Here is a 72,089-nt window from a genome sequence, read left to right on the forward strand (position 1 = left end):
CTGATCTAATCCACTTCCCTCATTTTATCAAAGAGGAAACTGAAATGATCCTCCCGCTGCGTGTCTCCCCCCTCCCCCTCCCACCCAGGGTCACACAGCTATTTCTTGACACAACTAAATTGGTGACCCTTTGTAAAGAATCCCCAGAGGTTCAGGCCCATACCTCAAAATGCCTAGTAACTTTGCAAATGTATAGTTTTGGTTTTGAGGGAAGTTTGAATTTTAGTTAATTAAGTCATTAGGTGTCTGCCACATTCCAGGCACTGTGTTTGGGACTAAGAATGCGAAGTTAGCATGACAAAGTCCCAGCCCTCAATCAATTTAGTTGCTGGTGCAGGCAGATAAGATGGCAGTGTGGAGAGTAGCATATGGGGACAAGTTGTGGGTGCCACGGGAGCACAGGAAGGCTCTCTTCCCTCAGTATGTGGGATGCTTGTGTGGATGAATGAATGAATCCATTCAATGCTCCTCCCACACTTGTATTTTGGAAACCACTACCCAGCCTAAAGGAAGGGGACAGGGACCTGGCTTCCCCTGCACTTGCCTATTTTTCTCTCTGGGGACTGATACCTTGTGCACATCCTATATATGCATAGGTAGGTTATGAGATTAAAGGAACAAAAGTGAAAAACGACTCAGAGAAAGATGGTTTATTTGTTGTACCAGTTTATCTAAGCAGTGTTACTGAGACACATATGAAATCATATAAGATCAGTCATAGAGCCTTTTAATATTCTAGTGCTGGAAGGGATTTTAGAGGTCCCTTAGCTATACCCTTTCATTTAACAGATAAAGAATGTGAGGCCCAGAGATGTTAAATTGCTTACTCTGGGTCACAGCTAATTAGTAGAATCTCAGGGTTATAAAGGACCTAAAAAGATATCTAGTATAACCACCCAGATAATAATAAATAATAATAATCATAGCCAACGTTTACTGAAAGTTTACTGACATGTATAGTAATATATATTATCTCACTTAATTCTGACAGTAACTCAATGTAAGAGATATGATTACTGTCCCCACTTTACAGCTTAAGGAACTAAGCTTGAAGAGATTAAATAAATTTTCCCAAATTCACCCAGCCAAGTGGTAGAGCCAGGATTCAAGTCCAGGCTCAAGTGCTTAACCTGCTCAGAGCCCTTTATTGCAGCTTGTCTAAATGTTTGGACTGTGCTTCTCCATTAGCTTATGAGCTCCTTGTGGGCAGGGGCCATATCCCCTTCATCTCTGTTTCCCCATTCTGGGTTTGGCATGTAAAATTTCCTCAGCAGATGTTTTCTCAATGAATGAATCAATGAGTCTATCAATCAACCCATGCTTTAAGCAGTTAACACTTCCAGTAACAAGTAAATGGGGACTCTGGCTGAGCCATACCCATGCCCAGGTCTGCTGATGTCTAGTCCTTCTACCAGACACATATGCTAATATGCAAATGTGGGCCAGGAAAGCCCATCATTTTGCAGCTGTCTTTACAGTGTCAGTGAACAATTTTGAGAATTAATGTGCACAAAATTCTCTTTGAACATCAGAGGTCTCTTGAAGACATGACAGCCTGGTTGTTTTCTCTAATTCGGATGAAGTTTGTGGAGCCACTGGAAGATGCTGTCTGTATGTGGTACCTTCTTCCTTTTGCACAACCATTTTAATTTAAAGTTCTAGTTTCAAACTATAGTCTGAGACATCCTGGGATTTGTGGGTTAGAGAACTGAGGGATTCTGTAAGAAAAAGTGGGTATGGATTTGGCTTTGAGTCAAATAATGCCTAAAACAAATATTTTTGCTGCATTAAACTTTCAGTTTTGATGGATGAGAACAACAACTCATTAAAAGTACAGTACCTTGAGACATTTTCTTTCTTTTCTTATATAAATTGAATGTTTTTCTTACCTGACAATGGTAACACATGGGAATGCTTGAATGGAGTTTTTTGAAGTCGAAGACATTTTAATAGATTTGTAGAGGTTGTTCTAAAAAATTAATCACTCTACCTAGATTACTGTTTTTATGTAAAGAACAGTGTGGGCTTTGTTTGCTGTTCATTGTAGGCAGACGTCCTCTATATGGCACAGGAAAGCCGAGGTCCTTGGACTTCATCTCAGAAACCCATATCCTTTGAACCTAGGCCCCTTGGTTGGTTCATATGAGTCAATACACAGCATTAATAATTGCTGCATATCACTTGGGGGAAAATTCAAATTAAATAAAGGAGGCTTTCATCTGGTTGTGAAAAAACAGATTTCCACTCTATTGATAAGAATCTTGAGGGATTTTCAGGGGGAAGAGATGTAATACAAGATACTTTTCTCATTTGTAGGCATTTGAGAAATCCCTTAAAATAGAGAAACATATGATATTTGTTTCTAACACAAAATAATTCAAAGACCTGCCCTTGGTTTTTGCCAAAGCTTTTTTTCTTTTCATGCTTTAGCCAAATTGCCACAATTTTTTTTTTTTTTTTTTTTCGGTATGCAGGCCTCTCACTGCTGTGGCCTCTCTGGTTGCGGAGCACAGGCTCCGGACGCGCAGGCTCAGTGGCCATAGCTCACGGGCCTAGCCGCTCCGCGGCATGTGGGATCTTCCCAGACCGGGGCACGAACCCGTGTCCCCTGCATCGGCAGGCGACTCTCAACCACTGGGCCACCAGGGAAGCCCTTGCCACAATTTTTTTCTGATTATATCAGGGAGAAAACCTCACTTAGGGATTGCTTGCTACTTTTAAACTGCAGTACCCCTGGTTTACTGCAGTTTCTATCTGTTCTGTCTCCCCCTTCAACAACAGTAGTCTCTATCTGTTTAAAGGGATGGGAGGCGGAGGATGGCAAAAAAAAGGATGAGAAGGATCTGTTCACTACATAGTGGTGTGCTGGGTTACCAGATAAATATTTAATGTCACCATGTTCTGGAGATAGGTGGATAATTTTTCTTTCTAACTTTTTATTTTGAAAAATTTCAAATGAACAGATTAGTGCAAAGAACATTCAAAAACTCTTAGATTTACTGATTGTTAACATTTTGCCACATTTGCTTTCTCTCTATATGCAGATTTATGTTTTTTGGGGGCAGACATCGTCATACTTGGTCTCTAAATATTGTCAGTATTTATCACCTAAGTATAAGGACATCCTTCTGCGTAACCACAATACCATTATCATGCCCTAGAAACTTACATTGATTCCCTAATATTGTCTAATATACAGTCTATATTTAAATCTCACTTTTGATCAGTTACCTTTCACTGCATAATAAATCCTGCCAAAACTTTGTGGCTTAAAACAACTACTATTTATTAATGCTCATAATTCTGTGGGTCAACTGGGTGGTTCTTCTAATGTGGATCAGGCTCAGCTGACTTTGGCTGGGCCCCCTCAAAATCTGCAGTCTGTGCTGGATCCACTAGGGGCTGGCTGGTCTGTGTTGCCTCAGTTTGGATGGCTGGTCTCTACTCTAGAGGGTCTCTCAGCCTCCAGCAGTACAGCCCAGACTTATCCACGGCACACAGGCAGATTCTGAGAGAGAGTGGAAGTGTGCAAAGCCTTTTGAGGCTTAGGCTTGGAGCTGGCACAGCATAACTTCTGTTGCAGTCTTTTTGCCAAAGCAAGGCACAAGCTCCTTTTGAAGGGAGGTGCTGCAAAGTCATATTGCTCAAGGGCATGGATACAGGGGAAAGAACAAGTGCAGGCATTTTTGCAAGCAATCTGTCACACCCCTATTGTCCAAATAATAGGAATAATATTGTTAACTTTATAATGCTGATAACAGTTAATTGTCTTTAATCCAAGAGCTAGTCAAGGACTATGCATTAAATTTAGGTATGTACCTTTAGTCTTTCTCTCTCTGTCTCTCTCTGTTAACTCTCTTATTTTTTTATTTTTATTTTTAAAATGTATTTATTTATTTTTTGGCTGCATTGGGTCTTTGTTGCTGTGCACGGGCTTTCTCTAGTTGCGGTGATCGGGGGCTACTCTTCGTTGTGGTGCACGGGCTCTAGGCGCGTGGGCTTCAGTAGTTGTGGCACATGGGCTCAGTAGTTGTGGTGCTCAGACTTAGTTGCTCGGCGGCATGTGGGATCTTCCCGGACCAGGGCTTGAACCCGTGTGCCCTGCATTGGCAGGCGGATTCTTAACCATTGCACCACCAGTAGAGTCCCCTTTAAGTCTCTTTTAATCTGTGATTCTCCCTTCCTCTTTTTTGTGTTTCATGACACTGATATTTTTAACATCCCAGGCCTGTTTTCTTAAGAATATCTCACAATCTGAATTTGTCTAATTATTTCTCCATGATTATATTCAGGTTAGCCATTTTTGGCAAGAATTCTAAATAGCTGATGTTGTTTACTTCCCACTGCTTTCACAAGGGGAGGCACATAATGTTAGTTTACCCCATTATTGGTGATATTCAGTGTAATCACTTGGCTAAGGTAGGGTCTGCAAGATTTTGTAATCCTAAAGGTGCCATTTCCTATAGATAGATTTGTATTAAATCTGAACATTGGGTGCTAAAGTTTTTTCAATCACATCAACATGTATTTATTAGATACCTACTGTGTATCTAGTCTTGAATTTAGTGCTATGGCAGATCTAAAAGAATGGTAAGGAATGTTGACTGTCAGAAGGAATATATAGTTTGAGTTTGAGTTACTCTTTTAAAAACTGAACAGAATACAGGAGTGGTGATTCTAAGTTAATGATTGGTTTATAAAAACTTTATTGAAGTATAATGTACATACAGAAAAGTGCATGTATAAGCATATAGCTTGATGGAGTTTTCAAACTGAACATACCAGAGTTACAGTACCCAGGTTAAGAAACAGAATATAAGCATATCTCAGGAAGTCTGATTTTTAACCATAGAGAACTTATATCAAAATGATGGTTATCTTTTTTTTTTTTTTTTTTTTTTTTTGCGGTACGCGGGCCTCCCTCTGTTGTGGCCTCTCCCATTGCGGAGCACAGGCTCCGGACGCGCAGGCTCAGTGGCCATGGCTCACGGGCCCAGCCGCTCCGCGGCATGTGGGATCTTCCCGGACCAGGGCACGAACCTGCATCCCCTGCATCGGCAGGCAGACTCTCAACCACTCACTGCGCCACCAGGGAAGCCCCCCAAACTTCTTAAAAGACTGCCTCCTCTTCCTCTTTAACCCATTCATCCAAACGCCTTATGCGACTTGGTTTCTTTCCTCACCATTCTAGTGAAGTTCATCAGCAGACTCCGACTTACTAAGTTAGCCTTTTGTTCTCTTAGATTTCTGCTTCCTTTGGAAGTCTTACTCATCTTTTCTTTGAGACTCTCTCTCTCCTCAGCTTCCATTTATTGTATGCTCTTGGTCATCTGCCTACTGCTCTGAGTGTCCCTCTAACAGTTTTGACTTAAGAACAACAGTAATTCCAGCTTCTTTTGGTCCGTATGAGAATGACATTTCTTAGTACCTTTTTTCATGGACTATGGGTCATAGTTATCTGCAGTTTGAAGATTGTGGTTCTAAAGGCAAATTCTCAATTAAATCGGTGTAAATTCTCTATAACCTTAGTTTCTTAATGCTGTGCCTGGTAGGAAATCAATAAATGTTTGTTGGAATCATTTATTCATTCAATTATTCATTTATATGTTCAAAAATATTTACTAAATGGATTGAATTGTTTGTGAAATTTAACAGTAAGTTACTTTTTTTCAAATTATTGAAATATGGCTTCTTTGTCTTTTTCTTTCAACCTTTATTGAAGTTTATTTGCTTGTTTTTTTCCTAATTTGAATAATTACTATCTATATGACTCTTGGATAAGTTATTTAAGCTCTAGAGTCTGTTTTCTAATTTTTAATACAGGGATAATAAGTGCCTACCTTCTGGGTTGTTGTAAGGATTAGATGGAAAAAGTGCACTGAGAACACACAGCATATGCCTAGCATGTAGTAATAGCTCAATAAATATTGATTATCATTATTATTCTCACTATAATGTGTCAGATGCTGGACTTGGGTCCACACAACAAACATCCTAAATTAGGTATTGTTTTTCTCATTGTTCAGAGAGAGAAACTGAAACTTAGAGGATTTAAATATGTTGCCAGATGTCACAGAATTCATAAATTGCAGATCTAGGATATCTGATTCCATAGCTTGTACCTTTTGCTTATACAAAAAACCTTTCATCACCTTACATGACACTTAGAAGTAAACTAGGAGTCACTTTACAGTGAATGAAATAAGCTAATATTGTTCTCATTTACCTTCTAGAGGGTAGGAGGGCTCTGCCCTGTTGGGCAAACTCCAGTCCTGAAGGTCAGATTAATAACATTTTATCGTAAAACCATAGAATTCTAGGGTTTAGAAGGATTTTAGGTTTCGAAGGATTTGCCCACCCAATTATTGAATTCTCTAACCATCTAGCCAAGGGGTCATCTGGTTTATTCTTTAACTCTTCCAGTGACAGGGAAGTCATCATCACCCCAGGACACCTCATTCCACTTCCCACAGCTCTGACCACGAGACAGCCCTTCCTTACATATAACTGAATTCTGTTCCTAAATCTCCCTTCCATTCGTTGGTCCCGGTGTGGCAGTGATGGATGGCCCATGAAGTAAGTGGAACCCCTGTTTCCTAAGGCATTTATTCTCCATTTTCACCCCCAACACCTTTTCTTCACCGTTAAGTAGCTTCAAGCCTTTAATTCACAGCTTTCCCTGAGCAAACAACTGGGTCTACTTTTTTTTTTTCTTCTTGATGTGATGAGAATAAAAAGCATGCTATCTCATGAGCATTTTGCTTTTTCTCTAGTCTTTCTCATAATACATGGTACTTCCATTTACCCAGTTGTTCAACCTAGAAACCCAGGAGTTTGTTTCCTTCCCCATTCACATACAGTTCATCATCGAGTCTGTTCAGACCTATCTCCAAATATAAAACCCACCTCTACTGCCATCATCCTGGGCCAAGCCACCATCATCTCTCCCCTGATTCCTAACTCTTGCCCCCTCCCTGCTCTCTGTCCTCCACACAGCAGCCAGAATCATCTCTTTAAAGCACAGATCAGATCGTGTCACTGCTTTAATTAAAACTCTTCTTTGATTTCCCATGGACCTCCCGACAAAATCCAAACTCTCTTCTGTGGTCAGCAAGGCCCTGCCTTATCTCAAATGTTCTTTCTTCCCTGTTGCTCACTCAGCCTTGGTCCCTGGTGTCCTTTATGTTCTTCAGCTGTCCCAAGCCTTCTTCTGCAGGCGGTACTTGACCTTCTAACATATTCCTTCTGCCCGCACTCTTCTAGTTTTGCAAATGCCCGGCTCCTTCTCATCTTTCAGATCTCAGCTAAAATGCCACTTCTTCAGAGCGGCCTGCCCTGATCACCCAGTTGAGGTCCTAATCTCATCATCGGCACCTCTCTTTCAGATCGCCTTGTCTTATCTCCTCATGAGAACGTTAAGTTCTTGGGTAACTGGACCTATATTACACGTTAGCAGTCGGATCTTCTACAAGTGGCACAATAGCTTCCCAGAGAAGGTGCTCAGTAGATATTGGAGGAATAAATGCATGGCCTCATGACTGAATGTTGGAGTCCTATTAAAAACGCATTTGAATCTCTTTGCCACTTTCTGTGTGACTCTTGGCAAATTATGTTACCTCTCTGGGTTTCAGGTGCCTCATCTGTACAATAGCCGTCTTACCTACCTCACAGCATGTTATGAAGATTAATTAAGATAGTGGCTGTGAAGGTACCTGCCACAGCACCTGGCAGTATTAAGGGTTCAGTCCTCCTCCAAGCCTGGTGCTTGATTCTAAACATGTGGAGGAGAGTTCTATCAAGTTTCAGCCTGATTAATGGAACTGTTTGTATGGTGTGCCTGTGTGTGCGTGACCCCGTAGCCTGGGTGTAAGATGCCGGTGACTCCCCTCAGGTAACACTCGCCTGCCTGGGAAGACAGTTCCAACCCTGCATATTGGCTGTGGTACAGAGTGTTGCTCAGTCCGATAACTCAGAGGTGCCAAGCCCAGGGCCTTCACTGGGCTGCTGAACACAGACTCCCAAAAAACTCAATGAGCAAACATGACATTGTGTGGCCCATCTCTTGCCAGGATGGATTGCGATGCTCTGTCTAGACAGTAGTCTCCCTTGGGAAATCACAGTTGCTCTAAGAGAAGGCACATGGTCTCCTGTTAGGAATACGAAATAGGCCTGTGAGCTATTGATGGGAGAGGGAGGGGGAGTGCTGTGAGGTGTGTGGGCTTATGGAGCAGAGCCTGCAGAAAGGAGCTGTCGGCTTCTACATGCACAGGTATCACAGGCTACACCGTCACGGTGGTGGCCTCCTCCTTCATACTTGCAGTGTCAACAGAGCCCACGGGAAACAACCCTATCAGCCTTCCCAGAGCCACGATTCTGTGGATTGCTTGGAGGAATTGAAAGGTAACCCCAGAATGTGAATTACCTGCTGCGAAGCTGGCAGAAGTCTCTATGCAACTTGCTTGCTGGGCATGATTGGCCTCTGTGATTCCCATCTGTAGGCTCTAGGGTGAATGGTTTCACATGGGGGTGGGCTCTAGAACTAGATAGACCTGGGTTCAAATCCTGGTGGTGTCATGACCTTGGCCAAGTTACTTAGCATCTAGCCTTAGTTTCCTCATCGAAAATGGGGATAATAATGACCCCTATCTTGTCTGGTTGCTGTGAGGAGTAGATGATATAGTGTGTACAGAAATCTTAGCTTACTTCCAGGCACATAATTTTTTTTATTAAACAGGACAGGTCAGGATTTTGAGTTTATTTATGATGAGCCTCACCCATATTGAACTTTGAGTCTTGGTTCCCCACTTGCCAACTGTGTGCCTTGGACAAGCTATCTAACTTCTCTGAGTTAGGGTCTTTATCTGTTCAATGCAGTTTATAATTCCCACCTCATAGTCAAGGTGGAATGAGACCAGAGCGCCTGACACGTAGTAAGTGATCAAAATATTCATTTCCTCCCTTTTGGTTCTTGAGTATCTGAAATACGGTCCCTTTAAGCTTGTTAAGATTCCTCACTAGCCTCGTATGCAGCTGTGTTCAGACAGCTTTGGCAGAAGGAAAGAGGCCCTTTTTTTTTTTTTTTTTTTTTAATGACTGTTTCATAATCTGTTGGCTCAGACCTACTGTCGCCACACCCTGTGCTTCTCAGGGTCCCTTGGTCCTGTTGCAATTAGCGTGTGCCTTGCCTCTCACCTAAATTACCCCGGAAGGTGGCTGCTATGGAAAGCATTGCTGAATACAAAATAGATCTTCCTCCCTGCTCCTTGGGGCGAAGCTGGCTCAGGGATTCCTAGCAGCAGGGGGAGGGGCTGGTGGGCCTGGACTGCAGTTGGACTTAGTGGCCAGGAGTTTTCTGGTTTTCATTAAAATTCTCTGGCTGTCTTTTGGGATTGCTCCATAGTCATTGGCTATGACTCTGCAATAGAGCCAGTTGTGCTGTTCTCTCAGCTACACAGGCCCATCAAATCACAGTGGCCCTGAGGATGAGAGAAAATTGAAGGTGGGGAACAGGCTGGCTAAGGGGTCTTGCCCAGCAGTCTTTGTGATAAGGGACCCCCATCTACAACTGCAGAACTTGAGTTTTGCAGATTCTTAAGTACCGATGTGGAGATGGACAAAGCTGAGCTGGAAATTGGTAGCAGAGAGAATCCCCTTAGAGCTTACTCCTAATGACAGACTTGCTCTTGAGAGCAGATAAAGGTTTCTTGGCAGCTGTCAGAGGATCCCCAAATGTTTAATGAATGAAATCATTCTGGTCGAATCATTTTTCTAAGGTGCTGATACCCTCATATGCCCAAGGGATTGGGGTTGGATGTCACTTCTCTGAGGGTGACAGACGGTGTTAGAGTAAAGAAGATTCTGTTTTTAAATGTTAATCTGTGGTAGCTGAAGAAATCTCACTTGAGATTGAAACTTGAATCTGAAAATCTAGGTTCAAAATCATGACTTTGCTGTTGACTTGCTCTGTGACCCTGGGCAAGTGACTTGCCTGGGTCTCAGCTTCCCAGTGGGGTTGTAAGGATTAAATGAGATAAACTCTGTTAAACTCTTGGCATATCATATATTCACAGTAGATGGTAGATGTTGAGATAAATTGGGCTAGATTTGACCTGTCACTCCAGCTCACCAAGATATATCCCAATTCTGTCACCTAAAACATTTGTTCCGTGTCCCTCTCAGCTTTGTGTCTTTTTTTTTTTTTTTTTTTTTTTTTTTTGCGGTACGCGGGCCTCTCACTGTTGTGGCCTCTCCCATTGCGGAGCACAGGCTCCAGACGCGCAGGCTCAGAGGCCATGGCTCACGGGCCTAGCCGCTCCGTGACATGTGGGATCTTCCTGGACCGGGGCACGAACCCATGTCCCCTGCATCGGCAGGCGGACTCTCAACCACTGCGCCACCAGGGAAGCCCCTTCTTCTTCTTTTTTTAAAAATTTATTTTATTGAGGTATAGTTGTTTTACAATGTTGTTAATTTCTGCAGTATAGCTAAGTGAGTCAGTTATACATATATATGCGCTTTTTCATATTCTTTTCCATTGATCTCCTTTCTTCTTATAAGGACATCAGTCAGGTTAGATTAGGACCTACCCTAAAGGCCTTATTTTAACTTAGTTACCTTTTTAAAACCCCTATCTCCAATTATAGTCACATTCTGAAGTATACCAGCACATAGGGATTCAACATATAAATTTTTTGGGGGGGAGGGCAGATACAGTTCAGCCCACAACAGCCTAAGTATAAAAAGGCATTTTTGAGATGGTGGGGAAATTTTGTTATGGACTGATAAAAAGGAATTATCATTAATTTTTCTAGGCACGATAATAGTAATGTGGTGTTAGAAAATGGTAATGTAGAGATGGATTCTGAAGTATGCCGAGGTGAAATGCTATGATGTGGAATTTGTTTTAAAATATTTAAACAAAGAAAAAAATAGAAAAAAGAGGATAGATTAATTAATAGGCCAAAACGTTCATAATTGTTGAATCTGGGCGATGGGTATCAGGAGCCTACTTTTGAGTATACTTGAAAATTTTATAATCATATATTTTAAATATTTAGGTCAACAATAGCCAAGAGGGTTTAATGGCAGTGGGGTTGTTGGTGATGACCATCTTCAACATGTCTGCCCTTTGAGTTGTACTTCTCCAGTCTGGTTGACTTCTTTATGTGGTCCTCTTGGGGTCCTCTGTTGCCTGTCTCTACTAGATCCACTGTTTCTTTTATACAGCTTGGTGAAGGACCTCCTACACAAGCTTCTTAAGAAAAGGTTCATGGAATGTGAATTTCTGAGATCTTATATACCTGAAAATGTCTTTGTTCTATTCTCATACTTGATCGATAGTTTGACTGGGTTCTTAGATTTCATTCTAAGTTGGAAATCATTTTTCTTCAGAATTTTAAAGGCATTGCTCATCATCTTCTTGTTTTTATTGATGCTGTTGAGAATTACTATCTTGTTATAATTTTTCTTTTTTCTGTTTTCTCTTTCTTGGAAAGTTCTCCTATTCAGATATTGGGCCCCTTGTACTGGTCCTCTAGAATATTCCTAACTTCTCTTTCCTGTTTTCCATGTCTTTATCTTTTTGATTTTACTCTCAAGGAGATTTCCTCAGTTTTGTCTTTCAATCCTTTTGTTGAATTTTAAAAATTTCTGCTATTAAGTTGTCAATTTCTAAAAAAAAAAAAATTTTTTTTTGTTGGTGTTGTTCTCTTAGTGTGTCTTTTTTTATAGTGTCCTATTTTTGTTTCATGGGTACAGTTTTATTTCATTTTTGTGAGAATATTAATGGTATTCCCTGCCGCAAACCCCACTCCTCTCCACATAGTAGCTGTTTCCTTCAAGTTGCTTTTATGTGTTTGCTGTGGTCTGTATCTTCATTAGAGACTTCCCCAGTATGTCACTCTGAATGTAATCCTTGGTTGTGTTGCTTCTAATTAAGGGCAGGGCGGTTGGATAAAAAAAGCTGTTGAGACCTTGACATTTTGGTAAGTGAAAGAAGCCACTCACAAAATACCACGTAGTGTATGATTTCATTTATACGAAATGTCCAGAATAGGCAAATCCATAGAGACAGAAAATAGATTAGTAGTTGCCTGAGGCTGGAGAGTAGGGTGACTGCTAATGTTATAGGGTTTTCTTTGCGGTGATGAAAATGTTTCTAAAATCAATTGTGGTGATGGTTGTACAACTCTGAATATACTAAACACCGCTGAATTGTACACTTTAAAAAACTGAATCGAGGGCTTCCCTGGTGGCGCAGTGGTTGGGAGTCCGCCTGCCGATGCAGGGAACACGGGTTCGTGCCCCGGTCCGGGAGGATCCCACATGCCACGGAGCGGCTGGGCCCGTGAGCCATGGCCGCTGAGCCTGCGCCATGGCCACTGAGCATGCGCGTCTGGAGCCTGTGCCCCGCAATGGGAGAGGCCACAACAGTGAGAGGCCCGCGTACCGCAAAAACAAACAAACAAACAAACAAAAAAAACTGAATCGAGTAAGTTACATGTTAATAAAGCTTAATATCATAGCTTAATAAACCACCCCAGTGGTGATGGTTATACAACTGTGAATATACTAAACACCATTAAATTGTACACTTTTTAAAAGGGTGAAATGAGTTGTGAGTTATATCCTAATAAAACTCTCAAAAAAAAAAAAGCTTTCGGTGGTGTGATGAATTTGGAGATTGGGATTGACATTTATACATTAATATGTATAAAATGGATAACTAATAAGAACCTGCTGTATTAAAAAAAAAAAAGCTTTCAAGAAACCAAATATAGGATGGAGATCATTATCTCTGGGCCTCCCTGTAGCTTGATCTGGGTGGGCTGTTTGCTGGGAGCCCCTGGGACAGCATCTTCAGGTTTTCCCTTGGTTCTGTTCACCCAGGAGGACTCTTTCATCCTCCTAGCAGAGTGTGGTCCACTTGACAACGTCCTGGAAGTCAAGAGGAGAGGGCATATGAAAACCTGTTACATTTCACCTTCAGTAGACACAGCGCCCTGTCTTTTTCTGTTCACCTTCAACTGTGCTGGGTATTCCTGGGCCAGAGACACTCTTACTTTTTATTATGGGAAATTTCAAAGATTTACAAAAAGTTTAGAGGATAGTGCAATAATCCTCTATGTTCCTATTACCCAGGTTCACAAATCATCGCTTCATGAACATTTTCCTTTCATCTGTATCCCCCATCCCCTTCCTCAGATTATTTTAAAGCACATACTAGACATTTCTGTTTTATACTTTCTAGAGACTGAGCCTCCAGAATTTCGTCAGTCAGCGGGGGTGGGAGGTGGAGGTGGTGTCTGGGGCTCTAACTTCTTTTCAGGCAGCTTTCACTGTGGTCTCTATTTAAGCATCCTATACGCCTGCTCTAGGGATACCGGGTACCGCCAGTCCTGGGCCTGGTAAAGATTCTGTGGTTTAAATCAGCCAAATTCTCAGCTTTCCTTGCATCTGGTTTAGGATTCAGATTTCTTGAGTCTGCAAAGTCTGTTAACTACTTATTCATCTGTTTCCCAGGCTTCCCAAATTTGACACCATAATCTCTCCTGCCTCCATGGCCTGAACGGTTTTGTTATTAAGAAAAAAAGCAGGGGTCAGTGAAATTAGATGCATCTGTTCAGTGTGCCCCCTTCTCAGGAAGATTGGCTGCTTTTTTTTTTTTTTCAGTGTTGCTATGTCCATCCCTATTCTACTCAAACCTAGACCCCTCTTTTATTTATTTACAGATGATTGATTTATTTGCCTGGAAAACTCCTTTCCGATCTTCTGAGAAGTAAGAGGAATGTCCTTGTTTTAACACGCCTCTCTTCTGACCTTATGGCCAGGCAAAGTTAAGGAGTCCCTGCATTTATGCCTTGCTGGCATTTTGTCCTCACGTCTGATTCTAGCAGTGTTTGCCTGAGCTCCGCGTGCTGCATTGCAGTTGGTTTTTACCTGTCTTCCCTGTTGGCCTGGGAAGCAGGACTTGTGCCTAGGACTATATCTTGTTTTTCTCTGTACCATGAGCACAGTGCCTTGCTCCCAGTAAACATTTGTTAACCCCCAGACTGGGTAATTGAGCACCATGCTTCCAGGGTGGGGACAGGCAAGCAGACAATGCCCCTTTTCTTCTTGCCTCTCACAGGTCATGACTGTTTGATAAACATTAAGGAGCAAAACATACCTTGTTGGCTTGTTGTTATGCAACATTGTTCCCTTTGCTTTCAAGTCTGGTGTTTTTTTACCCAGTCAGCAGGTTGGAGAGGGTGGGAGGGCTGCTGTAAGGGTATAAACATCCTACCAAAGAAGGAATGGACTCACTCAGAAGAGGGTCATTTTCCCTCCCTTGATTGAAAGACTTGTAGTCTACACTCTGCCTCTCACTAGAGAAGGCAGGGAATTCATTCTGTCTCAGCTACTCACTCAGCCCTGCAGGGTCTTCTTCCTTTTGGACATGATGCCAGGAGAATTTTTTAAATTGCTGATGATGTTGTTAAAGAAATATGGTGTTAAGATATTATTTTGGAGAGGTCCTGTTAAAATGCAAATATATAACTTTGAAAGGGTACCATTGAACTTGTTTCTTAACATATGATCCTCAAGATGCTATAGATATCTTCCAGGGGGGAAAGAAATGGAGAACTAGCGGCCGAACAAATATGGGATGCTACATTAAGCAAAGTTAAATAGGGTCCCTTCCAGACCTCCCAGAGCCTTGCTGCTGTGTATTGTGAATCTCCTAGAGGGGTATGCAGTAGGCAGCATTTCCTAAGTTTAGTTTACTTTTCATCTGAGGGGCCAAGAGCATTTTAATAACGTGTTTTGTGGAACACATATAACTCTAGAAACAGCCCCTCAACTTAAGTTTATCCTTTGAGGTCCACTTGAAATGCCACTTCCTCTAAAGCCTTCCCATCTTCCCCTAGAGATATCTAAACTTTTCCTTCTTTGAATTGCCCAGGCTTCATTTGTTTAATTGTCTCCCTACCTCTTCTCTACCCCCTAGTAGGTCATAAATTCCTTGTACATGTTGCATCAGTTTCACTGCATCTGGGACATTGTCTTTCACAGAGGTACTCAAGAGATGGTTGCAGTACTGCTTTAGTGCCTTAACTGAGTCATCCTCAGAGTTCAAAGGGCACTGTCAGGGGTAGGAACCAGGGCTATGGACCAAGGAGAGGGCTCACAGTGAAGGCACAGGGCCAGTGTAAGAGCCTGGGCATGAAGGACAGAAAAAGAGAAAAATCTGGAGATGCTGAGAATATAAATCAAATGTACTGAAGGTCAGTTGTGTGCCTGACACCGTGCGGTAACCTTCGAATATTTAAACTTAATCCTGACCTTTCAAGTAGGTGAAATTCTTTCTGTTTCCTAGATGCAGAAATGGAGCATCAAAAAGGTGAAGCAGAAGTCAGTGCCTGTGCTGGGGATACAAAGATGAATAAAGCCCAGTCCTTTTCCCCAAGGAACCCTTGTTTTATGGAGTAGGTGGGCCTGTAAATAAATAATTATAAACAGTGGGGTAACTACAGAGATTAAGCTGTGGTCAGGGTCATATGGGAGAACCAAATGGGAGAACCTAACCTGTGTATGTGGGGAAAGGGTAGAAGCTGACAAATCCAGGAAGGCTCCCAGGAGGAGAGCAACGCCTGAGCAAGGTGGGTTAAGAGTGCAGGGACAGCAGGGACCAAAAAAACAAAAGCATGGGCGTGAGAAATATTATGAGGAATTCATTGTTACTACAGTACGGGATGTGAGGTAGGTGAGAAATAAGGCTGGAGAAGTTGATAGGATGGAATAAACAGGTTGAAGAGTTTAGGACTTGATTTTGAAAACCATGGGAAGCCATCATAGGCTTTATAGCAGAAGAGTGGGCTGTCCAGCACATTTTGGATACCTACCCAGGTGGTGGGTGGTAGGTAGTAGTATTCCTGTTTTCTAGGTGGGGGAACTGAGGCTCAGAAAGTGACTTGCTCAAGATCACTCAGTGTATCAGAGGTGGAACAGAGCCACAATTTCAACTCAATCTGGATCTTTCCTCTCAAAGTAACAGTGGCCAACAATTGCATTGAATTTCCTACTGAAAAGTACTCTCATTCTGATATTTGACTCAGAGAATAGTTTTAAGACTTAATGTGATCAAGGAGTTCGAGTCTTTTGAGCATGAGCCACCCGTTCTCCTTGCTTGGACCTTGCAGTAAACCTTTTTCTGTTTCCCTCCCCACAAAAAACAAAAACAAAAACAAAAGGCTTAATGTGAGCAAGAGCTAAATTTGCATGGTACTAGTACTTAGTGCTATAAAGTTTCAGAGAGGGAGAAATCAGGGAGGACGTCATGGGGGAGATGGCATGTATGTTGCCCTGAAGGAAGAAGTAAACTAGAACAGATAGTGAGAAACCAGGTGAGAGAAAGATGGGGCTGAAGGGGTGGTGCTGTGCCCATGTGGTAAAGCAGGAGTAGGCATGGGAAACAGATGACAAGAGGCCACTTCCTGGCACAGCCATAGTCACTTGCTTCCTGAGGTCGCTATGTAAATAGGAAAGAAACAAAACGATCATATAATGATTTCCATCTTCACTTTGCTGAATATAAATACACAACTAACCTTCTAAAAGTATTTTTAACTACCTTATTACAGTCACTAGAGAGTTTATTCCCTGCAGTGTTCCCCCTTACTCTGCTCTGTGATTTATCTCAGTGTCCCCTTCCCCTCCTCAAACCCACTCTTTACATTAAAGGGCAGTGTTGGAGAGTTCTGCCACTAGTAGGACTACAGCTAGATGTGCACTCATGAATGACATTTGAGTGAAAATGCAATGATAGAATTCTGTATGATGAACAGAGCTTGGTTACATACAAGAAGCGGTGTGTTTGTGTTAGCTTTCCCAGGTTCTCTTAAGATCCCTTCTAACTCTGTTCTGATTATCTTCAGAGCCTGGAGTCGTGATCTTTTGCAAATGCTACTCTATTAGATTACAGTCATTGGTGTGGTGGAAAAAGGATGCATGTATGAGTCAAAACAGACCTGGATTAGTATCCCATCTCCCTGCCTACCATTTCTTTTGCCTTGGGCACATTACTAACTATGTTAAGACCAAGTCTTGTAGATTCTTGATCTTCTAATTATGCCCCCTCTCTCTGCCATCATGAAATTTACCCTCATCACAGGATAATTCTCAGTAGCAAATAAGCATTCTCTAGTATTTCTTACCTGAAAACAATCCTCCCCCCAAAAAATCCAAAATGTTTTCTAATTTTGTCTCTCAAATATTACAAAATAAATTCGTTATTTAATTTAAAACTCTGTTGACCTTATACTCCCCCCTAGCTGTCTTCTAGTTTCTTTGTTCCCTTTCTCAGTAAAACTTAAAAGTTGTCCATTGTTTTGGCGTTGACTGCTTCCCCTGACTCTAATCTCTTCTCATCATTCCACAGGGACTATTCCGGTCTGTGTCTGCCAGTGACCTTGATGTTGCCAAGTCGAAGGTCACTGCTTTGTTTTAGTCTTACTTATTCTCTCAGCAGCATGTGACAAAGCAGATCTCTGTTTTCTTTGACACTCTACTTTCCTGGGTCTCTTCCTACCACTCCGGACTCTCCTTAAGTCTCCTTCTCTCCTCAGCCTCTAAATGGAGATGCGCCCCATGTTCTGAAATGGCCCCCTTCTCTTCTCTATTTATTCACCCTCCACAGATGTCCTCTTCTAATCCAATGGCTTTCCCTAACATCCATTTGCTAATGACCCTCAAATCTGTAGCTTCATCCTCAAACTTTTTTCTGGAACTCCAGATTCATGTCCAGGTAGATCTCTAAGAGACATTGCAAATTTAATGTGGCTGGAAGAGAACTCTTGATTTAGTCTCTACCCTAAACTTGTTCTTTTTTCAATCTTCCCCACCTCAGTAAGTGGTGCTAGTATTCCCCCCAAGTGCTCAAGCCAAAATATCTAGACATTACTTTTGATTTCTTTCTTTCTTCACCATCATCATCCAATCCTTCAGCAAGTTCTGTCTTCTCTATCTTCAGAAACATTCCCAAATTTATCTCCTTCCCTCCATCTTCATTACCAGCACCCTAGTCCAAGCCACATCATCTCTCACCTAGACTACTTGCAGTAACCTCCTAACTAGTTGCCCTGCTTCAACTGGTATCTATACCGCAATACCCTCCATTGCAGGGACCAGAGAAATCTTTCAAAAATGTTAATTGGTTTATGTCACATTCCTAACCACCCTTCTCCCTCCAGGTGGCCTCCTGTTGCACCCAGAATGAAGTCTAAACTCCTTGTCCTGGCTGACCAAGCTCTATGTGACCTGCCCCATGTCAGTCTCAGCCCTCTTCTCCTTGACCATGCATCCAGCCTCATTGTTCCATTTTTGCCTCCTTGCACATGCCAAGTCCATTCTTGTTTTAGCGCACTTTGCATAGTTATTCCTCCAGCCTAAAATGCTCTTCCAGTCTTCATGTGCTTGTCTTTTTCTTATTCAAATCTCATCTTAAATAGAGCCGCCTCAGAGAGGCTTTCTCTGACAACTCACTCTAAAATTGCTGTCTGGGTACACTCTGTCCCTCCCTTTACTTTTATTTTCTATTAGCGCTTGCTACTGTCAGGTATTTTTCTTGTTTATTTATGTATGTGCTCATTTCCACATTCATTCATTGCTCTCTTTTCTGCCTAGCTAGAATGTATACTCTATGAAGGTGTGTGGCGGGGGAACTTGTCTGCCTGTTCATCACTGTATCCTCTTCTCGTGGGTCAGTGACTTGCACATAGTACGTGCTCACTACAAGTGTATGGAATGAGTGAATATGTTTATCTCATCTGTAGAATGCGGAGGCTAATACTTATGTCTCAGAGTTGTTGAGGGCTTGCGTTATCAAATTTGATAATGCGTCTAAAGTGAACGGTTCTGTGTCTGGCACTTTCTGCTTAATAAATAGAAACTATATTATTTTTAAAGGATCTAGCTCATTATAGACATTGAGCAAAGATTAATTCTCTCTTTTTCTTGCAGTCTGGGTCCCCTGCAATATTTTATATTGAAATAACCTGCACTCTGAACAAGGTAAAAAATAGTTCCCAATCAGCTTTTTATTTTTCCCTAAAGAAAAGGTTTAAAAAGTGCTGTTCAGTGACTAGTCAACATCAGTTAGTTTAGAACCATTATTAATGTCACTTCTCCCTCCCCCTCCTCCAGTACACACAGAGACACTTCATTATAACAAGGTTTGGCTTTCCCCTGGGAAATTATCATTTTCTTTTCTTTGGTTATATGATCTTTGCCAATTAACTCTCCTTAGGATCAAAGTGTTTTGGGGTTTGCTTTCCTCATCCTTGAGTTTAGGTTCTCTGAAAAGTATTCCTAGCTTTTGCATGTTCTGATCAATATTTCTTTTGCATTTATTTAATAAATATTTATTCAGGATCTACTGAGTGCCAGGCAATGGGGATACAGATAGGAATTCATAAGGGCCTCTGTCCTTAAGGTCTAGTGGGGGAAGCAGGATACCTAAAAGTATCTATGAGGAGAGTCTCCATAGAACACAGTGGAGGCGTAAAGGAGAGAGCGGCTAATTCACATGGGGAGAGGGGAGGAAGGTTCCGGAGCTATGTGGTTGCTTGCCAGCAACAAGGAGAGAATGGCCCCATGTGAGTAAAGTTGTGGATGAACCTGCCTTGGGGGCCACACTCTGGGAGCTGGGCATGGCTATGTGATCATCGTGGTGATGGTAACTCAAAGGTCACGAGAAATGAAGCCAGAGATATGAGCAGGGGCTGGGTCATGGGTGGCTCTATATGCCCTGCTAGGGAATTTGAACTTTCTCCAACAATGACAATAATAAGAGCAACACCTAAGATTTATTGGGTCCTTCCTGTATGCCAGGCTCTCTTCTTCGTGCTTTGTTGTATTAATTCTTTTCAGCCATACAGTAACCCTATGAGGTAGGCACAGTTATTATCCCTATTTACAAATAAAGAAATGTAGGCACCAAGAGGATAGGGAACTTGCCCAAGGTCACCCAACTCATGAAGGGCAGAGACAGGACTCAGACTCAGGCAGTTTGGCTCCTACGTTCGCCCCCTTCACCAGGGTCCTGTCCTTCCTCTCACAGAGGGCTTGTGTAGGCAGCCGGGAGCCCTGAGGAGACTGAAGTGTGGGAATGACATGATCAGATTAGTTCTTTGGAAATGTAGTGGAGTCGCATTGCATCTTGTCCAGGGGTTAGTGTCTAAAAGCCTCTAAAGCAAAGAATGCAGCGTGACATTTTTCCTTGAAGTGGGGAGTATCTGAGTGAGGTTTGCTATGTTAGCGGTGGCATCTCATTGTCTCAATCAGCCCAGCAGCTTTCCCCCAACCTTGCAACAGAAGGCAGAGGCCTTACTAGATATGCATGTAAGAGATGAATAGTCAGTTTGTATTGAGGGGCCCTGTTTTTTTTTTTTTTAAACATCTTTATTGGAGTATAATTGCTTTACAATGGTGTGTTAGTTTCTGCTTTATAACAAAGTGAATCAGCTATACATATACATATATCCCCATATAGCCTCCCTCTTGAGCCTCCCTCCCACCCTCCCTATCCCACCCCTCTAGGTGGTCACAGAGCACCGAGATGATCTCCCTGTGCTATGCGGTTGCTTCCCACTAGCTATCTATTTTATGTTTGGTAGTGTATATATGTCCATGCCACTCTCTCACTTCGTCCCAGCTTACCCTTCCCCCTCCCCATATCCTCAAGTCCATTGTCTACGTCTGCGTCTTTATTCCTGTCCTGCCCCTAGGTTCATCAGAACCTTTTTTTTTTTTTAGATTCCATATATATGTGTTAGCATACGGTATTTGTTTTTCTCTTTCTTACTTAACTTCACTCTGTATGACAGATTCTAGGTCCATCTACCTCACTACAAATAACTCAATTTCATTTCTTTTTATGGCTGAGTAATAATTCCATTGTATATATGTGCCACATCTTCTTTATCCATTCATCTGTCAGTGGACACGTAGGTTGCTTCCATGTCCTGGCTATTGTAAATAGTGCTGCAATGAACATTGTGATACATGTCTTTTTTTAAAAATCTTACAATTAAAAACTCTATTTTACCATGAATTTGGTTGAACTATGGATCAAATTTTACTGAGTATGTATAGATTGAGCCATTTCTAGAATTTTGAATTTTATTTATTTATTTTATACAGCAAGTTCTTATTACTTATCTTTTATACATAGTAGTGTATATACATGAATCCCAATCTCCCAATTCATACCACCCCCCCCACCGCAACCCCGCTTTCCCCCCGGTGTCCATACGTTTGTTTTCTACATCTGTGTCTCTTTTTCCTGCCTTGCAAATCAGTTCATCCATACCATTTTTGTAGATTCCATATATATGTGTTAATATATGATATTTGTTTTTCTCTTTCTGACTTACTTCACTCTGTATAACGGTCTGTAGGTCCATCCACATCTCTACAAATGACCCAATTTTGTTCCTTTTTATGGCTGAGTAATATTCCATTGTGTATAGGTACCACATCTTCTTTATCCATTTGTCTGTCGATGAGCATTTAGGTTGCTTCTATGACCTGGCTGTTGTAAATAGTGCTACGATGAACATTGGGGTGCATGTATCTTTTTGAATGATGGTTTTCTCATGGTATATGCCCAGTAGTGGGATTACTGGGTCATATGGTAGTTCTATTTTTAGTTTTTTAAGGAACCTCCATACTGTTCTCCATAGTGCCTGTATCAATTTACATTCCCACCAACAATGCAAGAGGTTCCCTTTTCTCCACACCCTCTCCAACATTTATTGTTTGTAGTTTTTTTGATGATGGCCATTCTGACTGGTGTGAGGTGATATGTCATTGTGGTTTTGATTTGCATTTCTGTTAATGATTAGTGATGCTGAGCATCCTTTCATCTGTTTGTTGGCAATCTGTATCTCTTCTTTGGAGAAATGTCTATTTAGGTCTTCCACCCATTTTTGGATTGGGTTGTTCATTTTTTTGATATGGAGCTGCATAAGTGGCTTGTATATTTTGGAGATTAATCCTTTGTCAGTTGTTTGAAAGCCCCAAAATGTCACACTCCTGCAGAAACCGAGCCCCTCCATGACGACAGCATCCTCAGCCTCCCCTCACTCTCTCCAGGGACCACATTCAATGGGCAGCAAAGCCCAGGCATTGCTTACATAGTGATTTTCCCTGTTGCTGTTTCTCTCCCTGGAGGGGTCCATGCTGGCTTGGATATCAGTAGATATCAAGGAGGTTAACTATTCTGGATCAGCTGACCAATTGGATTTGATCCCTTCAAGCTTTTTCTGATCTGAAAACTTAGTCCATTGTTATATCTATTATCTTTTCCAAGTCTGAGAAAATTCCTTCTAATTTCCAACGATGTCAGCTTTAGTAGCACAGCACTCTCCATGCTCCCCACTTATGGTTACTGATACTGGCCTGCGAGTCTTCCGCAGGTGTTAGGAACTTTGATCATTCCATGTATTCTGTCACAATGGTGCAATATTGCTGTTTTTTGCTTACAGTCAGACATTGTATGAGGTCATTTCTCTTGATAGTATTTCAAAAAACCCATCGCTGTATGTTCCTACGGTCTTATGTTACGTTCTCCTGTTTTTAAAAATTGAAATGATTTTGTGACTACTTTAAAGAAAATGTTGTCATGATTACATTGTGATCAAAACCAAACCAAGCCATCTAGTGCACAGGAAAAAGAGACAGGGAAGAACACATCAAAATGCTGGCAGTGATTGTGTTCCTTTCGGTAATTCATTTTCCCTTCTTCTACGTTTTAAAAAAATGTTTCTGTGGTACATGCAAAATGTTAAAAGCTTGTTTAGAAAGCTGGTGTGGGGGGGAATGAAACTTAAAAAACAAAAAGCTCCCTGTGATCTCATAATCCAAACACAGTATATGTTCTTGCTTTTGAAATGCCCTTGTTCACATACATGCTTATTTTTTATAGCTGCAGTTCTGACAAATGCAGCTTTGTATATTCTTTTAGTTTTATAGCCTATTTTCAACATTATTTCATATTTCTACATAGTTTTCATAACTGGCATGTCTAATGGCCGCCCTGCATTCCATGGTGTTGATGTTCCATACAGAACTATCCCGAGTTGGACATTTGGATTGTTTCCAGTTCTTTTAGATAAGATGTAATGAGAATTTTTGATCATGTTGCTTTTTGAGTTTGTTCAGTTCTTTTCTTAAAGCGAATTCCCAGTAGTGAGCCCTTGGCATGGAAGGTTTGAACTCTTTTATGGCTTTTGGTCTGTACCAAGGAAGATGCTGCTTTCTAGAAGAGTCAGTTGAAAATGTGGATGATCACTAGCTGGGTTTGTGTGTACCTGTCTCCTGTTTCACTAACCAGTATTGAGTCCATGTATTTTAATAAAGCGTATTGTTTCTAAATGTCATGTTTATTGATGAAAATTTAGAAAAGATATAAATATATAAAGAAGAACATCTATAACCCCACCACCCAGACTAAGCATTTTTAAAATGTATTTTCTAACTGAAAGCATTTCCACTAAGATCAGGAACAAGACAAGGATGTCCACTCTCGCCACTCTTATTCAACATTGTTTCGGAAGTCCTAGCCACAGCAATCAGAGAAGAAAAAGAAATAAAAAGAATACAAATTGGAAAAGAATAAATAACACGGTCACTGTTTGCAGATGGTATGATACTGTACACAGAAAATCCCAAAGATGCCATCAGAAAACTACTAGAACTAATCAATGAATTTGGTAAGGTTGCAGGATACAAAATGCACAGAAATCTCTGGCATTCCTATACACTAACAACAAAAAATCAGAAAGAGAAATTAAGGAAACAATCCCATTTACCATCGCAACAAAAAGAATAAAATACCTAGGAATAAACCTGCCTAAGGAGGTGAAAGACTTGTACTCAGAAAACTATAAAACACTGATTAAAGAAATTAAAGATGACATAAACAGATGGAGAAATATACCATGTTCTTGGATTGGAAGAATTAATATTGAAAATGACTGTACTACCCAAAGCAATCTACAGAGTCAATGCAATCCCTATCAAACTACCAATGGAATTCTTCACAGAATTAAAACAAAAAATTTTACAATTTGTATGGAAACACAAAAGACCCCAAATAGCCAAAGAAATCTTGAGAAAGAAAAACGGAGCTGGAGGAATCAGGCTCCCCAACTTCAAACTATACTACAAAGCTACAGTAATCAAGACAGTATGGTACTGGCACAGAACCAGAAATATACATTACTGGTACAGGATAGAAAACCCAGAGATAAACCACGCATATATAGTCACCTAATTTACGACAAAGGAGGTAAGAACATACAATGGAGAAAAGACAGCCTCTTCAATAAGTGGTGCTGGGAAAACTGGACAGCTATGTGTAAAAGAATGAAATTAGAACACTCCCTAACACCATACACAAAGATAAACTCAAGATGGGTTAAAGACCTAAGTGTAAGGCCAGACACTATAAAACTCTTAGAGGAAAACATAGGCAGAACACTCTATGACATAAATCACAGCAAGATCCTTTTTGACCCACCTCCTAGAGAAATGGAAATAAAAACAAAAATAAACAAATGGGACCTAATGAAACTTAAAAGCTTTTGCACAGCAAAGGAAACCATAAACAAGACCAAAAGACAACCCTCAGAATGGGAGAAAATATTTTCAAACGAAGCAACTGGCAAAGAATTAATTTCCAAAATTTACAAGCAGCTCAATATCAAAAAAAAAAAAAAACAACCCAATCCAAAAATGGGCAGAAGACCTAAATAGACATTTCTCCAAAGAAGATATACAGATTGCCAACAAACACATGAAAGAATGCTCAATATCACTAATCATTAGAGAAATGCAAGTCAAAACTACAATGAGGTGTCACCTCACACCAGTCAGAATGGCCATCATCAAAAAATCTACAAACAATAAATGCTGGAGAGGGTGTGGAGAAAAGGGAACCCTCTTGCACTGTTGGTGGGAATGTAAATTGATACAGCCACTATGGAGAACAGTATGGAGGTTCCTTAAAAAACTAAAAATAGAACTACCATATGACCCAGTAATCCCACTACTGGGCATATACCCTGAGAAAACCATAATTCATAAAGAGTCATGTACCACAATGTTCATTGCAGCTCTATTTACAATAGCCAGGACATGGAAGCAACCTAAGTGTCCATCGACAGATGAATGGATAAAGAAGATGTGGCACATATATACAATGGAAAATTACTCAGCCATAGAAAGAAACGAAATTGAGTTATTTGTAGTGAGGTGGATGGACCTAGAGTCTGTCATACAGAGTGAAGTAAGTCAGAAAGAGAAAAACAAATACTGTATGCTAACACATATATATGGAATCTAAAAAAAAAAAAAAGGTTCTGATGAACCTAGGGGCAGGACGGGAATAAAGACGCAGACCTACTAGAGAATGGACTTGAGGACATGGGGAGGGGGAAGGGTAAGCTGGGAAGAAGTGAGAGTGTGGTATGTACATATATACACTACCAAATGTAAAACCGATAGCTAGTGGGAAGCAGCTGCATAGCACAGGGAGATCATCTCGGTGCTTTGTGACCACCTAGAGGGGTGGGATAGGAAGGGTGGGAGGGAGGCTCAAGAGGGAGGGTATATGAGGGTATATGTATGCATATGGTTGGTTCACTTTGTTGTACAACAGAACCTAACACAGTATTGTGAAGCAATTATACTCCAATAAAGATCTATTAAAAACTGTATTTTCTTCCAAGTATATATTTCATAGTGTTATATCATGTTGCTCAGTAAAAGTGTAACCATTTCTCCATTGTTGGATAGAGGCTTTACTTGCTCCATTTTGGGGATCTATTCTAAGTAATACTGGAATGAACTTTCTATGTGTGCTACTGTGAATAAACCGTTGTGCACATCTTGGAATCATTCCTTAGGAAAATTCCCAGAAGCAAAATTGCTAGATCAAAGAGTGTGGATGTTGTTAAGGCTTTTGATAATATTGAAAATTTGCTAGTGAGGAAAGTCGTGCCACTTTATACTTCACCTGCTTAGACGTCACTGGCTGGGTGAGAGGTGACAAGGGCCTGAGCCAGGTTGGTGTGGTAGAGACAAAGGTAGTGCAGAGGGGGGTATTCAAGATACATTTCTGACAGCACATCTGCAGGCCTTGGCGACAAATGGCTTATGGCAGGCTGTATGCTTGTGCGTGTGTGTGTTGGGGGACCAGGCTAGAGGAGAATTTCTACCCCATCTTCCAGATAGGAATTTGCTAGGATGCAGATAAGATAATTTACAGGACAGCACCTAGCAAACTTGAGGTGCTCTATAGATGTAAAAGCTTATTGATAGTAACTACGAAATCCCACCCAAAAGGCTGTTTCAAGGATGAAATGGGCTGGTGTGTATGAAGCCTCTAAGCTCTAGGCGAATAGTCATTCTCCTGTGACCTGGCACAATCTTGGGAGATAAACTTGGGAGAATTGCTACATTTTATCCTCATCCGTTTGAGTCATAGAGCACGTGGACACTTGCTTTCCTTTTCCTTTGTCTCCTGCTTCCAGTGAGGAGGGAATCAGCTTAAACAGCTGAGGGTAGGGTCCAGCCTGGAGTGACAGGGAAGGAGATACCTCCATCCTTGGTCTGCCTTGGGTCCCTAAGGCAGAGGGAAGTGCTTGGGGCTGCAGCCGTGACCTCTGGCCTCCTGGCTGGGCCACATTGTGCGCTCACCCTGGGGGAGGAGCCTAAAGATGCTGATAATGAGGCCCTTCCGGTGCAGCCAAACAGGCGCAGGAAAGCTTCTGCAGAGGAAAGATTAGACACAATCCCCGATTTAGAGAACACGATGGGGGGAACAAACCTCCTCCCCCTCCCCGGAGCTCTTTGTGGGTGGTATTGTTTATTGTTGGAGGAGAACAATAGAGGGAGCCTGGCCTGGGCTTGTGCAGAAGCTGTAAACAGCAAGTTGGGTCTGGGGAAGGCCTTTTTTAGATCAGTGCAACAAACATGTTTTGCAGACTGAGGCTCCCAATCTTGGAAAGGGATTAATGAGTGGGAAGGGTATCATCCTTTTCCCCTGGAAATCAAGGTGCCAATACTACCAAGTGCATCCAAGGCTCTTGGTCAAGCACCTGCCCCCAGGTGCTGTGGTACAAAATAAATTAGCTCTGCCTGGGGAATGAACTGAATGGGGGCCCAAGTAGGTCCTCAGCAGTGGCCCTCCCTCCTCCTCTCACTTATATGTGGGAAAACACATTTGGGTTCAGGGCAGTGACACCTTCTCACTGTGGAAGGTGAAAGAGCATTGTTTACTTTAACAAGATCATTTGGACGTGTGCTTTGGTTAATGTTCTGATGAAATGCTGTTTCTTGGATTACTTTTCATTTTTCTTCTTTGTCTGGTATCCCAAATACATTTTGTATTTCGAGGAAATAGGAAAATATAAAAGACAGTATGTACAAAGAAGAAGGTGAGGGCTTCCCTGGTGGCGCAGTGGTTGAGAGTCCGCCTGCCGATGCAGGGGACACGGGTTCGTGCCCCGGTCTGGGAGGATCCCACATGCCGCGGAGCGGTTGGGCCCGTGAGCCATGGCCGTTGAGCCTGCGCGTCCGGAGCCTGTGCTCCGCAATGGGAGAGGCCACAACAGTGAGAGGCCCACGTACAGCAAAAAAAAAAAAAAAAAAAAAAAAGAAGAAGGTGAAATATTTTATTGTCTTGGTTTTGAAAGTAATATTGTGGAGATCTCAGGCCTACTTTATTTATTTATTTATTTTTTTGCATGTCTTAAAAACTATTCCCAAGGGCTGCTTTTTTTTTCTTTTTCCTCTCTTCGAGATTCCTTTCATTGGACGTAATATCCCTCCCAGTGCAAGCAAGCCAAGGGCTGCTTTTGACCTGCCTTGTATCCACGGGTCCATGCCAGCTTCCACTGGTGGTTAGGCCCGTGGCCTCGCCCAGTAGGGATTTATATTTGCAGACTTTATTTGTCCTGGCGGCAGCTCTGATTTAGCGTCAGGGGACCCACGTGTCTCTTCTGACTCTGTTGCTTGCATGCTGAGTGGCCTGAGGCGAATCACTCTCCTACTTTCAAATGCCATTTCTGTGAAATGGAGAGAAAAGGACAGGCTTCTCCTGCTTCCTCAGGAAGATTCTGTGTCAGGGTACAGTGAGAGTAATTTCTGAGTGGTAATACATGATTTACATGGGTGAGAGTTTTGTTTTTATTAGTGACAAAAATAGACTATTTTTCTGTCCATTGGATTTGGCTGTCATACTTGGTACTTGGTTTTAAGGGAAGTTGATGTGAAAGAATGAGCCTACCATGTCTAGTCTCGCTGCTCTGAGACATGTTTTAATATACACCATGAACTAGAAAAAGCAACTGCAGAACCTGGGTGGGACATTCCTTCCTGAGTCTCTGTCACAGGAAGGGGTGCAGCAGGGCAGACAAAGAGAAAAACAAAAAGAGACAGAGCACCCCAAACAGACAGTTTTAAAAGGGCTCCTTTCTCTGTATTAGGACAACTACCTTGCCTTTTAAGCACTATTGTAGACTGAATGAAAGGGCAGAGTCTATTAAGAGTTAGAGGGGGCTTCCCTGGTGGTGCAATGGTTGAGAGTCCGCCTGCCGATGCAGGGGACACGGGTTCGTGCCCCGGTCCGGGAAGATCCCACATGCCGCGGAGCGGCTGGGCCCGTGAGCCATGGCCGTTGAGCCTGCGCATCCGGAGCCTGTGCTCCGCAACGGGAGAGGCCACAACAGTGAGAGGCCCATGTACCGCAAAAAAAAAAAAGAGTTAGAAGTTATCTTCTTTCCCAGAAAGAGCTACATACTACAGCCTCTCCAGAAGCAAACACTGTTGCTAGTTTTCTTTTGTATTTTTCAGAGATATTTTATGCATATGCAGATAAATAATTGTATGCCCCTCTTTTCATACTATACACATCATTCTCCACCTTGCTTCTTTCACTTAATGTATCTTACAGATATCCATTGTGGGCTGCGTGGTGTATTGATGTATAGTTTTCACCATCTGTACAACTATTTTCCTGCTGATGGATTTAGGTTGATTTCTTATTTGCTATTACAAACATTGTTGTAATGAATATCCTACTTCATGTATCTTTGCACATGTGTATCAGTATAAGTGTAGGACAGATTCCTAGGAGTGAAATTGCTGGGTCAGAGGGGTTATAATAATAGCCCTTTTAGTTTTAACTCAGTATTGCCCTCCATAGAAGTTGCATTGATTTGCCTCCCACCAGCAGTATTCAATGCCCCATTTCTCTACACTCTGTCCAATACAGAGTGAATGTTGCCAATCTGATATGAAAAATGGCCTCTGATTAAAAATTGATTATAGTTTTCATTATAAATTATTATTTATAATTATAAATCATTATAGTTTGAATTTACTCAAACTATATGAGTGAGGCTGACCTTTTTTTTTTTTTTAAAGGTAAGTAACATTTTAATTTCCTTCTTGTAAACTATCTGCTCATGTCCTTTGCCCTTTTTTTCTATTGGGTTATTCATTTTTTCTTATTGATTTGTAGGAACTCTTTATGCATTTAAGGAAATTAGCCCTTAGTTATATGCATTTCAGGTATTTTAGTCAGTTTATCTTTTACTGTTTTGCAATGCAGAATTTAAAAAAAATTAGTCAAATGGGTCAATATCTTTATTTTATGGCTTTGATTTTGAGCAATTCTTAGAAAGCCTGCCCCACTTTAAGATTTATATATTTATGTATATCCTGCTTTCTTCTAGCACTTTCATGTTTTCATTTTTAAAAATCCAAATCTTTAATCCATCTGGAATTTATTTTAGTATAACTCTCACAGAGTTCCAACTTAATTTTGTCACAGGAAAACTTGGATTTTGAATCCTGATACTTTTACTCATTAGCTGTGTAATTTTGAACAAATAGGTTAACTTCTCTGAACCTCAGTTTCCTTATCTATATATAGGAATAATAAGCCTACCTAGAAGGAAGAGATATGGGGATATATGTATATGTATAGCTGATTCACTTTGTTGTAAAGCAGAAACTAACACACCATTGTAAAACAATTATACTCCAATAAAGATGTTAAAAAAAAATAAGCCTGGGGCTTCCCTGGTGGCGCAGTGGTTGAGAGTCCGCCTGACGATGCAGGGGACACGGGTTCGTGCCCCGGTCCGGGAGGATCCCACGTGCCTCGTAGCGGCTGGGCCCGTGAGCCGTGGCCGCTGGGCCTGCGCGTCCGGAGCCTGTGCTCCGCGGCGGGATAGGCCACAACAGTGAGAGGCCCGCGTACCGCAAAAAAAAAAAAAAAAAAAAAAAAATAAGCCTACCTAATGAGGTTGTTGAAAAAGTTAAATAAGATTATATATGGAAACAGCACAGTTCCTGGCACATAGTAAGTGTTCAAATCATGTTCCAAATACCCAGGAACCTGGGAAAACAGTGTGTTCACGCAAGAGGGAGAAGTTCTAGGTGTGTAGGATACAGAGGTCACCTTGCAACTCACCAGTGTGTGACTTAGGATGAATCACTTCATCACCTAAACCCTCGGTTTCCTCACCTGCCTAATGAATGATAAGAACCAGTTCTTGTTGGCAGGTCCAGATTAGGTCATGTCTGTGAAAGCATTTGGTAAACTGTAAAGGGCCATACGGAAGTGCTGGGGATTATGGCCTGATGAATGAGGAGCAGCCACGGCACAGGTGGGTGTTTGCCATCCCTGCCCAAGAAGAATAATTAACTTACAGTAACTTGAAATTAGCACTGATGTAAAGCAAGTGAGCTGCAGCAGTTGATTAAAGTAATGTTTAGTAATTGCCTTCTAGTAATTAAGCAATAATGAGCTTCCTGAGACAGAACCTTGTTAGAGGAAAAGACAGATCAAACAGTTCCAATTCATCCTATACTTCTTGAACACAGCCAGTGGAGTATGCAGACACGAGTATCTTGTTGAAGCGTGGTCGTTGTCTTTAAGGACAGACAGTAGGAGCAATAGATGTGTAGGGCATGGCCCCCACCACCAGACAGAGCACGTGTGGATATGTACTTGGAGGAAGGTCCACAGTGCCCTGGGATTGTCCAGGAGGGAGAGACTTACTTGCTCAGCCCTGTGTGCCAGTCTGAACCCAGTCCCTGGAGTCTGGCCCAGATTCTGAAGAACCCAGCTCAGTAATGCTTTCTTCAAATGTTACTTGCTGCCCTTTTTTATTCCTTGTTTGGTTGTTTTTGATGTTTCTCATGTCCTGCCCATCTTCCTCCACAGCTGGGGTTGTGCTTAGGGCCTCTGTTTCTCCTAGACCTGATGAGTCAAATTTTCCCTGGGTAGGAGTTGCTAGATAAAATATAGAATGCCCAGAGACTTCCCTGGCAGTCCAGTGGTTAAGACTCCACTCTCCCAATGCAGGGGACCCGGGGTCGATCCCTGGTTGGGGAACTAAGATCCCACATACTGCGACTAAGCCCACAAGCGACAACTACTGACCCCGCGTGCCGCAACTACAGGAGCCCACGGGCCGCAACTAGAGAAGCCCATGTGCCACAGCGAAGACCCAGCTCAGCCTAAAAAATGTATTTCATAGGAAGTATTTGGGTCATACTTATATACTAAAAAATTATTCATAGGTCCCATGTAATATTTGGAGCAAACATTAAAATTTATTTGTTGCTATCTGAAACTGAAATTTAGCTAGGTCTCCTCTTCCTTCCTTCTTCCCTCCCTCCTCCTAGCAACCCTACCTGGGTAGCCCTGATTTCAAATGCTATAAAATAGCATTTACCACACTAATGTTTCGTGGAGGCTTAGTAGCAAGGGATGTTAAAAGGTATTAATATAAGAAAAGATTTTTCAGCTAAAGTCATGTTTGGTAAATCCTGGATTAAACAGTTAGCCAGTTTTCTTCATTGTGGAAATTTTCAAAACCTTTTAAATCTCCAACATTGGGTTATCGTATTTAGTATTTCTCAGTTATGTCACTATCTTCCCCCTCCCCCTTCCTGAGTTTTTAGGGTCATAGGGGCAAGTGTTGAGTGAAGGCTGATGGGCATTCTGGGTGTCCATTCTTTTTGTAGACCGTGAGTTCTGATTCTGGGTTTTGGGAAAAGAGCACTCTGTAGAAAACAAAAAAAGTTTTGTAATATTATGATTGTTTTTGTTTTAAAAATCCATAAATTAAAAAATGCATAGATGTGAGAATATATATATTAAAAAAATTAGAAGGATGTATGCCAAAATATTAACTGTACTTACCCCCAGGCGGGAAAAAGATTTTCCCCAGGTGATTTTATTTCCTTTTTGTTTGGCTATGTGCTCTGCAATCAGTATATGTGACTCTTGTCAGAGGGTTGGGGAAAAATTTTTTTTTTGATTATTATATTTTTTAAAACATTTGATTATTATACATTTGATTATGAATCACTTTTCCATATATTACCTGATTTGCCTCTCAAGCAACTCAGTGGTGTAGGTTCTAATACTATCCTGATTTTAGGGATGAGGAAACTTTACACGGCTCTCTTGCAGACCCAGGTCTCTTGGTTTCCTTCAGCACTCATACTGCCTCTTTGGGTTAGAAAAGGGGCAGCACACGCCGTCCTGGGGGAGGGGCTGTCCTGGGGAGGGGCTGTCCTTGGAGGGACCCTGGCGCCTGTTCACCCACCCCCTCCGTTTATAGACCAAGGTTGAGACCTTGAAAGAGAAAAGGACCTGCGTGAGACACACGGTTTTTGAACAAGGACAAGTGCCCCCGAGTATCATTTTCTTGGGCAGGGGCTGGGGGTCAGAAGGCAGGGCAGGGATCTGGCCCTGTGTTCACCAGAAGCCTTGACTTTATCTGTTACCCTGAGCCCAAAAGGGCAAGGGGAAAAAAATGTTCTGATGTACAGCAGTGAATACAGTTTGTTTTGTTTTTTAAAAAGGTCACTTTGATAAATGGTTTATGTTGCCAAAATCACATTGCTTAGAATGTTTTTTTTCTTTTAAGCTTTTCATAGTACATCTTGTTTCCTTATCTTTTTTAAACTCATTTTTTTCTTTTCTTCATCTATTTTTCCTTTTTTGAATCTTCTGTACATATCCATTTATTTAGAGCCATTGTGGTGATAATGATATTTGAGGTTTGGCTTGTTTATCTGAGTAGTGTTCCTGTTTATATTCCCTGTGCCGATACTTGGTTACAGTGACATATGGTGACTAAATTGTGGGTGTGGTTTTCAAGGAAAAGTCTGGGTCCAGCTCCTAAAAGAGACCTGGGCTTTGAGGGCATCATGAGAAGCTGTGCTTGTATGACCTAGAATCAGTGTGTGGTCCTTTCAATGTGGGTGAGTTGCTCCTAGACCAGGGAGGTTCCAGAACACTGCAGCTCCAAGGGACCTCGGGGCACATTCAACTGACCCTGCAGCCCTCGTGACAGTTACAGAAACACTGTCAACCACGAGGCAGGGGGCAGCAGCATCCTATTTCAGTAGGAGCCGGGCTCTGGAGTCAGATGGATCTGTCTTTGGGTCCTGGTCCTAAGACTAACTAGCTGCATGACTTTAGGATAAACTCTTTGTTTAGGATAAACTCTTTGTGCCTGTTTCCTCTGCTATGATTAGGGATGGTAATCATGGTACCCTACCTCATACGGTTGTTGTGAGGATTAAATGAGTGAATGCATGTAGAAGAATACCTGGCACATAATAAACATTGAATTAAGTGTTAGCTATTATTAACAATAATAGAATATACAGTTCTTAGATTTGTGCCTGGCCAGTAGCATATCTTTTGACATGTTTGCTCCCCAGACAAGGTGCAACTTTTGTTGTCAGCTTTAGGGCTGCGTGTAACTAACTGCTACTGAGTGGGATCCCCCTCCTGGGATGCTGTCTCATCACTTGGTGATTGGTGATGCCTGAGCTGTTACATTATTTCCCAAACAGAAAGGCTTCCTCAGAGCGTAGTTTCCAGAGATTCTTGTGAGCTTTTCATCCAGCAATGTGTTTTCTATTAGAAACAGAGCAGTAACCAAAGCCAGTAACCTGAAATTTACAGTCCAGCCTTAGCCACAGGCAGCCTGCATTTCTAAAGAGACCAGACACTTTTCCCCCAGAAGTTTATTTAAAAAAACATTCAACGGAGCATTGAAGTAATTCCTTATAGAAAGGAGAAGGGCCTTCACTTTTTTTTCTTTGCGGTTTGTGGGCCTCTCACTGTTGTGACCTCTCCGGTTGCGGAGCACAGGCTCCGGACGCGCAGGCTCAGCGGCCATGGCTCACGGGCCCAGCCGCTCCGCGGCATGTGCGATCTTCCCGGACCGGGGCACGAACCCGTGTCCCCTGCATTGGCAGGCGGACTCTCAACCACTGCGCCACCAGGGAACCCAGGGCCTTCAGTTTTAGTCTGTGGCTTGCTCCAGGTGGTCTCTACCCGAGACTTGACTATGAACGTGACTCTGGCCACGTAACTCTTTGCCTTCCTTCCCTGAACGTGCATAATTTGGGCACTGCTGACCTTCTCTTAGGAGCCCTGTTTTTCAGATCTTTATTTTTGGACATTCTTCTCTCGATTCTCTGCTTTGTTTCTTTGACCTCTGCCAAAGATGGAGAAGTAAATGTGTTGCAAACGATCTAAGCACAGAAAAAGAATGTGGCCCAGTACTGTGTTCTCTTTTTGTTGACTTAGGAAGCAGTGAGTTGTGGTCCGTGTATGAGCCACAGAGCCTCACATCTTCCTGCTCTCCTTGCACCTAGCCCTGAGATTTATTTCCTTTTCACTTTTAACAGCTTTATTGAGTTTTAATCCCTGCGTTTTTAGCCAGAGTCTGACCTTGATTCTTATTTAAAAGTGTGGTAGAAAGAGTTCTGGATTTGAAGCCAGAGGGGAAGAGAAAAAGGAAATCACATTTATTGAGTCTTACCCTTCATCATTCCATTTCTTCAGATCTTTCTTAAGATGCTATTATAAGCCAGGCATTGTGAAAGGCACCGTAGGGCAGTGCTTCAGGAATGTGGGAGGTGGACCCAGGCTATCTCAGTTTGAATTTCACTTCCATCAGTGAAGTGGGACCCACCATTAAGTAGGACCTTAATGACTTATTTAACTTCTCCTGTGCCTCAGTCTCCCCATCTGTCAAGTTAGAATGCTAATAGTGTCTACCTGATAGGAGTGTTGTGAGGATCAATGAGTTAATAATAAAAAATGAGGTGATGATGTTGATGACGGTGACAATGATGATGATAGGGAGGGGCTGGGGTCAGGGCTCAGTCAGACAGAGACTTCACTGCTCTCATGCTGTTCACAGCTGTGTGTGCGCATGCACGTGCATGCTGAGGGATGAACTTGGAGTGTGAGACAGATATAAATAATTAAGTACAGTAAAACTTGGTGAGTTACTATAGGGCAGGGGAGGGGACTGTGGGAGCATATGGCAGTGAGGCTTATTTTGATGGTATGTATACCTTCTGAACTTGAAGTCTGGCTGTTAGCTTTATGACTTTGGGTGACCCTCAATTTACTCACCTGCGAAACAGGTAACATAAAATACCAGCCTCGTAAACTTGTAAAAACAAATGGAAATAGACATATAGTGCCAAGTATAGTGCCTGGCATATAGTGAGTTCAGTGACCGTTTATGGACCCAGATTCTTGACAGAGAGATATTTTTCCTTCACAGTCCCGGTGAACAGAGACAGAACCCCCTGGGCTGCCACCTGCATGTTGGCTTGGCCGTCAGTCATCTTTCCAAGGATCATTGGAATCCGCATAGAAACCACCTTTGCACACAGGGAATCTACTCCCCTGGCTCCTTCACGAGTCTCAGTGCAGTGGACTCTCCTTCCATCCTTCCACCCTGCAACCCTCAGCCCTTTGAGCTTCAGCTGGCTGGTAGGGGTGACTCCGGGCTGCTTTAGCCTCCCAGGCACCCTTACCGTCTTGGGCTCGCCGGTCATCCTTTTCCTCTTCCTCCAGAGTCCCTCGGGCTTGTTCTGCCTTCACCTTATGAAATGAGGTTTTTTTCTGGTTTTCTCAATTTTATTTAACTTTGTTATTGGTTTTTTAAAAATTTATTTATTTATTTTTGGCTATGTTGAGTCTTCGTTGCTGTGCGTGGGCTTTCTTTCTAGTTGCGGCGAGTGGGGGCTACTCTTCGTTGTGGTGCGTGGGCTTCTCATTGCGGTGGCTTCTCTTGTTGCAGAGCACGGGCTCCAGGCATGCGGGTTTCAGTAGTTGTGGCACATGGGCTCAGTAGTTGTGGCTTGCAGGCTTTAGAGCGCAGGCTCAGTAGGTGTGGTGCACGGGCTTAGTTGCTTCGCGGCATGTGGGATATTCCCAAACCAGGGCTGGAACCCATGTCCCCTGCATTGGCAGGCGGATTCTTAACCACTGTGCCACCAGGGAAGCCCTGTTATTGTTTTTTAACTTTTCTCATGTTGGTTTCAAGGGCAGAGACTGTCTCATCTCTGTACTTCCTATGGTGACTAGCACAGTGCTGTAGTAGGTACTCAATAGACAATAATTGTTTTTACCAGGATAGGGCTTTATGGGTAACCAAGGCTCTTTTGTATCGTTTTTTTTTTTTCTTTCAAATCTGCACCACAGTCCTCTGAAGTAGACAGAGCAGGTAGTATTCTTTTTAGTACAATTAAGAAACTAAGGCCTACACTTCAGCCATAGGTCCATTAATTAATTATTTAATTCTACAGAGAGGATATTTACTGAGTGTAACTCTGTCCCATGGGCTAGGAAAATAGAGCTGAAAGACATCATCCCTTCCCTCAAGGATGAGGCAGACATTTGAACAAATAATTGTATGAAGTTTCAGGACAGAGGAATAATGAACGTGTTTATTGGGGGAAGATCAGCGAAAAATTGAGAGAGAAAGAGATGCTTGCATTGGTCCTTAAAAGGGTTGACTTCACAACACAGAAAGAGTGGGCGGTAGGGCATCCCAGGTAGAGGAAATACCATGTACACAGCCTATGGGAATGAAAAGACCAGCACCTTGGGAGGTACTGCAGCATCAGCAAGGCTGGCAGGAGGTGTATAGCAAAGGGGTGGTGATAGAAGGGAAGATGGCGGTAACTCCCACTGGTAAGACCCCAAGACCCCCAGGACTTGCAGGAGACTGGAAGCTTCCTCCCTTTGTTCAGTCTCCCAGTTTCTAGCCCTTCCTCCCAGAGGCACTCACAGCATGTACATAAACCACCTTTCAGCTTTGGATGGGCTCCCCTTCGCTCTGCTTCCTTGCACCCCCAGCTTGTCTGCACAGAGATTTGCAATCTCCTTTTAATGCTAAAAGAAAACATCTTATCACATGAGAGACCTGCGACCTGACTGCTTGGAAGAATAAAGTTTACCAGGTGAAATGACATCTGTGTCATTTGCTCTTTGTGGCGTGAGGTGACTGGGAAGGAATAAAGTCCGTCTGTGACCAAACACCTGTGTTCCTCTCTCGCTGGCAGGGTCACCAGAGGGGAGCGTTAAATTGCTCCTCAAATGAGTCAGCCCTGCTGTTCCCGAGGAGACGGGCTGGCGCAGCTTGAGCTCTGTGGGCAAGTCTGACCAGGCCCATCTCACTCATGCCTGTGTTTGCCTTGCAGCTGTGTAAATGAGTATGGAAGATTATGATTTCCTGTTTAAAATTGTTTTAATCGGCAATGCTGGTGTGGGGAAGACGTGCCTAGTCCGACGGTTCACTCAGGTAAGAAGTCTGAAGTCTGGGGTCGGGTTTTTCCATCTGGCCTTCGGGGTTAGGGGATCCTGACAGGATGGGTGAGTGGTACCCACGCCAGCCTCTTGTCTGCCAGTGCTTAACGAGCCCTTTGCAAGTGTACCAGCTCCATAGCCTAGTCTAGAGGGTTTTTTTTCAACATTTAAAAATTTTCATCTTATTTGAAGTCTCAGCAACGGTGAACATGACCACTATTTTCTCTGTGAAATATCCTTTGCTCTTTTCTTTTAACTTTTTAAAAAATTGAAGTATAGTTGATGTACAGTATTATATTACAGGTGCACAACATAGTGATTCACCATTTTTAAAGGTTAGACTCCATTTATAGTTATTATAAGATGTTGGCTGGATTCCCAGTGTTGTATAATATATCCTCACAGCTTATTTATTTTATACGTAAGAGTTCGTATAGACTAGAGTTTCTGAACCATTTCCAGGGAGCACGGCTCAATGGGTCTCCACCAGCCCTCCCACGCCTCTCTCGTGGCTTCTTTTAGTAAAAGGGGTGAGTGGTTTTGCTTTCAGTCCGCAGTATCAAAAATAGCTTATCAGATAAAAAAATAGATTACTCATTAATAATAATCCAAAGGTGGAAACAAATGATTCTGGATGTCAAGTTAAACCTAAATGTTAACTTTTTAAAAACTCAAATTCAAATTAAACCCCTCAAGCTCCCTGCTGATGCTCTCTCAGTTCCTCCCAGAAAACTGATCAAATCGTTTTGGTTTAGAACCAAATATGCTGATTTTTCTAATCTATTCCTCGGGAATGAAATGAGAACAGTGAAGGACTATTTGAACTAAATTAAATGTTCCCTCTGGGTTGAGTCCTTATCGTTTGTTCTAAGTACAAGTTCCCTTTGGGGCTGCCCTTTTGAGAGTTACTGCCAGAGATTATATACCTGATTTCACACAGAAATGGGTGGGAAGTCATTCTGAGGTTGACCTTCTTCTGTGTTTTCCTGGAAAATTATGAATGGCATCCTTTTCAGGATTTATCATGCATGCATCTTGCATTTTCATAAAGTGCTTATGGGGAAGGTTGAGAATAGCTCTTCTGTCTAAGGCACAGGGCAACCTGGTGCCCAGGAGAGAACACTGGCTCGAGAGTGGAGACACGGGCCCTCGTCCCAGCTCTTGCCCCGTGAGCCTGGGGAAATTCCGCCCCCTTGCTGAGCCTTCCTGCCTCCCTGTGATCTCCAAGGCCCCTTCTAGCTCTGACAGTCTGTGGTTCTCTGGAAAACTGGAGACAGATTGGATAACACAAACAGCTTGAGGGCAGAGAGTCACCTTTGGAAATGTCAAGGTTTTTCCCATGATAATGAACGCAGAATAGGACTTTTCACCAAGCCATGGCCTGGTGAAATCAAAAGTAACAAGCTGACAGGCATCTGGGCTCAGTCAACCGCCATGGCGTAATATTGGAAACTCCAACTGGTTTTACTTCCCCCTACCATTAGTAACCTTTCTGCTTTTGGCAGGAGGACAAGACTGCAGAGATGTAAAGTTTTCAGTCCCTTTGTCAGAAGTTCCCTTGACCTTGTCTAATTACTGAAAGTTCCCTTAGAGACTTTTAAGCCCACTCTTCTCATTTTATAGGTAAAAAACTCAGGTCTTAGAGGGATGAAATGACTTATTAGCATCTCATATCATGTTAGTGGCAAGGCTAGGATTAGAATCTAGATCTTCCGGTTCACAGCGTGATATTTTTTATCTTTTGCATGTTCTAACCTCTGAGACCATAGGAGTCTGGCTTTTTTTTTTTTCTTGGGTTTGCGGGCCTCTCACTGCTGTGGCCTCTCCCGTTGTGGAGCACAGGCTCCAGTCGCGCAGGCTCAGCGGCCATGGCTCACGGGCCCAGCCGCTCCGCAGCATGTGGGATCTTCCCAGACCGGGGCATGAACCCGTGTCCCCTGCATCGGCAGGCGGACTCTCAACCACTGCGCCACCAGGGAAGCCCTGGCTTTTCTTTTTAAAAGCATAATTCATGTCATTAGGGGTAAAAATACTTTGATTTTTAAACAGTAATTTTTACCAATAAGCACGCCACCCCTTATTTTTCTTTTCTGTTTACTTTTTACAACTCCCAATCCCTCAACTCCTCCCAAAGTTCATATTTCATAGACAGGATTATGTTTAGTTTTGTTATTTAGTCGACAGTTAAAATGAATTGGATTCACCTGTTTTTGAGGCATGAGGAATTGGGGAACAAAATGATGAGGGAGACACTGGGAAGGATTTGTGGTTTTTTTTGGCATTTGTTATACTGCAAAACAGCTGGAGCTGTAAACTTGAAGCTTGGCAGCCTTGTGTTTGAGCCAAACCAAAATAGAAGAAAATTGATTCAATATTTGTAAGCAAAGTTATGAATGTTTATATTTACATCTTTTGCAGACATTCAGTGGAACAGTTTCTGTTGGTCTGATGCTCAGTCTTTTAAGATCAAACTTTAATTAAAGAACTCTCTTGTTAGGGAATGGACTTAATTAAAGATGCCCCAGTCTTAGCTCCCAGAGCTAATGAAGTCCATTTTACTTTAATTTCTGGAAATTCTGGAGTATGAATGTGAAGAGGGAAGAGAAACTAGGTGAAGGGTTCTTTCTTGATAGAATTCCTTCCCACTTCAACTCCCTCCCTAAGCTTATGGGAAATATTATGTGACAGTAAATTACATTATACATGTAATTTTACTAAAATCATACCTTTCTAGTTCAGCTTCCAGTTTGATGTAAAGCTTTGTTTTGAAATACTTACATCAGACCAGAGAGAAGGACTGGTTTGCCTACGGTCACTCAGAGATCCTTAGGCTGCTGCCTCCTGGTTTGCTGCTATTTCTACTATACTGTCTCCCTGGATGACTGCTTTTCTTCAGTTATCTTCCCAGGGTCATTGGCCCTGATCTCATATAGTTATATCTGTATGGTACAGAGATAGTTATCACTCTCAGGGCAGACGGAAATTCAAAGGATCACTGTCTCATTCATGTTTCTTGTGTTGAGTTCTTGTTTGTTTTTTCATCTTGGTTGTTCACCCCCATGGCTGTCCATGCCCTAGGCTAATAGCCAGTTTTAATCTTCCTTGATCTTACCTTTTAGAGCACCTGTCCATTTTGCCCCCACCCAGACCATCCCAGTCTCATCCCTGCAGCTCCGTGTCTTATCCTTGTGTCTGATTTTTCTGTTTCATTCTTTGAAGTCAGGTCCCCCCTCCTTTCCCAGTTCTCTTCCTTTACCCTCTCTGTCTGCTTCCTCCTTCTCTGTCCCCCTTTCCCCTTCCTTCTTCTTTCAGCATTTCTCTCTCCCCCATGCACCCTCCTTTCTCCTCCCCTCAAAACATATATACAAAGTTAAATTAAACAGGGTTCCCATGACACTAACCAGAGTTCTCTCTTCTACCAGTTAACTCAGCCAAAGGAAGGAGCTGGTGATGGGTAGTAATGGGGTGGGGTGGGGGGAGAATCTCATTTAATTGAAAGATTTGCTTATTGTTATTTTCTGTTATTTCTGCTTTAGGGTCTTTTCCCCCCAGGACAAGGAGCCACAATTGGAGTTGATTTTATGATTAAGACAGTGGAGATTAATGGTGAAAAAGTAAAGGTAAGATACTAAGTGTTCAATAAGGGTTTCATTGTGTTTTGTGAGAGGAAGTAGTGTTTTCATAACATTTATTAAATCACCTAATGGAAACCCACACTGAAAATAACATACTCAGCCATGGCAGCTTATTTCCAAACAGAGTTCCTCTCTTCCGTTTATAGGGGCAGGAAGGGGTTATGGGTGATGTGTTTACAAATGGGAAGACAGCGAGAGAAGAGCTAAGGCAAGTTTGTCCTGTCTCTTGTCATGTCAGACTTCCCTGGTGGTTCAGTGGTTAAGACTCCATGCTGCCACTGCAGGGGGCATGGGTTCGATCCCTGGTCAGGGGACTAAGATCCCGTATGCTGTGTGGCATGGCCAGAAAAAAAAAAACAAGGAAGAAATTTCTTTTGGGGATCTCTTGAGGGCCATTATGCAGAGCTATTTCTTCTTGTTTTTTTTTTTTAATTGGAGTACGATTGCTTTACAATGTTGTGTTAGTTTCTGCTGTACAATAAAGTGAATCAGCTATGTGTATACATATATCCTTTCCCTCTTGGACCTCCCTTCCCCCACCCCCATCCCACCCATCTAGGTCATCACAGAGCACGGACCTGAGCTCCCTGTTTCTTCTTAATAGCAGCTTCAAGAAAGAGCCCCCCGATTCCTATATTCACTATGGGTCATTCTGTTGTATGAATCATTTATTAGAATTATTCTGTCTACCACCCTACCCCTATCCCTAGTAAGGGAGAAATACTAAATGAGGGGTCCAGGAAGGGTCCATGATCTGCCCCGTCCCCTTTGTGGCCTCTGGATGGTTTGGTACCTGTATGAGCTATGGTGTCTGAGTTCAGTAACAGGAGAAGGGAGGTAGTATTTTTCGAGTGCCTAATATGCATCAATCCCCCTGCTACCTATTTTTACATTTAACTTAATCCTTATTGTAAACTCTGTGAGGTAGGTGGTAAATTGTCTTCATTTTATAGTTTTCAGAGAGGTTGAGTGACTTATTTATCCACGGCTACACAGTTTAGCAAGGGAGGTAGGCAGGATCTGAACCGGTTTTGGGTGGGCCAGTGCACCCCACTGCCTCCCTGGCAGGAGTCTCTACTGCTCTGAGAGCAAGGGAGAATGAAGGCATAGTAATAAGCCCATTATCTCGGAGCAAGGAAAGAGGGAGGTGATGGAAAGAAGTGTGCAGTAAGACTAAATTACTTGGGGGACTTCTCTGGCGGTCCAGTGGTTAAGTCTCTGTGCTTCCACTGCAGGGGGCATGGGTTCGATCCCTGGCCAGGGAACTAAGATCTCACACGCCGCATGGTGTGGCCAAAAAAGAAGAAAAAAAAAAGACTAAATTACTTGGAAGGAAGGTAGAGATACTGATCTTTGGCACTGTGCCCCTCAGAGTTAGTGAAATTCCACGGTCAGATCTTTCAGAGCTGAGTCCCATGGAAAGAAGGGATGACCTTGGCATCAGCAGCACAGTGAGAACCATGGCATCAGAGTGCCAGCCAGATCCCAACCCCAGCATCCCAAGTTTGAGTCCATGTCACTTGCATCCTTCTCCCATAGGTACCTGCACTCCCACCTTCAGATGCCTCAGGAAGGGCAGAGAAGCTCTGGGGTGCTCTTACAGCATGTCACAGACATACAGAGATGTGTTTAGGATGAGGCTTCTGAGTGGGGGACAGTATCTTTTCTAGTGTCTCTTCCAGCCCTGACTCTTCAAAGGGGTTTTTTTTTTTTTACTGCAAAGACATCTACACCAAATACAATAGTGATGGAGATCTGGGGGCTCTGGAAAATAAAAGCAGGGTGTGGAATCCACATAAATGCCAACTGGAAAGGTCAGAAAAACTGTGCGTTGGGGTGGTGAGAAGGAGCTGGGTGGGGAGAGAAGGGAGCCAGGAGTGTGTACTCAAGAGGCGGCGGCAGGAAGAGCCACTTGTAGTTCTCTCTTGTTCCAGCAGAGGCAGGTGGTGCCATCCCAAGGAGCTGGGTTAAGATAACTTCTGTTTTAGGCATTGTATTTCCAGATATTTGGGTTTCCCACTTATATACATATATATGTATGAGTTCATTCCTTTGACCAGAAAGGTTCATGCCTGCCATATGCCAGGCCCTGGGAATAGATAGCAGTGAATAAGAAATGGTCCCCATTGTTAAAGAACAGGCTTATTTTTCCTTCCTGAATCCCCAGATTTAGGTATTACATTTATGCCACTTTCCGTGAACCATAACCTCATTTTTAAGTACTTATTATACTCAGCTAAAATCCATCTTTTTATAGCATCTAACTCTACCACGAGACCACAGGCTCCCCAAGAACAAGGTTTATATCTTACTCATCTTTGTATCACAGCACAGTGCCCGTTCCCATCATCACTTTAGGCCTCTGGACTTTCGTCTATGAGAAGTGAGAGTTGGGTCATCTCCGAAATCCAGTCCTAATTAATTTGCCTGGGATTTTTTCTAGCCGTATATGTAGAATCAAGATAAAAAATGACCCTCTTCAACCACATTAGTCCAAGGGTCTCATTAACACTTGGACACGTGAGGAGAGCAGCCCAGGCTTCACTAAGGAAGCAGTTGTTGTCTTATTATTGTTGGTGTTCTTTAACATTTACTGAATACCTCTTCTTGGTGAGAGTTAAGTGTCTTTTTGCTAGTAGTTTGCAGGCTTTCTCAGGGCCCCATAGAGCCAATGGAAAGAGAATCTACCCGTGGTTTGTACAGGATCACCCACCTGGCAAGTGGCAGGGCAGGACCAGAACCCTGGTTTCTCTCCTGACTGCTCATCATCCACCCTCAGCCTCTCCTACAAGTCCCATTCTTTCTAGGATGACTCCCAACATCACAGGCAGCTAAGCAAAGGTGTTAGAAAGATTCTCATAGCTGTTAAGTCTTAGTGCCCAATCAGTAGAGGCAAAGTTGAGGAAGAGGCCCTTCTCTTAAAGTGGTCTGTATTATGAAGGTGACCTTGGGTAGAAAATATAATTAAAACTTATATAGAATTTTCTCCTAACCACTGATTTTTTTTTAGCCTATCATAAATTAATGAGTAATAAGCAAAACTCTAAGCTCAGTCTATGACATTTTAACCTTAGGAGATTAATTATAATAGAAGTAGAAGATTTGCTGGATTTTTCTGTCATCAGGTATATATTGCATAGATAGGAAAGTCTTGAAAGTATGCATGTGTATTTCCTCTTTCAGCCATCTGTCCATCCTTTCGTTTATCCAGCCATCCTGTGTTAGGGTGGATGCTTTGTGCCAGGCACTGTGTTAGGTAAAGTATCTTTGTTCCCTAGTAACTTACTGTCATCTTGCTGAAACGTTTCATCTGTGAAATCTTCTTTAATACTCTGCTAATCATTAAAGCAGAATGAATCCATCCTTCCTTTGTGATTCCACCATCCTTTGTTCATTCAGTGAGGCATCATTCCAATGTGTCCACCACGTACCATGGCCTGTTTTAGGAAGGCAGTAGGGGTATAAGGTTAAATATAAGGCAACCCTTACCCTTAGAGAACCTAGTCTAACAAGGGGACATAGTAGTAAACCAATGATTGCAGTATGTTCTTGTAGCAGTGAGGCAATAGAGGTGTAAGTGGTGGTACAAAGAAGAGAGTAGACAATGGTGCAGCCCCATACTGGAGGTGAGAGTGGTTAGAAAGCCCAGGGCAGTGGTATTGAGAACATATTCATGGACATAAGACTAACACCAGGAGACACTCTCCTGCTGGCCCCTCTTTAATAAAACATCTCATATCTTACCATGGTTAGTCAACTATGTATTCATCCTCCCTGTACTAGGAGCTTTTTGAGATCAGGGACCGTGTTTTATCTTTGCATCCTCTCTGTGCTTAGCACAGTGTTCTGCATCTGTTAATGATCTATAAATGCTGAAAAAGAGCAAATGAATTGCAGAGAGAATAGTGAAACCATTGAATAATAATAGTGAAACCACTGAATAATGAAGGCAGTGGAATATGGATCTCCTCAGGAATTAACCATAAGGCTAGAAACAGGCAGCCCCTTTGGGAAAACAGCCTACATCTCAGCCAAGACATACAATCACTATTCTAGAAAATATCTCAGTGGTTTTCATTCTCAGAGCTGTTCTCAAGATGTGCCAGTCATGAGAACATACTGATTTCTAATGATTGGCAGTATTAAATCCAATCACAAGTGTTTTTCGAGGCTCCGTGCAGCATTAAAATAATAGTTTCTTGTTCTAAGACACAGCCTGGCGGGGGGAACCATGTCCCTAGGTTTGAGGCAGAGAAGAGAAGTAGCTTTTGTCCTGACAAAAGCTGTAACATCTGTATGGTCGCCTTCAGCATACACAGGCTTTCATGTACATCATCAAAGGGCAGCTGTGACTCCAAATCAAAGGAGAGCCTGTGTGCCGCTGATTGGTGGCAGGGACCACTGGTCACTCATCAGCTAAACTGGTCTGAGCAGAGGGTGATACCAACTGCCTCATCCTCTTTGGATGCAGATGTACATTTAAATCAGTCTCTGGCAGCAAAGCAGCACGGTGTATGGACTGAGTCCTCTCCTGGGAGTCAGAAGGCCTGGAGTCTGCGTCCCAGCCTTGCGAGTAACCTGTTAATGAAAGAGAGGCATAAACTTGCCTACCTCACTGGGTTGTTGTAAGGATGAAATGAGACTGTGAATAAATATTTGAACATTTACTCTTTGCCAAACACTGGATTTGGTATAGGGGATAACGGAGAGTAAAATGGACCCCAACTTCCCCCTCATGAAGCTTTCAGTCTAGTGAGGAAGACGGTTCTGAAACAAGTTATTACAAGTAACTAAGTGATTCAAGTGTGTCAGGTGCTGTGAGGGAGAATTGCAGGGTAGGTTGCAGGAGAGATTATTTGGGGGTGGGGATGGGGAATCTGGCCTAATCTGAAGGTTCCAGAAGGTCTCCCCTGAGGAAATGATGTTCTGTTAATGGGGGTGAAGGCATTTTGTGACATGTGAAATTGATGCAGTTAGAAGGGAAGATTGTTGTTGGTGTGATTTTTCAAGGCCTCGGATTTGTTCTGCACTCAGCAGTCGCTCTGGGGAAGAGTTCTCTTTCAGAGGTCTGCTCTGTGCAGGGAAATTCAGGTTGAAGTGAGAAGTGTTTTGCCTTCTTTGTTATTAGAACCACCAGGTAAATGACTTCAGCAGGTTTGCATATTATTAACCTCTTTTTATAAAGAAGCCACCGAAGCCCAAAGAGATTAAGTGACTTGCCCAAGGTCACAGAGCTTACAAGTGGTGGAGGGAAAGTATTTTCTTTGCCTGCCATGGCATTGTTCCTGTTTTCATTAACAAAGATAATACCTTAATATATTCATTTGAATGGATTTTTTTTTCCCTCTCCAGTTGCTGACTGAAATGCCAACAGTCACAGTGACAGCTTGCCCTGGATCCTGACTTTTGTAATAGGGCATTATGATTAAGAGCAGGGACTCTGGGACCACACTGCCTGGTTGAATCAGCTCTAGGACATATTGGCTGTGAGACATTGAGCAAGTTAATTAATCTCTCTGTGCCTCAGTTTCCTCATGTAAGAAATGGATATAGGAATAGTACTTACCTCATAGAGTTGTTGTGAGGGCTAAGTGAGTTATTCTATGTAAAGTGTTTAGAATAGAGCTTGGCATGTAAGTGCTCAAGAGTTTGGTTGTCTTTTTTTTTTTTTTTATAAAGAATAGAGGGGATTGCTTATGACCAAAAGGAGAACATTTGAAATATGTTATATGAATGTAAAGCTTTAATAAGACATAGGAGGGCTTCCCTGGTGGCGCAGAGGTTGAGAGTCCGCCTGCCGATGCAGGGGACACGGGTTCATGCCCCGGTCCGGGAAGATCCCACATACCGTGGAGCAGCTGGGCCCGTGAGCCATGGCCACTGAGCCTGCGCGTCCAGAGCCTGCGCTCCGCAGTGGGAGAGGCCACAACAGTGAGAGGCCCGCATACCGCAAAAAAAAAAAAAAAAAAAAAAAAAGACATAGGAATATACTTTCTGATTTAGAAAATAAACAAAATGGAAAATTAAAGATATGAGCAATGAAGAGTCTACAGATAAAAAAAGCAATTCTTATGGGAAATAGGCTTATAATAAAAATTAAGTAGATTATAAATACCCTAATTTCACTTTTTAAATGAAGCTATACAAAAATAATCTAAATGCCTTTAAAAAAAAGAATAAAGGGGAAACTCAAAATAATTTAACAAAGAAAAAAAAATCAAAGTGAATCCCTATCTTTAACCAGGCTCACCCAACAAATCTTTAAAAAAATTGTAGGTGCCTTTTTCTTAGGGCAAAAAATAACCATGAAATTATTTGGGTGAAGGTGCTTCTGTTTCTAAACTAAAGCAAGGCAATGCTGTCTTTCTTTTTTGCTTCACCAACCTGATCCTTCTCTTATGCCTTTACAGCTCCAGATCTGGGACACAGCAGGTCAAGAGAGATTTCGGTCCATCACCCAGAGTTATTACCGAAGCGCCAATGCCTTGATCCTCACCTATGACATAACCTGTGAGGAATCCTTCCGTTGCCTTCCTGAGTGGCTGCGGGAGATAGAACAATATGCTAGCAACAAGGTCATCACTGTGCTAGTGGGTAAGTAAGGACTGATGAGGAGGGACATTGATTTGTGAGCATCAGAGAATTTATAACCACATAAGGCCACATGCCTTGGTATCTTCCTGTATAATTCATGTGGTCAACATTCAGTTCTTCTAAATTAAATTGAAGAGAAAATGAAATAGATCCTATCCCATGGTGATGGTTTAGAAAAGTAAAGTAGAAAATGTTGCTGATTGATTTTCCTATCAGTGCAGTCTCTAGGGAAGAAGGTGGATTGCCATCAAAGTTATGTGGGCTGCTAAACATTACAAAAAAATCTAGGCCATGGAAACTGCTGGTCTAGAAGTAAAATATATCTACGTTGATAAGGAATTCATTATTGAAGCAATTATTTTTTGCCTAAAAAATGGACTTTGGTTAATTTTTTCCCTTCTTACATTTATACTGATTTGAAAAATTCTAATTTTCAGAAAGAATAAGGGAAATTCTACAGTTTGTTTCCTCTTGTAGGAGGGTAGAACATCTATTTAGTATGGGGGGAAAGCAGAAAATAACCATTTTTTTTTGTGGTGACAAATGCACCCATTAAAAATGAAATTGCGGCAAAACAGATTAGATTGTTAAAAATCCTCTATTGGTGATGGAAAAATGTTAATAATATTTGATTGTTAAAATGTTTTCTTCCCGAGAATTCCCTGTCAGTCCAGTGGTTGGGACTCTGAGCTTCCACTGCAGGGGGCACAGTTTTGATCCCTGGTCAGGGAACTAAGATCCTGCATGCTGTGCTGTGTGGCCAAAAAAAAAGAAAAACAAAGTTTTCTTCCTAAGAAGGAGCATTGTTGTATATTCTAGAAAGACCTGAATTTTGGAAATCCAGGAGAGAACCTCAGAAACATTAAGTTAAAAATCATGGTTAACAGTAAGTTAAACACTTTATAGAAAGCGTTATAGCTAGTGTATATGTGCCAGGAATCATATTAGGAATATTATGTGTCATGATCCCAAATTTACAGATGAGGAAAGCAAGGCTCAGACAGGTGAAGTTCTTTCCCCAAGGTCACTCAGCATGTAAGACTGACTTCAAAGCCTGTGTTTATCCAACTGTAATGTGCTGCCTTGTAACAGATTGCTGGACTTTTCCTTCAGGCTGCTGGGTTAAGTATCTGCCTCTCTATGAGTATTAGCTCGGTCCTGAAAACCCTCCTGCACACTGGAGAACCTTTGCTGTGAAGAGCTTGAAAGACCTCCACTTTGGACATAAAGCCCTTGAGAACATGAGTCAAAGCATTACTACTTGGGATTCTATCTAAGGAAGTTAAATGAAGATATGAGGGGACATGATCAGTCAGCTCAGTATGAAAGAGGCACTACCTTTTTTTTTTTTTTTTTTTTGCGGTACGCTGGCCTCTCACTGCTGTGGCCTCTCCCGTTGCGGAGCACAGGCTCTGGACGTGCAGGCTCAGCGGCCATGGCTCACGGGCCCAGCCGCTCTGCGGCATGTGGGATCTTCCCGGACTGGGGCACGATCCCGTGTCCCCCACATCGGCAGGTGAACTCTCAACCACTGCGCCACCAGGGAAGCCCGGCACTACCTTTTTATTTATTTTTTTTTTTAAAAGAAGTTTATTTATTTATTTATGGCTGCATCGGATCTTAGTTGTGGCATGCAGGATCTTTCGTTTCAGTGCATGGGCTTCTCTCTAGTTGTGTGCGGACTCCAGAGCACGTGGGCTCTGTAGTTATGGTACACAGGCTCAGTAGTTGCAGCACAAGGGCTTAGTTGCCTCGTGGCATGTGGGATCTTAGTTCCCCGACCAGGGATTGAACCTGCTTCCCCTGCATTGGAAGGTGGATTCTTAACCACTGGACCACCAGGAAGGTCCCAGCACTGGCCTTTTTTTTTTTTTTTTTTAACATCTTTATTGGAGTACAATTGGTTTACAATGGTGTTAGTTTCTGTTTTATAACAAAATGAATCAGCTATACATATACATATATCCCCATATCTCCTCGCTCTTGTGTCTCCCTCCCACCCTCCCTATCCCACCCCTCTAGGTGGTCACAAAGAGGGGTGCTCTCCCTGTGCTATGCGGCTCCAGCACTGGCTTTAAAAATTTTTTTATTATGGAAAATTTTAAACATAAGCAAAATAGAGAAAACAGTATAATGAACACCCATATACCCATCTCTCAGATTTGACAATTAACAACTCATAGCCCATCTTATTTTATCTTTTCCCCATCTCTTCTGTCTGCCTTCCCCTTCAGATTATTTTGAAGCAAATCCCAGATGTCATATTAATTCAATTTACATTATTTCAGTGTGTATCTCTATAAAAATTTTTTAAAAAGAGAACCTAATTGCAATGCCATTTTCACACCTAAAAAATATTAACAGTTCCTTAATAGCATCAAAAATTTAGGCAATGTTCAAATTTCCTTGATTGACTCATCCATCAGAAATTTATTCAAATCAAGATCCAAATAAGGTCTGTATGTTGTAATTAATTTTTATGTCTTTTGATTCTCCTTTTAGCTGTAGCTTATCCCTCCATTTTTGCTCCCTGGGAATTTATTTGTTAAAGCATTTGTTTGTCCTGTGGAGTTTTCAAGTCTGAATTTTGTTATTTCACCCTGGTGGTGTCATTTGATATGTTCCTCTATCACCTAAATTTCTGGCAGATATGTAGGTAAATCTAGAGCCTAGTCAGATTTAGGTTTTGTTTTTCATTTTAGCAGATATACTTTATAGTTGGTATTACAAGGTACTGTTCTCATAGGACAGTCAAGAAAAATGCTTGATTCTTTCTTTTCCATTTATTACTTTCCAAAGTAATGAGTTGGTTCCCTAGATTTCCAAAAGCAACTATTGAAGTTTGTTTATATTTTGAATATTGCTATAGATTTAAATATATTTGATGTATTCTAGCCCCTTGTAATTATTATTATTGATGCTTCAGTTGTTCCAACTTTGACAGTGGGAGCTTCTTCAAGTGGGCTCCTGAGTCCTTTTGACATGACCCAGGAATCTTTGATAATTTTCTTGATTTCTGGGATGACAAGTGTTCGAGGCACATCCAGTGCATTTCCTGCCCCAGACCTGGAATTAGCCATTTCTTCAGGAAGCAGTGTTTCTTTTCAATGGGAAGTTGTATTTAGAGGCTACAACCAAGGTGATAGGAATCGTCTTTACTAGGTGATGGCTTTTAGGCTTTTCAGTGGACAGAGCTGGTGTGTGTGTGCGTATGTGGTGAATTCTGTAGCATCCACAGGGGGTTGTCTCATTAGGCTCTGTGAAACATTTTGACTGACAAGACTACCATAGGCCACATGGTATCACAGTCACTTAGAAGGATACAGGACAGGAAACACAGCTTAGTAGTAAGCCAGCATCAAGCATTCCTCTTCAGTGGAAGCAGCCCTCATAGCAGTCCACAGAGCTGTCCAGGACCTCCCGGGACAGTTCAGATGTGAAGGGAAAAGGTTCACTTCAGGCAAGTGCAGGATCTGCCCTGGCTAGAAGCCTCAATGCCCCATAGGCGCCCATCTCTCTTGTAACAATCCGACAGGCCTAACTTTCAGGGTCTCTTCAGATGAAGAATCATCACACTCAGGGAAGCCAAAAGTTAAGGCTTTCTATTAGGTATTTATAATTCATACATAGAATTCCCAGGCTGGATGGAATTTATCAATCAAGGGTCACATTTACCATGAGCAATGTTGGGAAGTAACACAGTTGACATATCACCTTTGTCAGATTTCCAAAACAGAAGTAGAAAATTTTTTAAAGATAAAATAACACCATGAATTATTCACACTGATACTTCCATTTGTAATTCAGGACTACAGAAATTTTACTTAACCTCATTAATCTTATATCTGTATTTCCATTCTCCCATGCTAAAAATCCCTGTCCTAATGCCACTGGCATAATTACTCATTTGCTTTATCCCCTAAAACATGTATAGCAGCCCCAGAAAAATGATGCCAACACTACCACCGACAAGATAATCACTGCGACAGTTCAAGATTTTTTCCTTCAATTCTTTTTGTCCTTAGGGTATGTGCCACTGGGGATACATGGTTAAATTACTGGTTACATTATCTTCAACTCACCTGAAATAGTTCCTCTTTGTGTGGTTATGCCACTTCATGATAAACAGGTTCATTTGTTTAATTTTGCTTTCAACTTTAGGAATTGCTTTTTAAATTTAATTTCATATTAATTGTGTAATCGTGTAAAACATTGATAAGATTCTGAAGTCAAATCTATAAAATGAAGTATATTTAGAAAGGTCTGGTTTTCATCCCTCAAACTTGTTCCTTTCGTAGGTAACCATTATCTTTAAAATTAAAATTTTGTTTTAGTCTTCCATTAAAAAAATAAGAATAAAGTGTATTTTTTCATCCCTTTTTCTTAGAGAATTGTATATTATATACACTTTTTTCAACTTTGCTTTATTTGCTTAACAATATATCCTAATGTCTCATTCCATGGCAGCCTACAGAGATATTCCTTATTGCTTTTTACGGTGCTAAGTAGCTCCAAATAACTATGGATGTGACATAGTTTATTCAGCCAGTGCCCAACTGATGGGCTTTTGGGTTGTTTCCAGTTCTTTGCCATTACAAATGGCATTGGTATTTTAAAATAAATAATCCAGGAATCACAGTCACATTGGTTTTGCTTTACTTGCCCATCTCTCTGGTTTGACTTCAGATACGGAGTTGAATTTTGATGTTTCCAAACTTGCAAAAAAGTCAAATGACGATTCCCTCTTTGATTTTACCGCTATTTTAGGCAACAAGATTGATCTGGCTGAAAGGAGAGAGGTCTCCCAGCAGAGAGCTGAAGAATTCTCAGAAGCTCAGGACATGTATTATCTGGAGACCTCAGCCAAGGAATCCGATAACGTGGAGAAACTCTTCCTTGACTTGGCGTGCCGCCTCATCAGTGAAGCCAGGCAGAACACACTTGTGAACAATGTATCCTCACCTTTACCTGGAGAAGGGAAAAGTATCAGCTATTTGACTTGTTGTAATTTCAACTAAAGGCTGAGGCAAGGAGAAGCAAGAGGAATCAGCAGTTGCCCTGATGGGCCACCAATTGCTGGGGAGATCTGGCGATGACTATGGGTCCCGCTCTAGGACCTTCTGACTCCTGTGGGCTCCTGAGCTTACAAAGCATGGCAGGCCAAGGGCCTTGTCCACAGGCCAGCATTAGCAGAACATATAATGGTTTCACCCTTTTGCAGTCTGGAGTCGGATCAAGGAGAAAATTGCACTAGGCGCTCCATGATCTGCAGAGCATGTTGCTTTTGTTTTTTTTAAAAAAGCAAGTAAAACGCATTCCTGAACACAGTCCAGGGGGAGATGTACTGTAGGGATCCCTCCTGCACATCAGTGGGTGCATGTGGGGGCTGCTCTTTAGGGCTTCTGGGGGCCCTGGTTTTCTTGTCTACCAGGTAAACCAAAACTGGGAACGCCAAGTCCTGTCTCTGGTGCGTGCTGATGGCTCCATGGAGATTTTGAAAAGTGTTATTTCTCTTTTCCATGGGCACTTTCAAGAACTTTGGGATGTAAAAATGAAATGAAACCTTTACCCGTGACAACAGTAGCAATCATTGTTTTATTAATGTATACAAGCTCCATGACTCCTTTTGGTGCTAATGATTCCACTCTTTCACAGACCAAACGTTTTAGTACATTGATGTCCTTAAATACATTTCATAGAAATAAAAACAAAACAAAACAAAACAAAAAAAAGAAAAAAGGGAAGTCCATGTCTTTCTCAAAGTCTCATTATCACCTTTTCTAGGGTAGATTTGTTGGGAAAGAGAATACTTTTCCTTTCCTGTTCCCCTCTAAATCTCTACCACTTTCTTCTTCCATTCTCCCTTCTTTCCTGCCCTTTAACTAAATGAAAAAGTTTGAAAAATGGAAAAAAAAAGAGAGAATGGTGGATACCCTAATATAAAAGATGAGCTCTAAAACATTATGAGTAGTGTGAGAAAACAGACCCGATCTGACCAAAATACTGTGGATTAATGGACTGCCGTGCAGAATTCCAAGCAGAGCACAGTCCTTGATAGCAGGTCACGTCTTTTACTTCCTGGTACTATCCATCTTGGACAGACCAAGGCTTAGGATTTTGTAGGTGTTTTTAGTACGGTAAGTGAGAATAGCAACAGATGAAAAGTCTCACGATTTTTGTATCTGCAATGATAACCTTAGAAAAATTCTGCTCGTAGCAGCAGATTGAGTAGTCATTTGTCATCTCTTTGTAGTAATGTTACTTTCAGACTCATGACCATTCATTCTTTCCTGTTTCTTTTTCTTTTCCTTTATTTCCTGGTCTTCCCTTTTTACCTCCTCTCCTCCTTATCCCCCTCCTTCCCTCCCTTCCTTATATACATGTGTTACTACAAATCTCCAATTCAAATGGAGGTATATATGCCTTTACTTAGCCAATTTAAAAACAGAACTCAAAATGGAAGCCATGCTGCTGAATATGTGTTACTGTTTCTTCAGTGCCATACTTTGATACCTTCCAATTTGTTCACTGATATAAATGCAAATTGGGAAAGTAATTAAACGTATTTGCTGTTGATGCTGTCAGATGTTTCTGTAGCTTGCTGCTTAGTATAATTGAGGGATGAGTAATGGGATAAGGATATGATACATAATTCCACTGTTGCTGTAGATGGTGGCAGTCTTGGTCCTGATATATTGATGTGTGAAAACTATTGAGTTTTAAAGCAATGAGTCATGTAGAGACGCAATATTGGTGAAGCCTTTCTAGCATTTCTTTAGTAGGTTTCAGAGCGACCTATCTGCTCATGGGGACTGTACATATTGTTTAAGGGACTGATACTTATGGTTGGCCTCACCATGCTTGTCCTGATCCTATGGGTAAGAGAAAGAGATCCCAGAAGTTTGAATTGCTTTTATTTTAGAACCTATCTCTATAGGAAAGAAAAATCATTTTAATAAACACCAAACAAAATAATTTATCATGGTTGCCTTTCCCTCCCCGTTTTCCCCACCAAGCCAGCAAGTAAAGGTGTTCAGAAAAGTTCCTCAAAGTGGGCAGAAGAACTCTTTTTAAATGTTGAGGAAATGTCCCTAAGTTTAGGTTTACTATCTTTCATTTAGGGCAAAAATCCAAAGTCCCCAGCACATCATGACTCAACTTTGTCTCACAGAAGCAAGTGTGTTGAAAATAAAGTTGCTTTATGAACTTAGAAAATAGAACATTGTTAGATTGGACAAATTTAGTTGTAAAATAACAGGTTGTAGGGCCACTCTTGCATTCTGAGATTATTTCCTAGGGCTCAGTCTCCTTTATCTACTCTTGGCCAAACTCAGGAGGGTATTAGAAAGCTCTGCTCTTGGCCCCTTTCTTCCCTGTTACCCTTCCCAGCCTTTCTGTACTTACAATCACCCATCTATGGCACATCAGCAGGGACACATGAGAATGTAGGGCTTTGTTTCTTTTTTTCTCTTAGTTGTATGAATTCTAGATTAGGCCCTATGGACACTTGTTCACTGATGTATCTCAAGTTTGAGAACAAGCCCTGACAGTATTGTAGGTGCTCAATAAATATTAGTTGAATAAACAACTTAGCGCCAAGAGGAGCTTTTTCAGTTAAACAGAAATTTATCAAATAGAACTTGAGAAAGGACACTAATTAAATGTGGCCATCTTAACCCAGGCCAGGACCTAAACTTACTGGTTTGCCTACTAGTCCTTATTGTCTTGGCAATATTTGCTAAGATGAGCCTTCTTAAATAAAAATGAATTCTCATTTAATGGTGGATGAAAAAGAGGGTTGCTTTCTCATAATTCAGTATGGCTTGATCTGACTCATAAGACTACCAGAGTCCATGTCTGCCTCCATTTTGGTGTGATCTTTTTCTTTTTTTTAATAATGTTACTAAATATATGGCGAACTTTTCTTCAATTTACAATACATCATATCCATGTCATATAGTCAGATTTGGGGAATCTGTGAAATCATGTAGTTTGCTTATATTAATGATATTATGGCTTTGTCTAGACTGTATCCTCAAAGGATTTTATGCTTTGTGCTTTACCTATGCAAGGCTTTTTAGTCCTTTATGTGCTTTTGTTAGATCTATTGAATTATATTAACTTTTAAATTTGATTATATGGGGCCAGTTATCCTTTCTGTGGATTACTTAGAATAGGCCATTAGTTTTTCCTAGCCATTTTTTCCTTCTTTTTTTTTAAGTCATTTCATGTTAGCACCTCTACCTGAGTAAAGAGGAAAGAAAATAACTAAAAATGAAAGTGAAATGGATTGATTTGACAATGTGTCAATTTCTGAGTTAGAGTTTGGTAAGAAAGGTAAAAACCACTGGCCAAAATAAGACACTTGGATTAGGGCTATTTCCTGTAAACAATTTAGACTTGCTGGAGAGAGGAGGCAGAATTTAACCAAAGGCTGGATTCTTCTTCTTCTGTTTATGAATTTATGTCTTTGGAGGACACTGGTGACGTCCAGTGTTAGATCATGATTTGCCTCATTTGCCCTTTAAGCTACCCCATAATTCTTCTAGATCCAGCATCAAGTTTCAGTTAATGAATCTTTCTGAATAAATACCAGTTGCAAGTGATTTTGAATTGGTCCTCTGACTAAAATGAAAACAACTTTTTTTTATAATAAACTAAGCTATGTGAATGAGATCATATTATAATCAGGAAAAAACTATTTAATTTTTTGCCCCACGTATCAAACCAATAGCTTTAAAGATAGACACTTTCTATTTCTTAATCCTGCAGAACTCTGTATTTCATAATCATAAGTACTTTAGGGACTGCTGCCCTATTAGCCTGTAGAAGAGCTCTTCTAAGGTTTTACCCTTTCTTTTTTCTAGAGTTTTTTTTTTTAACTTCAACTGGTTACTTATTCTCCTCAACCATGGCCCTGACAGATGTGTTGCAGTGCAACTATAATCCTCCTGAGACTTAACTTGAAAATGAAAAGCAGTGAAAAAACATGTGTTATCTCATCCTTCTGACAAAATGTACTCCATGTAAGCAGTGTGTGGTTGAACACTAATTTGGGGATAAGAGAGGGATGTGTTTGGTTTTTTTTTTCCTTCTTTTTGGATTTCATATCTGTGACATGAGCCTATTTGTGTTTGGAGGGAAAACTGGCTTCCCTTACATTCTCACACTGGGGAGAGAGCATACTGAATTAAGAAATTATCATCCCTTCCAACAGCTCATTAATAATGTTAGAGCAAGGGAGATGATACTTCATCTCCTTTCCTAAACCCATGGGAACATTGCAATCATTTTGGGGAGCCATAGTTTAAAAACAAATTGAGGCATAACAAAGATGGTGAAGGAGTTTAAAATTTAAGACATTTGAAGAATATTTGAAGGACTTAGGGTAATTTAGCTTGGGAAAGAGAGAGGAACACAGTACATTAGAGCAAGACTCTGTTGTTCAAAGGGGTGGAATGAGGCCCACTGAATAGAGGTCATAGGGCCACAGATTTGAACTTCACGTCAGGGAGAACTTTCTCAAAAAGTTGGTTCACCATGGAAGGGGCTGCCTCTGTCAAGCAAAGCCTAGATAAGAACTTGGCAAAGATGATGTGGAGAAGATCCCAGCATTTGTTGGGGTGGCCCAGATGACCTATTAAAATTCTATGTTGTAGTACTTTGCTTCTCATAACATGTTCAGTTAAATATCTGTTGACCCACAGCTATTTTTTTTTTTTTAAGGCTTTGCTCTTCTGCCCAAAGTGCATCCCACTCTCCAGGAAGGAGTTTGGTTACATGTCATTAGGTCGAGACTGGCTTGCTGTTATGCCCTAGGCTGGGATTGCTTTCCAAGTCCATTCATTGATGTCCTGTTGAAATCACAAACTGGTTCTTGAGTTAAAGATTAAAAAGGTATTGTTTTAGTAGAAGTTGAAATCTACATGAAACCATGGAAATTATGTATTTGTCACTTGCCAAACATAGGCCAAGCTCAGTGTTAGTGAGTACTTGGTATTTCTTCAGGATTTCAGGATAGGCCTCTTTAGCAGAGCAGAATCTTCAGTTAAAATCCCATAAATTACCAACTTAAAGTTTTGCACCTCCTGTCACAGATGGGCTGGTGGTCACTGGCAAAAAGCAGGCCCCAAAATCTATTTGGAAAAGTCTCAAATGACATTTGGTTACTCGGTTTGATTCTCTTGAAAAAGCATGATCTGAAAATAATTTTAAAAGAACGGAGGCCAAATTGCTTTATGTAGAAAGTAACAAAATATAGGTCTTTGATTTGAAAATCAGAGATAACTATGAGCAACATTTGCTAATGAAGCCCATTACCCAAGTGATTCCACCTGCAAGGTAACTTGCATCCTTGCAAGGCTGGTAGATGGCTCTTCATTGGTCTTTCTAAAAAAGTCATTGGTCTTGCATCAGTATGGTGAGAAACACTTCAGTTTGGGTGAGAATTTCTTTGACTTGTTTGGATAAGAAGTCAGAGCACAAAAGCTACCCTCTTCTTTAACTGACTTTGTGACATGCAAGAGTCAAAATTTTACTTTCCTACTGAGTTAAAGCAGAATTTTCAGAGGTATTGTGTTCTAGTTCCCTTGGCGGGTTGTGACTTTGACACTTCAGGGAGTGATGTAGGGAGGTATTTAGAAGGGGGAACACTAGGCTAGGTGTGAGGTGTCCTAATATTCCCATGAATTAGCTATAACATTATGCAAAGCACAATCTCTTGCAGTTTCCTCCTCCTCCACAAGATAGACTAATAGTAATAATACCTGTCAGAATTATTGTAAAAATTAGATAAATTGAAAATGCTTGGTAAACAGTAAACACTCAAATATTAGTTTTCTCCTTGATTAAGAGCAGACTTTGGATGGTCTGATACAACTACAGATCCTTAGACCAAAACAAGGAATCCTCCTGACGTAAAAAAAAAAACTCCATTTCTGAAAGGGCCTTAAAAGAAAATCACTCATTTGATCCATTCTTCTGCCTTAGGGCATAACTGTTACCCAAGAGACTCCATTTCTTTACCTACTTCAAGAAAGGCATTCTCTCTCTCTACCCAGTGGGCAATTCCAGGGTCGTAAAGTCATTATCAGGAAACTTAACCTTATTACTGAGATACCTCACAGTGCAATTTGAACCTCTCTTCTTGATCCCATTCTCCATTAGAAGAAAAATGGGTTGATCCTGTTTTCTTTTTAAAGGGCCATGTTTGCCATTTATTATAGCCCTTCTGCCTCAATTTTTTTTTAATTGACAGAAAAAGCTCATTAAGGTGATAATTATTATTTCCTTGGGGAATGTCAGGATAGGTATTTATAAATTCTTAGCTTCTTATTGATATCAGATTTAGATCACAATCTTACTTTTGATTAACTCTTCAGTTATCCATGTATTTTCTTCTTTAGTTAACATATAATTGATAACCAAGTATGCTTCTGAAGAATTATTCTGGTTATGTGGCTCTTGTTTTCTTGGTAAAAATGGAGTCATGAATCCCAGTTTTGTCAACTGCTTTTAGGATGTAATTTCATACATGACATTATTTGATGGACGTAATTACCAACACCTACATTTAGTAGGGTTTCTTTCCCTTTCTACATGTGCACTAAGTTCTGAAATAAAAATTGGTATACCAAATGCCTAATAAAGCAAAAATTCCTGCACAGAATAACAAAAGATACGAATCTGGTCTGCTAGGATAATTTGTCACTAGTTGGTTGAATGGTACAGAGCTTTTGTTTAAGGTTACACAGTTATGCCTGGATTAAATAACAATAGCAAAACTTGATAAGCCCTCTGAAAAACAGCTGCTAAACATACTGCTTTCTGGAAAGTAATCATTAAGAATATATATTCTCTTGTCCTATACAGTTGCAGAATGTTAGTAGCACTTTCTTGTAGGCTCCCTGACAATGAATGTCGATTGATTTATTAAAAAAAATTTTTTTGTGTGAACCCTTTTATCCCTTTAAGGTATGTTGGGGCTTTCATGTTCCTGTTGTAGAAAATTTCAAATGACTGGAATGCTGGCTTCTAATTTCTGCTCACTGAAGTGTCCTCTAGATATACCAGAAGGTTGGGGCTTCTTTGTTGATATGTAAGGGAGCTACTTAAATACACTTACATAAATGTAAGTGTGTGAGTAAAATTGCTATTTTCAGCAAAAAAAAAAAACAAAACTTGCTTAAAATTTCAGATAAAAAAAATTTCAGATAATAAAGGGTTGAGATTTTTTTAGATCATCTAAAGGGAAAAAGTGTGCCCATATATATTGTTGCATACATTTTAATGCATGACTTTTAGTATAGGGATGAAATAAAATACAAAATATATAATTCTGGAGGTCTTCTCAGCAGCTAGTTAAAATATTTAGAGAAGCTGTTTTATGAAGACTTAGAGAATCCCTGATTTCCCTTTTCCTATCTCTTTTGATCAAAATGTAAACATAATTTTAACAAACATGTTCATCATGGAATCATATGAACTCAACTCTTAATTGGTTGTTGGTTTCAAGCATAGGCTCTCAGTAATATCTGAATACATCTGAATATGAAATCTATTTCAACACAAGCAAAATACTTGATTTTAAATGTTAATATGCAGATATTAACAGGATGCTGTATCATATCTTATGTGTTCATGTATTTTTTTAATAAAATGCCTGTTAGAAATATAAGCTGATGATGACCTGAGTGCAATTAGCTGAAAACATTGTATAGAAAGGTGATTGTGTGAAAACTTCACTCAACATTAAAAAGGGGGATGAGGGAGTAGGAATCTGAGCAAAATATTTTAAAATGAAGTTGCATTTCTCTTTTTAAAATTAAGATATAATTCATACACCATTCAATTCACCCCTTTAAAGTGTACAATTCAGTGTTTTTTTTAGTATTTTCACAAAGTTGTGCAACCATCACCATTATCTAACTCCAGAACATTTTCATCATCTCCCAAAGAAATTCTGTACCCATTGGCAATCACTCTCCCTGCTTCCCCACCATAATCTAGCAACCACTAATCTATTTTCTCACTATAGATTTGCCTATCCTGTACATTTCATATAAAAAGAATCATATAATATGTGCTCTTTTGTGTCTGGCTTCTTTCACTTAGCATAATGTTTTCAAGTTTCATGTTATACCATGTTTCATGTTATAGCATGAATCAATACATTTCCTTTTATGGCTAAATAATATTCCATTGTATGTATATATGTACCAGATGTTACCTGTCCATTCATCAGTTGATGGACATTTGGGTTATTTTCACTTTTTGGCTATTATAAATAATGCTGCTATAAATATCTGTGTACAAGTTTTCTGTGTGGGCATATGTTTTCACATCTTTTAATTAGTCTAGCAAATCAAAGTCACTTGGGTTCATTTAAGCAGGGCCTCTTAAAATCCTACTTAGAGTATGCAACTTATAATCTTAGATCAACTGGTCAATTAGGACATTCCTGAATAATGGCTAACATCCTAATAAAGCTATAAGAATTTTTCTATGAGCCTATCATTTAGATAGTCAATTTCATGAAGACTGCTTCAGTCTTGTAGAAATTGAGTTGTTATCACATAGAGAATTTCCAAGTCCTCCAAATTTTTTGAAAGGGCGGCTACAAATCATGCTGGAGAGCAGCACTCAATCTTCTAGGATTCAATGAAGGAGCACTTTTTTTTTTTTTTTTTTTTTTTTTTGCGGTACGCAGACCTCTCACTGTTGTGGCCTCTCCCGTTGCGGAGCACAGCTCCGGACGCGCAGGCCCAGCGGCCATGGCTCACGGGCCCAGCCGCTCCGCGGCACGCGGGATCCTCCCGGACCGGGGCACGAACCCACGTCCCCTCATCGGCAGGCGGACCCCCAACCACTGCGCCACCAGGGAAGCCCCAGGAGCACTTTTAATATACAATTTCCTTTACATATATCGACTGTCTTTTAAAGTTTGGGTTTTCCTTCTTGAAAAAACATTGTCAAATTGCCAAACCACTTGACCGTCCATTGTAGCTTTGGTTTTTATTAAGAAATAATTCATACTGAGAGTAAAAGTAAAAAGAATGTATTTTGTGTGCAAAGGATGAATGTATTAACTTTTTATTTGTAACAGAATTTTTTTAAAAAGGTGAATAGAAATTGCTTTCCCATGTACTTGTAAATAAATAAACATTTCCTGTTGCCCACATTTGGACAATCATATGCCATCAAACTATGTAAAAAGCATACAAGCTTTAAGTACACTAATGTCCTTCAGCATGAAGTGTGCTCTGGATTTGGGGATCTGGAGACTTGAGTTTGAATGTCGATTCTCTAACTGGCTAACCTTAGACAAATTGTTTAACATTTTGCACTATGGATTTCTTCTCTGTAAAATATGAGGCTACATTGAGTAAGGCCTCCTCCAATTATAACAGTAAATAAGATTCCTCTGCTATATTCAGGATGTGAAAATTATATGCTAATTATTTCTAATGGTGAGAAAAATGTTTTATCCTATCATATATTGGAAGGAGTATTACACTGAGAAGCATGAGTCAAATTCTAGTCCCAGCTGATACTGAGAAGCTGTGTGACTTCGGGGTAATCATTTAATTTCAAGCCTTAATTTTCCCAACTGTAAAATATGGGCACTAGATTAGATATCTTTAAGATACCTTCCAGCTAAAACACATTATATGGTTCTATTTTTTTTAGAGATATCATTTAAAATATTATCCTTCATAATTAGGAATGAGACTACTTATGCATTAATAGTAAGGCACTCATTCATTCACCCATTCATTCATTCACCATTTATTGAGCATTTACTATAGGGTAGGTGCAGGAATCTGCTTTTAGATGTCTCTCACCTCCACTGCAGGAGTCATGGATTTGCACCTTTTCTTGAAACTCATCCCCACTTCACCTCTTGCCTCTCACTCTGCCTTGTGATATGCATTTGAGAGACAAATGTCCTGGATTAAGACTGAGTACAGTGGGTCATGGAGCATGGTAGAGTTAACAGGATAAAAAGGAATCGCACTATGACTTTGGGCTCCCTGGCATGGTGTTCTTTAGTTAACTGAGCATAGGCAATCTGTAAACTTATTTGACATTAACATTTTAACATTCATAAATATTGGGCTTTGCAAAATCACTTACTATAATTTTGTTTTTGTCCAATAATAGCTTCTCAGCAGTTGGTATGAGACTCAATTTTGCTCTTTTAACGCGTTTATTAAAAAGATGTATTTGCAGGAATTTCTCTTCTGAATTTATATATCCTGTGGTTTTAAGTGTTCTATTATTAATATTAACTTGAACCATGTGAAATTGTGTTTTTTAGGTCAAAATCAGTCAGATATTGGCAATTTCATATGATTCTAATATGACCTAGTTAGTCGTAAGCAGCAAAGACTGGGAGGCAAATACCACCAGTTGGAGGAGAAACTTTGACTCTTAAGTGTTTTTTTTTTTTTTTTTTGGCCATTAAGGGAATTTTGACAAGTTTATGTCAACTTGTGCATTGGTTTTTTCCATTAGTTAAATGGAACAAATTGCAAACTCGAATAGAATTTTTAAATGCTTATTCATATACAAATCAGTATAGATCACTGGAAGAAAATTATAAATGTGGTTTATTCCCCAAATATCTAAATGTTTAGGTCATTGTGTTTCTCATTTGGGCAATGTAATGATTCAGATACACAATTCTTTGGCAAATTGGAAATCAGTGTTTTGAAAAAACTTTAGGATCACTGTCATTAATTTACTCAATTATTTCACATCTTCTGACTGGCAGACAATACCTGCTATATGCTATCTATATACGCCCAAACACATCTGCAGCTGAGAGATGAAACCTGGAGCTATTTTTTAAACCACAATCGTGTGGCTGTGCTTTTGGCCAGGTGCTCACCTCTGAAGATTTCAAGAACCAAAATATCTTATTTCCATTACTTGCAGGAAACCACATATTAGTAACATAAGACAGACTATCTAAATTTTAATACTTGGAATTTATTCAGGCTTCCCAGAGAATAGTTGTATTTTCATATCTATATAAAAATAAGCTTGAGGAAACAGGCTAGTCTTTCTGACTTTGATCTTAAAGATGAAACCACAAGAACTAACAACTTGTATGTGGCCTAAAATTCTGTAAAGTTTACCAATGTTCATATTTACATTTAATCCTGATTGTAAACTTGTGAAATACTTTCAGCACGTTTGGAGTAGAAAGTGCACAGGTAGGGACTTCCCTGGCGGTCCAGTGGTTAAGACTCTGTGCTTCCACTGCAGGGGGCACAGGTTCAATCCCTGGTCAGGGAACTAAGATCCTGCATGCCATGTAGCCAAAAAAAAAAAAAAAAAAAAAAGTGCACTGGTATAGAAGACAAAGATTAAGACCCTGCTTTCAACATGGAAAGCATTCTAGGCAAGTTATTTAACCTCTTCTTACCTCAGTTTCCTCATTATAAAATGAGGGTCTCAACACTGGTATTCATTTATTTATCAAGCACCTACTATGTCCCAAGTAGTGTTCTAGTCACAGAAACTATAGCAGTGAACAAAGTTTAAAAAAACAAAACAGGGCTTCCCTGGTGGCACAGTGGTTGAGAATCTGCCTGCCAATGCAGGGGACACGGGTTCAAGCCCTGGTCTGGGAAGATCCCACATGCCGTGGAGCAACTGGGCCCGTGAGCCACAACTACTGAGCCTGCGTGTCTGGAACCTGTGCTCTGCAACAAGAGAGGCCGCGACAGTGAGAGGCCCACGCACCGCGATGAAGAGTGGCCCCCGCTTGCCACAACTAGAGAAAGCCCTCGCACAGAAACGAAGACCCAACACAGCAAAAATAAATAAATTAATTAATAAACTCCTACCCCCAACATCTTAAAAAAATAATAATAATAAAAAAAAACAAAACAAAAAAACAAAAAACAGGGTGCTTCCCTGGTGGCGCAGTGGTTGAGAGTCCGCCTGCCGATGCAGGGGACGCAGTTTCGTGTCCCGGTCCGGGAAGATCCCACATGCTGCGGAGCGGCTAGGCCCGTGAACCATGGCCGCTGAGCCTGCATGTCCAGAGCCTGTGCTCCGCAACGGGAGAGGCCACAACAGTGAGAGGCCTGCATACCAAAAAAACACCAAAAAACAAAAAAACCAAAACAAAAACAACTTACTTTCATGGAATTGATTTAGCATGGGAGGGGTAGAAAATATGAACCTGGGCAAGGAGGGAAGCAGTGATGGTAGAGTGTTGATATGTTATATAAGGTGGTTAAGGGAGGCCCTCAGTGATAATATGTCATTTAATAGTAGACCTGAGAGAAGTGACAGAGTGAATGGTGTATGTATTTTGGTGAAAAGTGTTCTAGGAGAGGGAACAGAATGTACAAAGGCCTCAAGGCAAAGGGATGCCAACAAGGCTAAAACAAAATGAAAAAGTGAGGGGCAAAGGTTTGAGGGGAGTGGTGGCATGGATCACTGCACCTTGGAGTCCATTGCAAAGACTTTGGTTTTTAGACTTAGAGTGAGCTGGAGCCTTTGGAGGGTTTTGAGTAGAGGAGTGACTTTACTTACATTTTAACAAGATCACCCTGCTGCCCTGTTGAGGGTAGATTATAAACAGGCAAAGGCAGTACCAGGGAGACTATTTAAGGAGATCACTGCTATAATCCAGGTGAAAGAATGTGACTTGGGACATGGGAGTAGGTGTGGAGATTGTGGGAAGTGCTCCTATTCTGGCTCTATTTTATTTAACTTTTTTTTTTTTTTTTTTTTTTTTAATTGAGCTGGGGCTTCCCTGGTGGTGCAGTGGTTAAGAATCCACCTGCCAATGCAGGTGACGTGGGTTCGAGCCCTGGTCTGGGAAGATCCCACACGCCGCGGAGCAACTAAGCCCATGTGCCACAACTACTGAGCCTGCGCTCTAGGGCCTGCAAGCCACATCTACCGAGCCCACGTGCCACAACTGCTGAATCCTGCGTGCCTAGAGCCCGTGCTCCGCAACAAGAGAAGCCACTGCAATGAGAAGCCCCGTGCACTGCAACGAAGAGCATCCCCTGCTCACCACAACGCCTGTGCACAGCATTGAAGACCCAACACAGCCAAAAATAAAATAAATTTAAAAAAATAAATTTTTAAAAAAAATTAAAAATAAAATACTAAAAAATAGAGCTACTCATATTTTTTAAAAATTGAGCTATAATTGACATATAACATTGTATTAGTTTCAGGTGTGCAACATAATGATTTGATATATGTATATATTGCAAAATGATTGCCACAATAATGCTAGTTAACATCCATCACCACACACAGAAACAATTTTTTTTGTGTGTGATGAGAACTATTTAACTTTTTATTATAGAAAATGTCAAATATAGGTAAAACATAGTAGACTAGTATTGATACGATGAACCTCCATGTACACATCACTCACCTTCAACAATTATCAACTCATGATCAATCTTGTTTCTTCTATATTCCCATTTTCTCCATTATGTATTGTTTTGCAGCAAGGCCCACATATCATGTAATTTCATCTAAAAATACTTCAGAATGTATCACTAAAAGAATTTAAAAGACAATAATATTATAATCATATCTAAAAAGTTTTAAATAATTTTTAATGCCCTCAAACATGTATTCTGTATATATTTTAAAGATAGAGCCTACAGGTCTTCCTCATGGTTTATTTTTTGGCTGCCCTGCACAGCAGTTTGTGGGAACTTAGTTCCCTGACCATGGATTGAACCCAGGCCCTTGGCAGTGAAAAAACCAAGTCCTAATTGCTGGACCACCAGGGAATTCCCATTGCTCATGGTTTAGATGTAGAGAAAGAGGAGTCAAGGATGACACTGAAGTTTTTGGCTTAAGCAACTGGTAGTGTTTTACTGACATTTATAAGGAAAACACTGTTGGAGGAGTAGTTATGGCAGGCAGGGTGAACCAGGAGTTTGGTTTAGGACCTGTCCAGTTTGAGATGTCTATTCGATATCCAAATAGAGATACTGATTTGGCAGCTATATATATGTTTCTGAAATTTCGGAAGATCAGGCTGGAGGTAGAAATTTGGGAGCTGATACCACAATGGTACTGAAAATCATAAAACTGTTTGATGTCACCAAAGAAGTGAATATAAGTGGAAAAGGGGACTGAGGACTGAACCCTGGAGCACTCCAACACTTAGTCAGGGATAAGAAAGAACCAGCAAGGGACAGAACACATGACCAGTGAAACAGGAAGAAAACAGAGTGGTATTCTGAAAGCCTAGTGAAGAAAGTATTTCAAGGAGGATGCAATCACCTGTGTCAAATGCTGCTAATATATTAAGAAAGACAAGGACAGAGATGACCATGGAGTTAGCAAGGGTGAAGGTCATGGGTGATGCTGAAAGAATTATTTTATCAGAGCGATGGCGATGAGAGAATACCTTGCTTGGGTTCAGGAGAATCAGAAGAGGCATGAACAGTGGCTATAATATACATCTTTTAAGGAGTTTTTGCTGATAAGGGGTGTTGAGAGGAATATGAAGTCAAAAAAGAGTTTTGTTTTTAAAGTAGGATATATTAGCACTGATGGGAATGATCATGAAATGAGATAGTGAGAATGTGAAATAATATAATATATATGGGTACCTAACACATAGAAGGCACACAAATGTTAGTTCTTTTCTCTTTGGGCCTTTTTAATAAAGAGTTAAACAACCTGGAGCCACAGACAGCTGTTTTACTAATTAGTGGGCATCGAGAGCAGAATTATTTAGCTTTAGATAATTGTGCAAGGCAAAATGTGGGTGAAATACAGATATATGTGGCATATTTGGTTACATATAATAATTAACCCAAGAAAACAAGGCAGGGTTTTCTTTTTCTCATGTGAAAGAAGTCTAGAGGGTGGAAGCCTGGAACGGGTAGTACTGTGGTTTCATGGTGTTATCAGTGACTTGGGCTCTCTCTCATTCTGGCCTCTATTTTCAAGATCACCTTCCTGTCCAAGATGGCTGCTAGAGGCCTAGCCATCACGTCCCAGTCTCAGCAGCAGGAAGGAAGAAAGAAAGGAGGAGGAAGAAAGGCTTGATCCCTTCATTCTAAGGAAACTTCTAAGGTGGGGAAATACAGTCTTTCAATAGGGCATATTTCTCTCCTGAATAAAATAGGGGTTTTATTACAAAGGAAGCAGAGAATGGATATTAGGGTAGGCTGTTAGCAATCTTTGCCTTAGCATTTGTGGGAAGAGCATGGACAAAAGACCTGTGTTTGAACCCTAGCTCTACCATATACTGGTTGTGGCCTTGAACAAGTTATTTTATCTCTGTGCCTCAATTTTCTCTTCTTTAAAATTGAGCTAATACTAGTGCTCAGAATACTAGTGCTACTCTGAGGAATAAATGAAATAATACAAGTAAAGTGCCATTGTGTCTGGCATATAATAGGCACATAATAAATAACACTACATATATGAAATAAAAATTAGTCATCTAGCAGGCCATTGAGAGATGGTGTCTTAGTCTCTTCAGGCTGCTATACCAAAATTCCATAGATTGGATGGCTTATAAACACCAGAAATTTATTTCTCACAGTTCTGGAAGCTGGGAAGTCCAAGATCAAGGTGCCTGCAGATTTGGTATCTGGTGAGGGTATCTTTCCTGGCCATCTTTTCACTGTGCTCTCACATGGCACAAGCAGTGAGGGAGCTCTCTGTGACCTCTTTAATAAGGGCTTTTCTCTCATGACCTAATCACCTCCCAAAGACCCTACCTCCAAACATCATCACTTTGGGGATTAGGTTTCAACATATGAATTTCGGGGATGGGGGGACACAAACATTCAATCTACAGCAGATTGTATTAGTTAATTGGGCTGATTGGCTGTTTAGTTACAGGTTTAATATGAGAGTTACCATATCCACTTCCCCTGTTACATAAGAAATACCCCAAGATCTAGGAGAGTTGTAACATACTGTCAATGGCATTTATTGACTCCAGTTAACTTAATCATGTCCATTAAGCTTATGCTTTCAATGAATCCCTTCATCTGATACCAGCTAAATTGCAAGCCCTGAGACAAGTTAAGGCCTGCTGAAAAAATGCCTATTTTACCAAACACATGTATCTTATTTTTTTGCGGTACGCGGGCCTCTCACTGTTGTGGCCTCTCCCGTTGCGGAGCACAGGCTCCGGACGCGCAGGCTCAGCGGCCATGGCTCACGGAGCCAGCTACTCCGCGGCTTGTGGGATCTTTCCGGACCGGGGCACGAACCCATGTCCCCTGCATCGGCAGGCAGACTCTCAACCACTGTGCCACCAGGGAAGCCCCAAACGCATGTATCTTAAGCTTAGATCTTCAAAGAGTGGGAAAATGCTTCTCCAGCCCCTGCTGATTTTTAGGTCTCTGTTTTAGCCATCTTTGATAACATCTTTGGTTGGTTGACTTTGTAATTATTGGAGTCATAGTCAATAGCCAGTGTATACAGCACCTGGATCTAATTACAGGTGCTGTTGTGTCTATCAACCCAGGCCCTGAGCCCTTGTACTTGCTGTATACAAAATGAAATAGCCGCTGGTCAGCCCTGGGTTTTGCAATGTCATGAGTTATCATTTCCCACCCAAGGCAGGCAAGGGATGGACAAACACTTGGCTCTTGGCAGAGCTGGTAGCTCTAGTTAGCAGAAAATTCTTCAGCCGGTGAAGGAATTGTGATGAAGGGAGATAGGCCAAGCGGTCATACACTTCAGCTTGGCACCTAAAGGGAACTGCAGGAAACAGACTGAATCCTATTAGGGAAAAGGCAAGATTTTTATAGGTGAGTTCATTTCTCTCCCCTGGAGATAATTTTCTCTTATCACATCACAAATTAATTTAGGCTGAAAGTGCAAGTGATGGATCAGATAAAAACAGTGCAGAATACTTCACCTGCCTTCAATCTTAAATTATTCAAGTGGCTGCAGCCACTGGTCAATAAGAAGGCAGAAGCTGTCTCACAGAGAAATGCCTGGCCTAAGAGGTGAGGGCTCTTGCAGCATTCCCCCTAAGGCCTGAGAGGCGGTGCAGTGCACTGGAAAAATCAGAGCTTTGGCTCTGCCACTTAGTGATGTGGCCTTGGCCTTGAGTGAGTTACTTGACTTCTGTAAATGACAAAGTATGTAAAATAACTATGAGGACTGGCCCAAAGAGAGATGCTCCACCTGTCTGTGCCTTTTGTTTCCCTTGTTACAACGCATGTACTTACATTCTTTTCAATTATTTTTAAAACATTAAAAAATATAAACTAAAACATGAATGCAGGAAAACAAGTGTATCATTTAGTAAACTATTATAAGGTAAACACACTTGTATTTGAGTCTAGAACTTTGCCAACCATTCCTGAATCTCCTCTCCTTCTCAAAGAAACTATCTTGACTTTCATAGTGATCCAGGAATTGACACACACAAGTGTGCATCTCAAGGCACTGGAGTTTAGTCTTGCCCATTAAAAAAAATTTCACGTGCCTTTTAAATGATTTATAGGCTCCTCCTCCATCTTTTTCTTTTCCTTAAAATCATCTGTTGAAGAACATGCATTGTGTGATATGCAGTTTCCTAGTCTGGATTTTGCTGATTTCATTTTTACTAGTGTAGGTCTGCATGTTCTTTTGTCAGTCGTGTATTTTGCAAATTGACAGCTAGATACAGAGGCGAGATTAGACTCAGGTTCAATACCTTTGGCAAGATTAAAGGAAGTGATATATTCTTTCATCTGGAAGCACATAATATCTAGTCTTTTTGGTTTTTTTGAAGATCTAATTGGCTTTATTGAATGATTCATGAATCAGGCAGCAACTCATCTAGTAAATAGACAGGTGCTCCTTGTCTCTTTTTGGAATATTAGCAGCCATTGATGCTCAATGAGCACATCCATTATTCACTGGGGATTGCAAAATGGTGATATTCCATTTCTATCATTTATGAAATGTATTAGTTGGAGTCTTTATAAGGAGAACTTCCCTACAGCTATTTGGTTATCCAATGGTACAGTTTATATAAGAAAATTAAGATAAACGTTTAATTCTTTCCCTTTGTTTTTATCAGTTTTCAAGATAATGAATTGGTTCTCTATCATCATTTGAAGGCACCTAGTGTTTAAAGTATCATTACACTCGTGAAAGATATTTATGTATATATGTCTATATATGTGTACGTGTATACATATAATGACATATACTCTGATTTTCACTTTTTAAAAAAATTTTCACTGGTTTTTGTGTATCCTTCCAGTAATATTCTACACATATAAAACCATTTATAAATGTTGATGATTATTTGTTTCACTATTTTGCTATTAAAAACAATGCTATATGGAATATCTTTAATACTTCTTTATATATGAATATAATTGTGGGATAACTTCCTACAAGTGGAAATGCTTTTATAATTTTCATAGATAATGCCAAATTATCTTACACAGAATTCATACCAATTACATTGCCATTAACAATGAATCAGTGATAAGGGATCATTTCCAAAAATACTTTGGGTTGCAAGGGGGAAGCAAGGGGTCAGAAAAGGATTGGATTTTAATAGAGGGAGAAAGATGGGAAGAAGCCATGGTGGAGGTGAGGAATTGGAACTGGGTAAAGGAATTACAACCATAGAGCAGATGCTAATTCAAAATGGTATCTGAAGAATAAAGGGGTAGGTGAAAGCAAACAGAAAATTCTGGTATAGGAAGGTGTGGTGGTGTAGAAAGAACACTGAATTTGATGGCAGGAACCATGTTCCACACTTATTGTCTTATTTAACTCTCACAGTAGCTTTAAGAGGTATTATTTCTGTTTTACAGATAAGATAGTAGAGGCTATGGGGATAACAATATCTATTTCACAGGACTGAATGAAAGCTAAATGATATAATGTATGTGACATCATGTATTAGAGAGTGTGAGCTTCTTGATAGCAGTTATCTTAAACCTAGCACAGTGCCAGGTACATTCTGGAATGCAACAATTTGCTGAATAGTTTTAATGAATGATAGAACCTAACAAAGGTCTGCCACATAAGTTATGGTTATCAAGAAATGGTTATTGACTTCTTAAAGACCAGCAGCTAAAAGAAAAGTCTGGCTGGCCGTGGTATCACATTAGATTCTGGTACGTATGCATACATAATCAGTCATCTAATAGGTATAGATATGACTTTCACAACTG

General features: G+C 41.0%; 1 protein-coding gene across 1 annotated transcript; it reads left to right on the forward strand.

The window, feature by feature from the left end:
• Nucleotides 1–37,604: 37,604 nt before the first annotated feature.
• Nucleotides 37,605–52,949, forward strand: RAB30 (RAB30, member RAS oncogene family; the record flags this gene model as incomplete). The annotated part of the gene is made up of 4 exons (XM_079709575.1): nucleotides 37,605–37,697; nucleotides 41,239–41,322; nucleotides 47,748–47,931; nucleotides 52,699–52,949. 4 exons carry the CDS (start codon nucleotides 37,605–37,607, stop codon nucleotides 52,947–52,949), a joined length of 612 nt encoding a protein of 203 aa, XP_079565701.1.
• Nucleotides 52,950–72,089: the final 19,140 nt, after the last annotated feature.

Source organism: Hyperoodon ampullatus (assembly GCF_949752795.1).
Source record: "Hyperoodon ampullatus genome assembly, chromosome: 7".
NCBI lineage: Eukaryota > Metazoa > Chordata > Mammalia > Artiodactyla > Ziphiidae > Hyperoodon > Hyperoodon ampullatus.